Here is a 72,089-nt window from a genome sequence, read left to right on the forward strand (position 1 = left end):
ATATCTTCTCAGGGGGACAGGAATACAAACTCGGCACCTCTAAATAATTTAGACGACGAAGAGGAAGATCTCGTCAAGCTGTATTTATTCTCAATGCACAGAGGTGTCAGAGTCCTTTTTTTAAACCCACCCGCATGCCTTGCCACATCTGAATGATGCTTGCCACACCTGTCCTGGCTTAGGATCCGCTAATAATCATGACTGTGGTGCCTCTGATTGAACCCACCGATTGTGTCTTGGATATCTGTCCTCCGGAAACCCTCCTGGATTATTGCTCTCTTTACTCTCCTGAAACTGCAGCTGTCGTCCCATAGGACCAGCTGCATGCTCGCTACTGTGGAATGCAGCTACTGGTGCCCTCCCAGTTTCAGGAAGCCGTCTTTAATAAGCAAATATTTGATAACTGAAGTCTATGTTTTCTCGAGTTCTAGGTTTCAAATTACCATGGTGCCTACTGTCATCATCTCAGATTTCCTGAGTGACCTGAATACATCTACGACACTATGTTTTTAACAGACTCGGATGTTCGTTCAGTGAATGACTCAGGATGCCTCGGTGTTTTACTAAGTGATTCAGATGGTTGGTTTTTTTAACCCTTGTGTTGCCTTAGGGTCATTTTGACCCGAATCAATATTACACCCTCCCCCCGCCTTCGGATTAATTTGACCCCATTCAATGTTTAATGTCGGTGTTCTTTCGGTAGTCAACAAACAAACATAAAGTGCCTCACACTTAAACTTGGAAAACAATATTAATTCTAATAATTTTCTCGAGGTTTTAATTGCTGGCGTCAAATTGAACCCAAAGGGTAAAATATGTTAGTAAATATAAAGGTAACAGGAGGGTGAAACATTGAATCGGGTCAAAATGACCCAAAGGCGGGGGGAGGGTGTAATATTGATGCGGGTCAAAATGACCCTAAGGCAACACAAGGGTTAATGAACACCTTTTAGGTTTTTTTAGATTTAGATTTAGCAGGTCGGGTCCCATCGACATCCAGGATATGGTCAAGCCTTACACCCCAGCCCAACTCTGAACTCCGCTCGGCATCAACCAATCGACTTGTGACTCCATCCCTTCGAACTAAGCACTCGACAAAATCAAAACTGTTTGCTGTCCTGGCTCCTCAGTGGTGGAACGAGCTCCCCACTGACATCAGGACAGCAGAAAGTCTCTACATCTTCCACCGAAAACGAAAAACACATATTTTCCGACTGTATCTTGAATAAAAACAGATAAGCACTTCAGTGGCACTTGAATGGCACGTACTTATTGTATTACTACTTATGGTATTTTTGTAGTTTGGCTTTCTTGAAGAAATGTGACTTTCTTAATTCTTGTTGTTCTGAGTTTGTACTCATAGTTGAATGCACTTATTGTAAGTCGCTTTAGATAAAAGCCTCTAATAAATGACATGTAATGTAATCTAGAACCCCTAGAAGGCCCCCAGTGGATAATGTGGTGCATCAAACTTGTTTCACAATCACATGGGGATGTGTGGGCTGGATTGTGGGTGTTCCCTTTTGACACCCATGCTTGACAGAATCATTGAAGAATTATTTCTGCCAAAAATGCTTCTCAGGAAGAAAAGGGCTCTCACTGGAACAAACACTCTCGTGTTTATCTTTATTTTCTACCTTTGCTTGTCCTTGTGTTGCATCGAGAGCGCCCTAAAACCGTGCGTGTGTGCTACGACAATAGAGCTGATTGTGATTCAGATTTGATGGGGTCAAGCCTTGTAACCGCAAACCACGGCGTTGCTCGCTCTCTCACTCTCTCTCTCTCTCTCTCTCTCACACACACACACACACACAAGTTCAAAGCAGGCAAGTCATATCTGATGTCAGTCAGCCCTTCCCTCTCAACGCTGTCTCAACGTGTCCTACAATAATTAACCAGCTGCTGCTGCAGCGTGCTACGCAAGCGCACCTACCACATGCACTGTACTCTGGACCTGTGAACACACAGACACACACACACGTGCACACACACACACACACAAGATACGGCACCTGAAACATGGAGTGAACCAGCCTCATTTGTTTGGCGATTGAAGGACCCGGCCAGGTAGGGGCGAATGCACGTTTAATCATTTGTAGTTCATGCTTCAGCTTGTTAAATAAAGCGAGCTTCATGGTGGAAGTACGGGAACCAAACAGTGCTAGAACAACCATCATTTATACAGAACTTACCTGAACGCACCGCGGGTTTATTCTTTGATTGCCCTGTTGTGTGAACAGCAAACAGCTTACGCCTCTTTAACCGTCGTCAGATTTATGAAACGAGCATTAATGCCACGATTGAAAATTAATTTCACTCAAAAGTTAGGTCCACAACTGTTGATGTTTGACAATAACTTTTTTCATACGTTCTAATAAAGTATTGCAACTCAGTTGCTGTGCTTTAATTTGTTAAAAGACACTGTTTTGTTTCTTAAAAATGAATCACGTGTCACAAAGTAAAGGGATCGCAAAAGCGGGGCCAAGTTCATTTTGGCATATTTAGTTCAAAACTGTGCATGCGAGTGGGTAAGAGCAAATGTTCCACACGAGGATACGGTACAGAGGGAGCAAGGAGTGCACGGGGGGAGGCATACAGGAAGTCAATATAGAGAAACTAAGGGTGTCATCACGCTGTTCCTTGGCTTTTGTCCCGCAGGCATATACGGTTTTACAGTGAAATAAAAAATCCTAGATAGTCTTGTTTCGTGAGCACCTTCAGGTTTCCGGGCTTCGATCTTCCACCAGCGGCAGTCCTCTCAGCGTTGGATTCATCAACTCCTCACAGTGTCGACCGCTCGTCACTGGTTCTCCTCCATTGTTGGCTTTTCCTTTTGACATGCATGTGATTCGCAAGTCACACACATTTTGGATGCGTTTACTCCAGGCGGAGGGTGGGGGGGGGGGGGGGGGCTTTAAAAAAACTGCATGTTGAGGCTTGAAAGGCAAACAATGAAGTGCTCACAAGATTTCAAGTTCAAGACGTGAATCTTTGGACTTGTGCCAGAACAGAACAAAACTACTTTTTTCAGTCTGAAACGAAAAATAAAGTTGTATCATCGCGCTGCGCCTCCAGCAATGGCCCCCCACACTTTTCGTCACTGAATGGATTTGGATACTTTTCTAGCTCTTTTTGGCATATTTAGTCTTGTTCTTGTATGCAGGCGAGTAGGGAGTAGGGAAGGGGTCAATCACACACACTTTACACCCCTGGATGGATTTGGCTTCACAACTGTGGAGTCAGCTGCTAGATGTTCCCCGGCGGTGCCAGAACAGCCGGGAGGTTGGGTAACTGTTCGCAGGAGTAGTAAGTCTATACAGAAGCTCGCTGTGCACCAACCACTTCACGTTTCCAACCAGTTTTCCCTGCTCAGCGACACACCCGCTGAGGAACACACCCTGGTTATCGGGAGCTCGATAGTCAGGAACGTGAAAATAGCGAAGCCGCGGACCACAGTCGTGTGCCTCCCGGAGGCCAGAGCGGGCGACGTGGAGTCTTGTTTGAAACTGCTGGCTAAGGACAAGCGGAGATACAGTCAGATTGTAATACACACCGGTGGTAATGATGCCCGAGCCCGCCGCTCGGAAGTCACTCAAATTAATGTGGAATCCGTGTGTGCTTATGCCAAGACATTGTCAGACACCGTCGTTTTCTCTGGCCCTCTCCCAAATTTGCAGACAGACGAATTGTTTAGCCGAATGTCGTCTTTCAACCGTTGGCTGTCGAGGTGGTGCCCAGCGAATAATGTGGGCTACGTAGACAACTGGAAGACTTTCTGGGGAAAGCCTGATCTGATGAGGAGAGACGGCATCCATCCCACGTTGGACGGAGCGCGTCTCATTTCTGCAAACATGACCAAGTTGATCAATGGACAGCCATATCTGTGACAACGCAGGGTTCATGTCAGAAAGCAGAAACAGAGTAGACCCACGCCCCTGTCATCCCTGTCACCCAGTGTCCCCCATAGCACATCCCTCCCCCGGGACCTCCGCCCCCTCTCACCCAGTCCTTCCCAGAGCTCCATAGAGACTGTGTCTGTCCCACGGCCACTTAAAACTTAAATTAATTCTATCAAAAGAAAGCAGAAGAGGAGTCATACACAATAACCTTATACAAGTTAACACCATTATTTCAGCAGTGCAACAAAACAGGACTATTAAATGTGGTCTCCTAAATATTAGATCTCTGTCATCTAAAGCTGTGTTACTAAATGATTTAATATCAGATAATCACATTGATTTATGTTGTCTAACTGAAACCTGGCTGAGCCATGAAGAATATGTCTGCCTAAATGAATCGACTCCTCCAAGTCATATTAATACTCACATTCCTCGAGGCACCGGTCAAGGAGGTGGAGTAGCAGCCATCTTTGACTCGAGACTATTAATAAATCCTAAACCTAAATTACACTACAACTCATTTGAAAGCCTTGTTCTTTGTCTTTCACATCCAACCTGGAAAACACTACAGCCAATTATATTTGTGATTCTGTACCGGCCACCAGGTCCATATTCAGAGTTTATATCTGAATTCTCAGAATTTATATCAAGTTTGGTTCTTAAAACTGATAAAGTTATTATTGTAGGAGATTTTAATATCCATGTGGATGTTGATAATGATTGCCTAGGTGCTGCATTCATCTCATTGTTGGACTCGATTGGCTTCTGTCAGAGTACAGAAACCCACTCACAGCTTTGGCCACATGCTTGATCTTGTTCTTACTTATGGCATTGACATTGAGCATTTGAACATCTTCCCACAGAAGCCTCTTCTGTCAGACCACAACCTCATCACTTTTGAATGTATACTACCGGAGTGTACACCGTTAGTCAAAAGTTTCTACACCAGATGTCTAACTGACAGTGCTGTAGCTAAATTTAAAGAAGCGATTCCTTCTGCATTTGATTCGATACCACGTCTCAATATAACAAAGGACTCCTGGTCTAACTTTAGTCCGTCCCAGATTGATCATCTTGTTGATAGTGCCACAGGCTCACTGAGAATGACACTGGACTCGATAGCCCCTCTGAAGAAGAAGACAGTGAGGCAGAGGAGATTTGGTCCCTGGTATAACCCTCAGACCCGCAAACTAAAGCAAACGTCTCGAAAGCTTGAAAGCATATGGCGTTCAACTAATCTGGAAGAATCCCGCTTAGTTTGGCGAGATAGTCTTAAAACTTATAAGAAGGCCCTCCGTAATGCCAGAGCAGCCTATTACTCATCAGTAATAGAGAAAAATAAGAACAACCCCAGGTTTCTCTTCAGCACTGTAGCCAGGCTGACAGAGAGTCACAGCTCTGTGGAGCCGAGTATCCCTATAGACCTCAGTGGTAATGACTTCATGAACTTCTTTCATGAAAAGATTTTAACTATTAGGGACAAGATTAATAATCTCTTGCCCTTAACCAGTGCCAATCTGTCCTCAACTGGAATGGCCTTGGAAACCGCTGTATGCCCTGGTATATATTTGGATGGCTTTTCTCCCATCAACCGTGACCAATTATCTTCAACGGTTTCTACTTCTAACACGTCTACATGTCTCTTGGACCCCATCCCGACGAGGCTGCTTAAAGACGTTTTGCCTTTAATTGGCAGCTCTCTATTAGATATTATCAATGTGTCTCTGCTAACAGGCCACGTACCACACTCCTTCAAAGTGGCTGTTATTAAACCTCTCCTGAAGAAGCCCACTCTGGATCCAGAGGTGTTGGCTAACTACAGACCGATCTCTAACCTCCCCTTCCTCTCAAAGATCCTTGAGAAAGTGGTCGCAAATCAGTTGTGCGACTTTCTACATCATAATAGTTTATTTGAGAAATTTCAATCAGGATTTAGAAAACACCACAGCACTGGTGAAAATTACAAATGACCTCTTAATGGCATCAGATAAAGGACTCATCTCTGTACTGGTCTTGTTAGACCTTAGTGCTACATTCGACACCATTGACCATGACATCCTGTTACAGAGACTGGAGCAGTCGATTGGCATTTCAGGCACAGCACTAATTTGGTTTAAATCCTATTTATCAGATCAATCTCAGTTTGTATTTGTAAACGATGACGCCTCGATAACCACCAACGTTAATCACGGAGTTCCACAAGGTTCTGTGCTTGGACCAATTTTATTTACCCTATACATGCTTCCTTTGGGCAATATTATCAGGAAACACTCCATAAACTTTCATTGTTATGCAGATGATACTCAACTATATCTATCGATGAAACCAGAGGAGAGCAACCAACTCGGTAAAATTCAAGCATGTCTTAAAGACATAAAAACATGGATGACCTGCAACTTCTTGATGTTAAACTCAGACAAAACCGAAGTAATTTTAATCGGCCCTGAGCACCTCAGAGATCAATTATCTGGTGATGTGGTTTCTGTAGACGGCATTGCCCTGGCATCCAACACCACTGTAAAGAATCTTGGCGTTATCTTTGATCGGGACTTGTCCTCTAACTCCCATGTAAAGCAAATCTCAAGGACTGCATTCTTTCATCTACGTAATATTTCAAAAATCAGGCACATCTTGTCTCAAAAAGATGCAGAAAAATTGGTTCACGCGTTCGTTACTTCGAGACTGGATTACTGCAACTCCTTATTATTAGGCTGCTCAAATAAGTCTCTTAGGTCCCTCCAGTTGATCCAGAATGCTGCAGCTCGTATTCTCACTAAAACTAAGAAAAGAGATCACATCACTCCTGCACTAGCTGCTCTGCACTGGCTCCCAGTAAAATCAAGAATCACTTTTAAAATTCTTCTCTTAACGTACAAAGCCTTGATTGGTGATGCACCATCATATCTTAAGGAGCTCGTAGTACCATATTGCCCCACTAGAGAGCTGCGCTCACTAAATGCGGGACTACTTGTAGTTTTAAAAAGTAGAATGGGAGCCAGAGCCTTTAGTTATCAAGCTCCTCTTGATCAACGGACAGCCATATCTGTGACAACGCAGGGTTCATGTCAGAAAGCAGAAACAGAGTAGACCCACGCCCCTGTCATCCCTGTCACCCAGTGTCCCCCATAGCACAACCTTCAGTCCGGGAGGCAGACACAGTCACCTCGTTTAAGAGTCGACTTAAGACCTTCCTCTTTGACAGAGCTTATAGTTAGGGCTGAATCAGGTTCACCTGGTCCAGCCCCTTGATATGCTGCTATAGGCTTATAGCTGCCGGGGGACGTTTTAGGATGCACTGAGCACCTATCTCCTCTTTTTTCTCTCCTTAGGGATGAATTTTCATCTCTCAATCACACGTTACTAACTCTGCTTTCTCCCCGGAGTCCTTTTGACTTCAGTTTTATTGTGTGTTCTTTTTCTTGCTTGCACTTTTGTATTTCAATTCAATTCAATTCAGTTTATTTGTATAGCCCAATTTCACAAATTACAAATTTGTCTCGGAGTGCTTTACAATCTGTACACATAGACATCCCTGCCCCAAAACCTTGCATCGGACCAGGAAAAACTCCCAAATAACCCTTCAGGGGGAAAAAAGGGAAGAAACCTTCAGGAGAGCAATGCCTAAATGAATCGACTCCTCCAAGTCATATTAATACATTCCTCGAGGCAATCGGTCAGGAGGTGGAGTAGCAGCCATCTTTGACTCGAGACTATTAATAAATCCTAAACCTAAATTACACTACAACTCATTTGAAAGCCTTGTTCTTTGTCTTTCACATCCAACCTGGAAAACACTACAGCCAATTATATTTGTGATTCTGTACCGGCCACCAGGTCCATATTCAGAGTTTATATCTGAATTCTCAGAATTTATATCAAGTTTGGTTCTTAAAACTGATAAAGTTATTATTGTAGGAGATTTTAATATCCATGTGGATGTTGATAATGATTGCCTAGGTGCTGCATTCATCTCATTGTTGGACTCGATTGGCTTCTGTCAGAGAGTACAGAAACCCACTCACAGCTTTGGCCACATGCTTGATCTTGTTCTTACTTATGGCATTGACATTGAGCATTTGAACATCTTCCCACAGAAGCCTCTTCTGTCAGACCACAACCTCATCACTTTTGAATGTATACTACCGGAGTGTACACCGTTAGTCAAAAGTTTCTACACCAGATGTCTAACTGACAGTGCTGTAGCTAAATTTAAAGAAGCGATTCCTTCTGCATTTGATTCGATACCACGTCTCAATATAACAAAGGACTCCTGGTCTAACTTTAGTCCGTCCCAGATTGATCATCTTGTTGATAGTGCCACAGGCTCACTGAGAATGACACTGGACTCGATAGCCCCTCTGAAGAAGAAGACAGTGAGGCAGAGGAGATTTGGTCCTGGTATAACCTCAGACCCGCAAACTAAAGCAAGCGTCTGGCTTGAAAGCATATGGCGTTCAACTAATCTGGAAGAATCCCGCTTAGTTTGGCGAGATAGTCTTAAAACTTATAAGAAGGCCCTCCGTAATGCCAGAGCAGCCTATTACTCATCAGTAATAGAGAAAAATAAGAACAACCCCAGGTTTCTCTTCAGCACTGTAGCCAGGCTGACAGAGAGTCACAGCTCTGTGGGCCGAGTATCCCTATAGACCTCAGTGGTAATGACTTCATGAACTTCTTTCATGAAAAGATTTTAACTATTAGGGACAAGATTAATAATCTCTTGCCCTTAACCAGTGCCAATCTGTCCTCAACTGGAATGGACTTGAAACCGCTGTATGCCCTGGTATATATTTGGATGGCTTTTCTCCCATCAACCGTGACCAATTATCTTCAACGGTTTCTACTTCTAACACGTCTACATGTCTCTTGGACCCCATCCCGACGAGGCTGCTTAAAGGCGTTTGCCTTTAATTGGCAGCTCTCTATTAGATATTATCAATGTGTCTCTGCTAACAGGCCACGTGCCACACTCCTTCAAAGTGGCTGTTATTAAACCTCTCCTGAAGAAGCCCACTCTGGATCCAGAGGTGTTGGCTAACTACAGACCGATCTCTAACCTCCCCTTCCTCTCCAAGATCCTTGAGAAAGTGGTAGCAAATCAGTTGTGCGACTTTCTACATCATAATAGTTTATTTGAGAAATTTCAATCAGGATTTAGAAAACACCACAGCACTGGTGAAAATTACAAATGACCTCTTAATGGCATCAGATAAAGGACTCATCTCTGTACTGGTCTTGTTAGACCTTAGTGCTACATTCGACACCATTGACCATGACATCCTGTTACAGAGACTGGAGCAGTCGATTGGCATTTCAGGCACGGCACTAATTTGGTTTAAATCCTATTTATCAGATCAATCTCAGTTTGTATTTGTAAGCGATGACGCCTCGATAACCACCAACGTTAATCACGGAGTTCCACAAGGTTCTGTGCTTGGACCAATTTTATTTACCTATACATGCTTCCTTTGGGCAATATTATCAGGAAACATTCCATAAACTTTCATTGTTATGCAGATGATACTCAACTATATCTATCGATAAAACCAGAGGAGAGCAACCAACTCGGTAAAATTCAAGCATGTCTTAAAGACATAAAAACATGGATGACCTGCAACTTCTTGATGTTAAACTCAGACAAAACCGAAGTAATTTTAATCGGCCCTGAGCACCTCAGAGATCAATTATCTGGTGATGTGGTTTCTGTAGACGGCATTGCCCTGGCATCCAACACCACTGTAAAGAATCTTGGCGTTATCTTTGATCGGGACTTGTCCTCTAACTCCCATGTAAAGCAAATCTCAAGGACTGCATTTTTTCATCTCTGTAATATTTCAAAAATCAGGCACATCTTGTCTCAAAAAGATGCAGAAAAATTGGTTCACGTTCGTTACTTCGAGACTGGATTACTGCAACTCCTTATTATTAGGCTGCTCAAATAAGTCTCTTAGGTCCCTCCAGTTGATCCAGAATGCTGCAGCTCGTATTCTCACTAAAACTAAGAAAAGAGATCACATCACTCCTGCACTAGCTGCTCTGCACTGGCTCCCAGTAAAATCAAGAATCACTTTTAAAATTCTTCTCTTAACGTACAAAGCCTTGATTGGTGATGCACCATCATATCTTAAGGAGCTCGTAGTACCATATTGCCCCACTAGAGAGCTGCGCTCACTAAATGCGGGACTACTTGTAGTTTTAAAAAGTAGAATGGGAGCCAGAGCCTTTAGTTATCAAGCTCCTCTTGATCAACGGACAGCCATATCTGTGACAACGCAGGGTTCATGTCAGAAAGCAGAAACAGAGTAGACCCACGCCCCTGTCATCCCTGTCACCCAGTGTCCCCCATAGCACAACCTTCAGTCCGGAGGCAGACACAGTCACCTCGTTTAAGAGTCGACTTAAGACCTTCCTCTTTGACAGAGCTTATAGTTAGGGCTGAATCAGGTTCACCTGGTCCAGCCCCTTGATATGCTGCTATAGGCTTATAGCTGCCGGGGGACGTTTTAGGATGCACTGAGCACCTATCTCCTCTTTTTTCTCTCCTTAGGGATGAATTTTCATCTCTCAATCACACGTTACTAACTCTGCTTTCTCCCCGGAGTCCTTTTGACTTCAGTTTTATTGTGTGTTCTTTTTCTTGCTTGCACTTTTGTATTTCAATTCAATTCAATTCAGTTTATTTGTATAGCCCAATTTCACAAATTACAAATTTGTCTCGGAGTGCTTTACAATCTGTACACATAGACATCCCTGCCCCAAAACCTTGCATCGGACCAGGAAAAACTCCCAAATAACCCTTCAGGGGGAAAAAAGGGAAGAAACCTTCAGGAGAGCAACAGAGGAGGATCCCTCTCCAGGATGGACAGGTGCAATAGATGTCATGTGTACAGATTTAGAGTTAAAATACATTCAATGAATATGACAGAGTGTATGAATAGTTCATAGTAGGCATATTCCACGATGGAGACCTCCACGATCCATCAGGCAGATGGAGGTAGAGAGGAGGAGTGGGCGGAGTCTCAACAGTGGGCGGAGTCTCAACAGGGATTTGATTAAACTGTTCCTTTTTTTGTTACGGTATCATAAAGCACATCATTGTTAACATCTAATGTATTGTGTATACTGTAATGCATTCATGTTAGAAGGAAAGTTCTCACTTGGATCTTCAATTAGAATAAAATCAGTTTTGAACTATGAAGCCAATGTGAAACACACCAGACATAATATACATGTCACATGTGATAGCTTTCAGATAGACAGCATGTGTAACATAGCATGTAATCCCATGAGAACGTGTTGTTTTTAAATCCACGACTTGGCGGGAAAACCTCAATGTGCAAAAACTACGTTCATATTATTGTCCGATTTTACTTACATTTGATAGAAATTGCATGAGAAGTTTGTGCGCTGTGCCTTTTTTTTCTTCATTTGCTGGTGGAAACGTGTTTGTCTCCCTGCACAAGAGTGAGCTGTCAGTCAGAATATACGGGGTGGGGGGGGGGGGGGTAGTGCTGGTATGACAACTGCTGAATACCTGAGATATTTCCTCTGCCAGCGAACAGGCCGAGACACAGAGAGAGAGAGAGAGAGAGAGAGAGTGAGTCAAAGATAAAGAACAAACAGGACAGACTGCTGCTGTTCACAATAATTCAGATGAACGAGAAACCGAAGAGAGGTTTGCAACACAACCACAACAAAAACACAGACGCCACGTGGATGCTATACCAACAACAACAACACAATCACTGCTCACGGGCCCCGAGGAATAAACAAACGGTCGGCTCCACGCTGTCATCACTGGTTACTGGGTGGAGTACTGTTATTACATGTCTTGGAGACAGCACACAAAGAAAGAAAAAAAAGTGAAAGAGTGAAGGCACGGAGAGAGAGAGAGACAGAGGGAGAGAGCGAGGGGGTAAATATAACACAGAAACTCCAGAGAGAGAGAGAGAGAGGGAGAGAGAAGAAATAGATATTTAAAGCCCAGAGAGGAGAGGGACGGGGACAAAGAAGCAGAAACTGTCGAAGCGAGCTCTGATGTGTCGTGTCAGAGAGGCGAGAGTCTTGTTACTATATCCTTTAGGGTCCTGAGTGCGGCTCCTCGTGTCATGTGTCGGGTGGAAGCGCAAAGTGGGCCGCCTCCTGCTCCCAGCTCCAGATTTACACTTGTGTTTTGTCCCCCCCCCCCCCCCCCCTTCCCAAAAACCTCCCCCCTCTCTCAGTGACCAGAGATGAACGGAGCAGATCTTCTCCCAATGGTCCAGGCTGGGGACGGGAGGACACTGACCAGGTGGGAGGCTTTGTTTGAGTTTTGCTCTAAAGTACCAATATATATATATATATATATATATATATATATATATTTTTTTTTAAGAAAGTTGTCTTTCATGTACAAACACGTCACTCTCGCATGGTTGCTGCTCTGTGACGTGTCATGGTCGTGTTTACTCAGAATTAGACGCTTTGAGATGGATGTGACACACATACACACAAACACACACATACACACACACACACACACACACACACACAAGGAATATGGTTCTGTTTGTTTTTCGTTGCTCAGTTTACATACAGACATTTGACTGCTCTAAACATTTGACTACTGTGCAGAGTTGGGATTTGGACTCAAGTCGCATTCACTTCTCCTGCACAAACACACAAACACACACACACACACACACACACAGTGAGACTCAACTTGAGCCTACATGCGATGACTCGTGAGCACCTCTGTTATTGAGTGGCTTGAGGTGACGTGTCAAGCTGCCATGCGTTGGTGAGCCAGTGCAAATCATACCATAGATTTTCTTTTTATAACAATTGATTAAATTGATCCAATATTTATATAGATATTATTTAATAGATACAAGAATTATGATGTATGACATGTTTTGAATTGCTTTTTAGATCTAGCTCTAAGCAGACCAGATGGCATGCGTGGAATGATTGAACATTACAACCATAAGAGACTTGAGGAAATACAAAATATACAAACAAGTAGATGCATATATGTATCTAGTAAGTCAAGTCTCAAGTATCTTATGGTTGTAATGAATGTCCAATAAATATATATATATATATATATATTTATCTGTAGTAAATCAAGTCAAGTTTCTGTATAAATACTTACAAAATGTATAAATACTTAACAAATATAAATACTTATGATATACAAGTCAAGTCGAGTCTCTTATGGTTGTGATGAATGCTCTATGATTTCATGCATGCCATCTGGTCAACTTGAACACAACATAGCTATATGTATTAAGGGAGATACTGCATATACCTCAAGTCATATACATCTATATATATATATATATATATACACACACACACACATAATACACACACACAACAGTAACACCACATTGTAATGGTGCAGAGGTCGGTGGATTTGCCCGCGTGGTCCCGTTTAGATTTGACAGTGATTATGTAGCACACGTTAAACAACTATGAAATATATCTCTTCCGTGTACAGTGGTATGTCAGTGTTATTTACACGTGGAGCGATGTTTCTGTGTGCTGCGTCCATTTCAGATCAGAGTTTCTCACCCTGCTGAACACTTATAACGGCTTCCTGAAGGACCACACTCAACTGCACCTCAGCTACTCTCAGGTGTGTTACACCACTAAGTTACAGACGTTATATTTAGCTGTTGCACAGAATTCACATTTCTTCGCGGGTCAGCCTTTAAAAAAAAAAGTAAAATTGTTTTTGTATTGCCTTTAGACGTGAGAGAAAGTCTACACGCATCTTATTTCTCAAGATTAATAGATTGCATAGCTTTCTTTAAAAAAAGCGTGTGTTAATCCAACGTATGACTACTATGGTAACTACACGCCATGCAGGTGTCTGTGTGTCTGTAACAGGGTGGCGATGGCGAGGTGGTGGTGGAGGGCTTCCTGAACATCTCCTGGGGAGTACGCAGACCCATCAGGCTGAGAATACAGGACAACAGACAGATGCTCCCCTTCGTCCCTCTGTCCTCGCCGGGCCCCATCAGTCCAATCAGCCCCATCGGGGACAAGAGGTATTGTTGGCATGAGCCAAAAGAGAAACATCATTACCTTCGCATTGAAAATGCGGAAGGTAATGTTTTGATCGCCGTGTATTTGTATGCGTGCGTGCGTGTCATTCACATAAGTCAAAAAGTATTAAACCGAATCGCATGAAATTTGGTGGGATGATTGGTTATTATCCGGGGACCATTTGATTAGATTTTGGGATCGATCGTGTCAAAGGCCAAGGTCAAGGTCAGGAAAAGGTCAAAATCTTCTTTTTACCATAGCGCGGTCAATTTATATCCAATTGGCATGCAACTAATGCCAACATGTTCATAATTCAATGCCCAATCTTGTGATATGCGAAGGTATGCACTCTACCGAGTGCCCGTTCTAGTTCTCAATGTTAGACAAATTAAATTAAAATAGGCCTCAACATTCCACGATGAGTAGGAATGGTGGTGTATTGAGTTTTAAAAAAGAGCAGGTTCCAATTTTCTTTACATGACAAGGTCCTATTTTGCTGTGAGATATAAGATTCTAACAAAAGCACTTTTTTGTGTGTACAGAGGTGGTCTTTTTTTTGTATTTTTCCCAATGAGTCCCTCTCTGTGTGTCTCTGCAGGGGCATGTCGCGGTGGGGGGAATACAATGACCTTCACCAGATTGACGAGATGGCTGAGATGCCGCAGGACACAATAGTCACCAAATCGTTACCAGGTGGCTTTTATTTGTCCTCCCACATCCCACAATGCATTTCTCAACTATCTTATCTCAGAGGAGTCGCGGTGAATGTTCTTTTACTCCAGTTAACAGGAGCAATACCGCAGTTGTTAAAACACTCGAGTCCTGCGTTCAAATTTGGGCTTGATTTTACTTTATTTTAAAGTAAAAAACAAAATGAAAAAAATAAACGTTATTCCCAACAAATGTTGAATATGAGACATTTGCACTCCGAAAGGGCCGGCTGTTTACGAGACGACCACGCTGCGCCCTGCGAGGCCGAAGAACTCCGAGCTGGAGGCGGAGTCCAACCTGATTCGCTGCATGAGTGACGCCTCATTGGTCAAGAGGAGGAGGGGCAGGGGGAAGTCGGCCGCGCAGCGGGAGAAGGAAAGACAACATCGCTTTTCCATCAATGGACACTTCTATAACTATAAGGTATTTATTATCATTTAAGTGAACTCTAAATAAATACATTAATTAAGTAGCAGAGTCGTCTCTTGGGCTAGGACGGATCTTCAGAAAACAGAGGAACGCGCTGCGTGCGCTCGCTAATTCTTGTGTTGTTTGTGTAGCACCCTGAAATATGTTGTGTCATTTATCTTAATGATTTAATACAACTGTGTCCATTTTAAAAAAATTATTTTCAGTAAATTCATGTGTTGTTCCTATGTTTGAGAGTGTTGATCACCTGTGCACATACTTAACTGTGAAGGGATGAAAGTGCTTGTTGACCCTTTGGAAGAGAGCGCTGTCTCTTTAAGAGAGGGTGTTTCTGAACAGTTCAATTTAAGGGGGCAACACTTGGGTCGGGATCTGTGAGATAACCACGGCCCCAATCATCGGAATATAACAGATGGGGAATAAAAGATGTCAAATAAATGTTGCATTCGAAATTAAAAGACTCCTGGAATAAATAATATAAGTAATTTAAGAAAAATAAGAAAAACTGCATATTTATTAATTGGACTATATTGGTGGGGGGGGGGGGGGTCTGGTGCAGGTGCCTTCTTTTTTTTTATCGCCACACCACATCCACGTTGTTTGATGAGACCTGAAAACTTTTAGAACTACGGTCTTTTGATTGTTCTGACCGCAAATCTAAATAATAATAACAAACATTTTAAGAAAAAATGTTCTCTGAATAATAGTGATCGGGCCCTAATAATAGTAATAACGACTTTACATTGTCATTATATATATAATGACTAAAGTCATTCATGAACTAACTTCCTTCTTTTTTTTTTTACTCGTGTGCTCTGCTGAGCTTTGAGTCTGTTCCATGAGTCTGTTCCATGATTCTGTTCCATGAGCCTGTTCCATGATTCTGTTCCATGAGTCTGTTCCATGATTCTGTTCCATGAGTCTGTTCCATGAGTCTGTTCCATGATTCTGTTCCATGCGTCTGTTCCATGATTCTGTTCCATGAGTCTATCCATGAGTCTGTTCCATGATTCTGTTCCATGAGTCTGTTCCATGATTCTGTTCCATGATTCTGTTCCATGATTCTGTTCCATGAGCCTGTTCCATGAGTCTATTCCATGATTCTGTTCCATGAGTCTATTCCATGAGCCTGTTCCATGATTCTGTTCCATGAGTCTGTTCCATGATTCTGTTCCATGATTCTGTTCCATGAGTCTGTTCCATGATTCTGTTCCATGAGTCTATTCCATGAGTCTGTTCCATGATTCTGTTCCATGAGTCTGTTCCATGATTCTGTTCCATGATTCTGTTCCATGATTCTGTTCCATGAGCCTGTTCCATGAGTCTATTCCATGATTCTGTTCCATGAGTCTGTTCCATGAGTCTGTTCCATGAGTCTGTTCCATGAGCCTGTTCCATGAGCCTGTTCCATGAGTCTATTCCATGATTCTGTTCCATGAGCCTGTTCCATGAGCCTATTCCATGAGCCTGTTCCATGAGCATGTTCCATGATTCTGTTCCATGAGTCTGTTCCATGATTCTGTTCCATGAGTCTATTCCATGATTCTGCTCCATGAGTCTATTCCATGATTCTGTTCCATGAGCCTATTCCATGATTCTGTTCCATGAGTCTATTCCATGAATCTGTTCCATGAGTCTATTCCATGAATCTGTTCCATGAGTCTGTTCCATGATTCTGTTCCATGAGTCTGTTCCATGATTCTGTTCCATGAGCCTGTTCCATGAGTCTATTCCATGAGTCTGTTCCATGATTCTGTTCCATGAGTCTATTCCATGAGTCTGTTCCATGAGTCTGTTCCATGATTCTGTTCCATGAGTCTGTTCCATGATTCTGTTCCATGAGTCTGTTCCATGAGCCTGTTCCATGAGTCTATTCCATGAGTCTGTTCCATGATTCTGTTCCATGAGCCTGTTCCATGATTCTGTTCCATGAGTCTATTCCATGAGTCTATTCCATGATTCTGTTCCATGAGCCTGTTCCATGAGTCTATTCCATGATTCTGTTCCATGAGTCTATTCCATGAGTCTGTTCCATGAGCCTGTTCCATGAGCCTGTTCCATGAGCCTGTTCCATGAGCCTGTTCCATGAGTCTATTCCATGATTCTGTTCCATGAGCCTGTTCCATGAGCCTATTCCATGAGCCTGTTCCATGAGCATGTTCCATGATTCTGTTCCATGAGTCTGTTCAATGATTCTGTTCCATGAGTCTATTCCATGAGTCTGTTCCATGATTCTGTTCCATGAGGCTGTTCCATGATTCTGTTCCATGAGTCTATTCCATGAATCTGTTCCATGAGTCTATTCCATGAATCTGTTCCATGAGTCTGTTCCATGATTCTTCTGTTCCATGAGTCTGTTCCATGATTCTGTTCCATGAGTCTGTTCCATGATTCTGTTCCATGAGTCTGTTCCATGAGTGTTCCATGATTCTGTTCCATGATTCTGTTCCATGATTCTGTTCCATGATTCTGTTCCATGAGTCTGTTCCATGAGTCTGTTCCATGATTCTGTTCCATGATTCTGTTCCATGAGTCTGTTCCATGAGTCTGTTCCATGAGTCTGTTCCATGATTCTGTTCCATGAGTCTGTTCCATGAGTCTATTCCATGAGTCTGTTCCATGATTCTGTTCCATGAGTCTGTTCCATGAGCCTGTTCCATGAGTCTATTCCATGAGTCTGTTCCATGATTCTGTTCCATGATTCTGTTCCATGATTCTGTTCCATGATTCTGTTCCATGAGTCTGTTCCATGAGTCTGTTCCATGATTCTGTTCCATGAGTCTGTTCCATGAGCCTGTTCCATGAGTCTATTCCATGAGTCTGTTCCATGATTCTGTTCCATGAGTATGTTCCATGATTCTGTTCCATGAGTCTGTTCCATGATTCTGTTCCATGAGTCTGTTCCATGAGTCTGTTCCATGATTCTGTTCCATGAGCCTGTTCCATGATTCTGTTCCATGAGTCTGTTCCATGAGTCTGTTCCATGATTCTGTTCCATGAGTCTGTTCCATGATTCTGTTCCATGATTCTGTTCCATGATTCTGTTCCATGAGCCTGTTCCATGAGTCTGTTCCATGATTCTGTTCCATGAGTCTGTTCCATGAGCCTGTTCCATGATTCTGTTCCATGAGTCTGTTCCATGATTCTGTTCCATGATTCTGTTCCATGAGTCTGTTCCATGATTCTGTTCCATGAGTCTATTCCATGAGTCTGTTCCATGATTCTGTTCCATGAGTCTGTTCCATGATTCTGTTCCATGATTCTGTTCCATGATTCTGTTCCATGAGCCTGTTCCATGAGTCTATTCCATGATTCTGTTCCATGAGTCTATTCCATGAGTCTGTTCCATGAGTCTGTTCCATGAGCCTGTTCCGGAGCCTGTTCCATGAGCCTATTCCATGAGCATGTTCCATGATTCTGTTCCATGAGTCTGTTCCATGATTCTGTTCCATGAGTCTATTCCATGATTCTGCTCCATGAGTCTATTCCATGATTCTGTTCCATGAGCCTGTTCCATGATTCTGTTCCATGAGTCTATTCCATGAATCTGTTCCATGAGTCTATTCCATGAATCTGTTCCATGAGTCTGTTCCATGATTCTGTTCCATGAGTCTGTTCCATGATTCTGTTCCATGAGCCTGTTCCATGAGTCTATTCCATGAGTCTGTTCCATGATTCTGTTCCATGAGTCTATTCCATGAGTCTGTTCCATGAGTCTGTTCCATGATTCTGTTCCATGAGTCTGTTCCATGATTCTGTTCCATGAGTCTGTTCCATGAGCCTGTTCCATGAGTCTATTCCATGAGTCTGTTCCATGATTCTGTTCCATGATTCTGTTCCATGAGCCTGTTCCATGAGCATGTTCCATGATTCTGTTCCATGAGTCTGTTCCATGATTCTGTTCCATGAGTCTATTCCATGAGTCTGTTCCATGATTCTGTTCCATGAGCCTGTTCCATGATTCTGTTCCATGAGTCTATTCCATGAATCTGTTCCATGAGTCTATTCCATGAATCTGTTCCATGAGTCTGTTCCATGATTCTGTTCCATGAGTCTGTTCCATGATTCTGTTCCATGAGTCTATTTCATGAGTCTGTTCCATGAGTCTGTTCCATGAGTCTATTCCATGAATCTGTTCCATGATTCTGTTCCATGAGTCTGTTCCATGAGCCTGTTCCATGAGTCTATTCCATGAGTCTGTTCCATGATTCTGTTCCATGATTCTGTTCCATGATTCTGTTCCATGAGCCTGTTCCATGATTCTGTTCCATGAGTCTATTCCATGAGTCTGTTCCATGAGTCTATTCCATGAGTCTGTTCCATGATTCTGTTCCATGAGTCTATTCCATGAGCCTGTTCCATGAGTCTATTCCATGAGTCTGTTCCATGATTCTGTTCCATGATTCTGTTCCATGAGTCTGTTCCATGAGTCTATTCCATGATTCTGTTCCATGATTCTGTTCCATGAGTCTGTTCCATGAGCCTGTTCCATGAGTCTATTCCATGAGTCTGTTCCATGATTCTGTTCCATGAGTCTGTTCCATGATTCTGTTCCATGAGTCTGTTCCATGAGTCTATTCCATGAGTCTGTTCCATGAGTCTGTTCCATGATTCTGTTCCATGATTCTGTTCCATGAGCCTGTTCCATGAGTCTGTTCCATGATTCTGTTCCATGATTCTGTTCCATGAGTCTGTTCCATGATTCTGTTCCTTCCTCTACCTGGTCGCATTTTCTCGAATCTCATAAACGCCGGCCGGCCAGTTGACCTCACTCACACCTGTGCTGGATCTCACTTCCTCCCCTTGTCTCCCGCAGACGTCGATCTTCACTCCATCCTTCGACACTCCAACTAAAGTCCGTATCACCAGCAGGATGACCACACGCCAGGTCATCGAACAGCTGCTCAAAAAGTTCAAGGTGAGCTATTATGAAGTCAGTTATTTGAATCAAAAGTATGAATGAAGCAGTGCATTGTTTTATATCTAGTTTGAACTCACCCAAATGGACTCTCTCATTAGTAGGCTTGAACCTTGTAGGTATGATATTGATGAGATGATCTTTTCAAGACCGAACTAGAGTGCAGTCGTGTTGCAGTTTAAATCACAGGTCACAGTGACCTTGACATTTGACCTTGAAGTAAGTTATATTCAGTTCATCCTTCAGACCAACTGGGCGTTAGTCCCCAATTTGAAGAGTTCCGCTCCAGAGACATCGCGTTGACAAGAACGAGACGGATGTGAAGTCGCAGTGACCTTGAACTGTGACCTCCAAAATGTAATCGAACCGCAGTCAAACCGGACGCTTGTGCCACATTTTAAGAAAGTTTCTCTATTCATCCACGGCTATTGCCAGCTCGGAGGCATAAACATGTTATAATATTCTTATTATAAATAATATATATATATAATATATATTTTTCAAAACAAACCCAGAAATGTAGGTTGTAAATTATTATGATCTATTAGATAAAAATATAATAATCACATTAATTTTACAAAAATAACAGGGATTTAGGACGGATGTTTAAATGTTTTTCTTGCATTTCCGTCCTACAGATAGAGAACGATCCCCAGGAGTTCACTCTGTACTGTGTTCACCAGAGTGGAGGTACGGCTTCTTTTCTGTCTTTTTTTCACGTGGTAAATTAAATAATTTGTTGTCGGACAACGATTCCTATCACTGATGCTGCGTGTCGTCCAGAAAGGAGGAAGCTCAGTGACAGAGACCAGCCCCTGTGGGAGCGCATCCTTCAGGGGCCCTCCAATGACATCATGAAGATCTTTCTGATCGACATGGACGAAGAGGAAGTCAGCATCGACGTGAGTGTTCGAGCCCCGCCTCCTGAGAGACCAGACCGAAACTATAAGAGCATATCGACACACACTGTGGGGAAACAAATATGAACAAAGACAAGTATTCCTGGGGCGGCTGTAGCTCAGTGGGGTACGGGGGTCGTCCTGCAACCCCAAGGTCGTCGGTTCGATCCCCGCTCTCCCCATTAGTTGCAAGTCAAAGTGTCCATGAGCAAGGCACTGAACCCCCAGTTGCTCCCTGGGCGCATCACTGCAGCCCACGCTCCCTAATAACTAAGGATGGGTCAAATGCAGAGAATACATTGTGTTACCTGTGTACCTGTACTCTGTGCAATGACAATAGATTGAATCCAATTCTAGTGCAGCTTCATTCATTATGATCCCCTCTTTATGTCCTTCACACTGCAGGCAGCGGTCGGAGGACACACACGCTGTCCTCCGCTGTTACACTTTCTGCTACAGGAGAGCGCACACACAAAACAGTCTAAAAGGGCTCTGAGCAATAAAAAGCATTAAGAAACATAGATGCTGGTCTGTTGCCGCCGTTGTGCTTTGGGAAACTCAAGTCGGGAACGGAGAAGCGTGGCAGCGCTGCGTGCCCTGCGTTCTGCTGCCGCGTAAGGCTGCTCTCTGCTTGCCAATTTGTCTTTTAACCTTGCCTGGAGTAAAGACATACCTTTTTTTTAAAAATCTGACTACCTCGCCTTGCCTCTGCTCTCCTCTCTCGTGCCTCCGTCCCTATCCCACCTCATATAGGTTAGAGAAACAACCCTTGACCCCTTGCAGCTGAGGTCAATTAGGCCTCTTCCCGGCACCTGTTCCCTGAGCCACTCCCCCACCCCCGCCCCAGTCACCACTCAACCGAGACGAACAGGGGCTTGTGCCGGTGTGACAGTACACTTTGGTGGTGACATGATGATTCAATCAAAGAAAGAAGATTTCCTGGACATCAAGGCGACTCATCCATGATCTGAGCGACAAGCTGGAGAGAGCTGTCTGTAGCATAGACCGGGCAACGCACGACGCCGACGGGTTAATTGTTCAAACAGCTGTTGCCTCTGCCCAAACAAAAGACACTGCACTGATCGGGGATGACACAGACTTGCCGATTCTCCTACTGCACCATGTCGAAATGCCAAAGACGAACGACTAGACAGCGTACGATACCGGTGGTTCTGTGACAAGGTTTCAAAAGGCACCACCGCCGTGGAACCCCAAAGTGTACCGCCAACCTCTGGCTCCTCTAAGTATCACAGCCTTTGTGCATACGATCCGGTTATAGAATGGAAAGAGGCCTGCATCAGTATGAGACCAGAGAATGTTGGATGAAACGTTGTAGGGCTGCAACAACGAATCGATAAAATCGATAAAAATCTATTATTAAAATAGTTGGCAACGAATTTCATTATCGATTCGTTGTGTCGCGCAATTATTACAGCGCTCAATAAGTCACGGAGGATAAACAAAGTTGAGTTGAGCGCAGAGCGGCGCAGGAGAAACCAGAGCGGAGGGAGAGACGGAACGCTGCCAGAGAGCCAATCAGCGCTGAGCTGCTCCGTTGTTGATGAATCTAATTGGCTGCTGCTGCTCACGTGGCGCTGGATGTGGAAGTCATTTACGTAGTCGGAGTGACATTCACCGAGCTGTATGCGCCTCGGGTGATGTTATGAACCCAGACACCAGGGCGTGTATGACGTGTGTGGCATTTCCACAAGAAGTAACGAGAAAAGTGGTTATTTTTTCCGTGGCGGATGGCGGAATGTATTTTTCACGAGAAAGGCAACAGAGATAAGCCCCGCCCCCTCACCGACACGTATGACGCGTTTAACCCGTAAATAGCCAACTCAGGAGAGTAAAGCGCTGCCAGTTCTGTTTGTGACAGGGTTCATACACATGCTGACCAGTAGATCTCCAGGACCTTTCCATAACTTTAAACCAAATTTCCATGATTAAACATTTTGTGAAAACTCTGTCTATACATGAACAAGAGAAGATGTAGTATTTAAAATAACAATGATAATTCCAAAGCATACAGTATATATTCTATGTAAATTAACATTTGAATATAACACATTTGCATTACTTTTCCAAACATTTTGGGATTTTAATTTTTTTCAATTACTTTTCTAGGCCTGGAAATAGCCATTTAAAAATTCCATGACTTTTCCAGGTTTTCCATGACCGTACGAACCCTGTTTTGAATAAAGGGTTGAAAATTATTATTATTATTTTTTTTATCCGATTAATCGATTATCGAAATAATCGTTAGTTGCAGCCCTAGAACGTTGTAAACGTTAGATATATGCCAATACACACCGCCAATACACAGCCGCTCCATCAGAACTAGAAAAATGCTGCTGGCGTTTACAAGCCCTCAATTGGGCAAGTTTCAGGCAGTAGGGAAAAAATCAATTTTTGAAATCTGCATAAAGGTTGAACTTGCGTTTTGTGGCAGGGTTGAAGGAGTCGAGGTGGACCGAGTACTTTGGCCCATGTTCTTCCCCGGAAGGCAGCTGAAGGTGCTTGTACAAGCTGTCCGTTATGAAGCGGACAGCAGACCTCCAGCGGAGGGTCGGCACGGGCAGAGCCACAAACAGATACCGAGCACCCTTGGATCCATACATTGGGGAGTGGTATTTCTGCTGTCAGGCGGAGATCCTGGAACATTTAGTTTTTTCAGTGTCCTCTGCACTCTTTGACCTTTTGAAGGAATGGTTTCAGGGTCTTAGGGGGGACTTTTCTTTCATTTTATTTATTTTCGATCCAAAATATTGCACCAAAAAGAAGACTGTTCTTACATTGGTCAAATTTGTGTCTGGTTCTACCAAGTCGGTTATCTGGCTGACACAGAAGAAACGGGCGAGGGGGGACGGTAGTAAGGATTAAGTGAATGTTCTGAAGGGACTGTTGAAAGCCCGACGGTGGACAATATACAGGCTTTCATGGACAGATGGGAGTATTTTATGCTCAGTAGATGCCTGTGGTAAACTTTGAACATAATGCTCATTGTGATATTTTGTTTGTTGAACTATTATTTTTTGTTTTTCAAATGATTTAATTTACTTCACCTGCCCTCAGCCACCTCTGTCTCCCTGATCACTCATGGCCTTCACCTGTGGTTTTCTCCCCCTATATATTGTCCCAGTCTTCCCCTTGTCTTCCCGGATTGTTGTCTTTATTAGTGTCTTTGTACCTGTCATGATTCCTGTCTTTGTACCTGTTGTCAACCAGAGTTTTTATGTTGAGCAGTAAAAGAGAGTTTTTGTTCCCTTTACCTGGAGTCATGGTTCCTCTGCACCTGAGCTCTTAACCCCCAACACCTGTGAAAACAAGAGTGAAATAAAGGATTGTTTAAAACTAAACCTCTCCTCTTCTCTCAGGTAGCCCAGTATCTGAACTTGGAGCTGCCCATCCTGGAGCAGGTGCTCCTGCAACTGCGTGAGGAGGAGAACCGACTGATACAGAGAGTCATTAGCAAGTCAGTACATAACCCATATGCACTCGCATCCCGCCTTCATTGATGACACTCGCTTTCGTAAGAATGAATTGTCAGAGAATTGCCGTATGCAGGTTCATAAGGAAAAACAAGATGGTGACGTCCGGTTTGGTGCATCAAACTCACAGCATGAACCGACAACGCCTTTATACTTGAGCAACAACCATTACATTACATTACATGTCATTTAGCTGACGCTTTTATCCAAAGCGCTTAGACAATCCTGTTACATTCATTCACTGTAGATCGGCCAGGGAGCAATTCAGGGTTAGGTGTCTTGCTCAAGGACACATCAACTCAGGGCGGGATTGAACCTCCAACCCCCTGATTGAAAGACGGACCTGCTACCCACTGACCCATAGTCGCCCCACTCACTCACTTCATTCACGACACGACCCGTCATAGATTTAAATAGACTACATATTCATTTGAGAGTTGAAGACAACATCCATGTAGTAGCACTTCAATAGCAGGCGAGGCGCCATTATTTTACAGTAAATTGCCTTTACAGGTTGCAGCTCGCTCATGGTGTTTGTATACATGTATGTTTTTTGTGTGTGTGTCAGGTGCCACCAGCAGCATAGAGTCCTGTCCCACACGCTGACCTGTAAGATGTTCCCTCACTTTGAGACCAGTGTCTGACGGTCATCACAGCCAACGACTTGCTGTCCAGCGTCCAACGCCTTTCACTTCAGGAACATGTTGAAAGATGTTTGGTTGTGAAACAAAGATGCCACGTGACCACACCTAAACCTGACATGCCGACAACATACATGGCTCTGTTTCAAGTCGTACAAACTGGGTCACTGTCATTTGTATTCATCATGTGATTTTTTTTTTTTCCCCCTTCATTTATTTTTTTTTATCTGTAAAATAAGTACAAGATATTCATGTAAGATGCTGTTGTAAATAACTGTAAATCAGTGTTGAGCGTTAATAAATAGAAGTTGTGGGACCAGCATGACCTCGTATGTGTTCTGCTTTCTGGACATTTAAGAAATTGGTTATAATCCGCAAAGTAATCCATACAGACATACACAAATATATGTCATGATTAGTTTTAAATAGAGACTGCCAACTTGTGTACTCATTCCTTTAAGCTTCTGTGGTGCCAATACTTGACATCAGTTTCCCTTTTGCACCGACATAAATGGAAAGGTAATTAAATAAATATTTTTTTTAATGTTTTGCTTATAAGTAGTAATAGTAATTCTAAATACGGTCATCAAAGCCCATACTTCAAATGAATCTTAATCACTTTTTTGTTATCCTGGGAGATGTACAGTACATGATTTCAAAACGTAGAACATTTGTTTTACAAAGGACAGTTAGGCATGCAGAAGATGTTGAAATATGATAGTATGCCTTTGGCAGCATGTCTTAAATGACTCAAAGAAAGAGTAATGTAATATTACTATGGTATTGACCTACAGAGCGGAGTGATCGGGTATATGTGTTATCAGAGGGGCGTGTACAGTTTGCACTTGGAGTTGTGAACCCATTCAGTCTCAGTCCCCGGTGTTATGCTAATGTTGAGCTAAGAGTTAGCCAAAGATACAACAGTCTCCTCAACTTATTCTACACATAACGCTACATGGTGGGTAGCTTAACTTGCATTCTTTATAATGTCCAACAGGGGCGACTCCTCTCGCAAAAATAAAATTACTCTACTTCTCTCTTGATTTCTGAGTAAACAATGGTATTATCATTTGTGGTCTCTATCTTTGGTTTAAAATCTTTTTCAATACAACATGATGTTAATTGATGTAAATTAGGCTCTGAGAATGATCAGAAAATGAACTAGGAGGAGGCGTTAAGGAGAAGAAGGCATGTGCTTGGATCTCTAGGTGGAGATGGTTTACTGCCCCAGCTGACATCATATAGGGAAGAGTTCTGGTTGCTAACAACTTGCTGGCCTCGACTCTTTGGGGCAGGCTCATCGCTGATGTTGCACCTAAACATGAACTGTTCAGAAACACTTTGCACACGTATTGTAACTTTTATTTGACAAATTCCGGTTGTATAAAGCAAGCATACGTTGTGTTTTCTTCAGCCCTTAAAGAGACAGCGCTCTATTCCAAAGAGGCCAACAAGTAAGTAAGTAAGTAAGTAAGTAATTTATTTTCTATCAGTACATGCATAAGCGATGTACATACTGACAGACATTAACAACAGAAAAATGTACGAATGGAGGACCGTCTGAAGACCGAGGGTCTGTATGGCTCCTCTGAGATGAGTGAGAGTTGGGCGGCCCCTCCCTAACCCTTTAGCCCCCCTCCCAACTACTACAGGACACAGACAGTACACACACAAATGGATAGAAAAAGCATAAAATGTCATGCAAACAACAACAACAAAACCAGAACAGGAAAAAGAAAACCAAAAAGAAAAAAGAAAAGAAAAAGAAAGAGACATAGCCAAAAATAATAATAAAAGACAAATGCTTGAACTACTGATAACTTAGAAAAAATAATAATATCACGTAACATCAAATTATGTATATACATTTTATTTTAAATATTTTCCTCCTATTGTGCTATTGCTTACGCTGGGCAATGTATATCAATATTAATAACCTTCAAAATGAAGTGAGATGGCGTTTTAGAACCAAATGCCTTTGGGGGGGTCGGCGCTGAGACGAGCCTCTTCTAGCCCGAAGAAAAGGAAAGGGGTCGAGGAAGGGATGTGGGGTGAGGCTGTAGGGATGGGAATTCGAGGAGAGAGCAGGATGACGGTCGAGGGGTAAAGTAAGGGAGGTAGAGGTTAGGCGGCAGAAGGTCGGCGGGGTGAGGCAAGCGGGTTGCGGTGTCCCACCGGTGTCCCAATCGCTTGGGCGTGGGAATGTCGGCGCTGAGACAGAAGCCTCTTCTAGCGAAAGAGAGAAAAGGAAAAGGGGTCGAGGGGAAGGGATGTGGGGATGTAGGGATGGGGTCGAGGGGGACGGGATGACGGTAGATGGGTTAGATGGGTGAGAGAGAGGGAGAAGGTCGGCGGGTTACCAGTGTCCTGGTAGCTGGTTAGGGATGTCGCCGCTGAGGCAAAGAGGGCGTGAATAGGTGTGATGTGTTTAAGTACCGTCGGCTCGAATGAGGGGCGTGGTCTCCCCAACTGAACTATGTTCTGTAAAACCTCATAAGATTTCCTGGACATCAAGGCGACTCATCCATGATCTGAGCGACAAGCTGGAGAGAGCTGTCTGTAGCATAGACCGGGCAACGCACGACGCCGACGGGTTAATTGTTCAAACAGCTGTTGCCTCTGCCCAAACAAAAGACACTGCACTGATCGGGGATGACACAGACTTGCCGATTCTCCTACTGCACCATGTCGAAATGCCAAAGACGAACGACTAGACAGCGTACGATACCGGTGGTTCTGTGACAAGGTTTCAAAAGGCACCACCGCTGTGGAACCCCAAAGTGTACCGCCAACCTCTGGCTCCTCTAAGTATCACAGCCTTTGTGCATACGATCCGGTTATAGAATGGAAAGAGGCCTGCATCAGTATGAGACCAGAGAATGTTGGATGAAACGTTGTAGGGCTGCAACAACGAATCGATAAAATCGATAAAAATCTATTATTAAAATAGTTGGCAACGAATTTCATTATCGATTCGTTGTGTCGCGCGATTATTACGGCGCTCAATAAGTCACGGAGGATAAACAAAGTTGAGTTGAGCGCAGAGCGGCGCAGGAGAAACCAGAGCGGAGGGAGAGACGGAACGCTGCGTTGTGAGAGCCAATCAGCGCTGAGCTGCTCCGCTGTTGATGAATCTAATTGGCTGCTGCTGCTCACGTGGCGCTGGATGTGGAAGTCATTTACGTAGTCGGAGTGACATTCACCGAGCTGTATGCGCCTACGGGTGATGTTATGAACCCAGACACCAGGGCGTGTATGACGTGTGTGGCATTTCCACAAGAAGTAACGTAGAAAAAGTGGTTATTTTTTCCGTGGCGGATGGCGGAATGTATTTTTTCACGGAGAAAGGCAACGGAGATAAGCCCCGCCCCCTCACCGACACGTATGACGCGTTTAACCCGTAAATAGCCAACTCAGGAGAGTAAAGCGCTGCCAGTTCTGTTTGTGACAGGGTTCATACACATGCTGACCAGTAGATCTCCAGGACCTTTCCATAACTTTAAACCAAATTTCCATGATTAAACATTTTGTGAAAACTCTGTCTATACATGAACAAGAGAAGATGTAGTATTTAAAATAACAATGATAATTCCAAAGCATACAGTATATATTCTATGTAAATTAACATTTGAATATAACACATTTGCATTACTTTTCCAAACATTTTGGGATTTTAATTTTTTTCAATTACTTTTCTAGGCCTGGAAATAGCCATTTAAAAATTCCATGACTTTTCCAGGTTTTCCATGACCGTACGAACCCTGTTTTGAATAAAGGGTTGAAAATTATTATTATTATTTTTTTTATCCGATTAATCGATTATCGAAATAATCGTTAGTTGCAGCCCTAGAACGTTGTAAACGTTAGATATATGCCAATACACACCGACCAACCAGCCGCTCCATCAGAACTAGAAAAATGCTGCTGGCGTTTACAAGCCCTCAATTGGGCAAGTTTCAGGCAGTAGGGAAAAAAGCAATTTTTGAAATCTGCATAAAGGTTGAACTTGCGTTTTGTGGCAGGGTTGAAGGAGTCGAGGTGGACCGAGTACTTTGGCCCATGTTCTTCCCCGGAAGGCAGCTGAAGGTGCTTGTACAAGCTGTCCATTATGAAGCGGACAGCAGACCTCCAGCGGAGGGTCGTGCACGGGGCGAGAGCCACAAACAGATACCGAGCACCCTTGGATCCACACATTGGGGAGTGGTATTTCTGCTGTCAGGCGGAGATCCTGGAACATTTTGTTTTTTCAGTGTCCTCTGCACTCTTTGACCTTTTGAAGGAATGGTTTCAGGGTCTTAGGGGGGACTTTTCTTTCATTTTATTTATTTTCGATCCAAAATATTGCACCAAAAAGAAGACTGTTCTTACATTGGTCAAATTTGTGTCTGGTTCTACCAAGTCGGTTATCTGGCTGACACAGAAGAAACGGGCGAGGGGGGCCGGTAGTAAGGATTAAGTGAATGTTCTGAAGGGACTGTTGAAAGCCCGACGGTGGACAATATACAGGCTTTCATGGACAGATGGGAGTATTTTATGCTCAGTAGGTGCCTGTGGTAAACTTTGAACATAATGCTCATTGTGATATTTTGTTTGTTGAACTATTATTTTTTGTTTTTCAAATGATTTAATTTACTTCACCTGCCCTCAGCCACCTCTGTCTCCCTGATCACTCCTGCCCTTCACCTGTGGTTTCCCCCCTATATAGTGTCCCAGTCTTTCCCTTGTCTTCCCGGATTGTTGTCTTTATTAGTGTCTTCCTACCTGTCGTGATTCCTGTCTTTGTACCTGTTGTCAACCAGAGTTTTTATGTTGTACAGTTTGTCAGTAAAATAGTTGTTGTTCCCTTTACCTGGAGGCCTGGTTGCTCTGCACCTGAGCTCTTAACCCCCAACACCTGTGAAAACAAGAGTGAAATAAAGGATTGTTTAAAACTAAACCTCTCCTCTTCTCTCAGGTAGCCCAGTATCTGAACTTGGAGCTGCCCATCCTGGAGCAGGTGCTCCTGCAACTGCGTGAGGAGGAGAACCGACTGATACAGAGAGTCATTAGCAAGTCAGTACATAACCCATATGCACTCGCATCCCGCCTTCATTGATGACACTCGCTTTCGTAAGAATGAATTGTCAGAGAATTGCCGTATGCAGGTTCATAAGGAAAACAAGATGGTGACGTCCGGTTTGGTGCATCAAACTCACAGCATGAACCGACAACGCCTTTATACTTGAGCAACAACCATTACATTACATTACATGTCATTTAGCTGACGCTTTTATCCAAAGCGGCTTAGACAATCCTGTTACATTCATTCACTGTAGACGCAGCTACAGGGAGCAATTCAGGGTTAGGTGTCTTGCTCAAGGACACATCAACTAGGGCGGGGATTGAACCTCCAACCCCCTGATTGAAAGACGGACCTGCTACCCACTGACCCATAGTCGCCCCACTCACTCACTTCATTCACGACACGACCCCGTCATAGATTTAAATAGACTACATATTCATTTGAGAGCGGTTGAAGACAACATCCATGTAGTAGCACTTCAATAGCAGGCGAGGGCGCCATTATTTTACAGTAAATTGCCTTTTACCGATTTGCAGCTCGCTCATGGTGTTTGTATACATGTATGTTTTTGTGTGTGTGTGTGTCAGGTACCACCAGCAGCATAGAGTCCTGTCCCACACGCTGACCTGTAAGATGTTCCCTCACTTTGAGACCAGTGTCTGACGGTCATCACAGCCAACGACTTGCTGTCCAGCGTCCAACGCCTTTCACTTCAGGAACATGTTGAAAGATGTTTGGTTGTGAAACAAAGATGCCACGTGACCACACCTAAACCTGACATGCCGACAACATACATGGCTCTGTTTCAAGTCGTACAAACTGGGTCACTGTCATTTGTATTCATCATGTGATTTTTTTTTTTTCCCCTTCATTTATTATTTTTTATCTGTAAAATAAGTACAAGATATTCATGTAAGATGCTGTTGTAAATAACTGTAAATCAGTGTTGAGCGTTAATAAATAGAAGTTGTGGGACCAGCATGACCTCGTATGTGTTCTGCTTTCTGGACATTTAAGAAATTGGTTATAATCCGCAAAGTAATCCATACAGACATACACAAATATATGTCATGATTAGTTTTAAATAGAGACTGCCAACTTGTGTACTCATTCCTTTAAGCTTCTGTGGTGCCAATACTTGACATCAGTTTCCCTTTTGCACCGACATAAATGGAAAGGTAATTAAATAAATATTTTTTTTAATGTTTTGCTTATAAGTAGTAATAGTAATTCTAAATACGGTCATCAAAGCCCATACTTCAAATGAATCTTAATCACTTTTTTGTTATCCTGGGAGATGTACAGTACATGATTTCAAAACGTAGAACATTTGTTTTACAAAGGACAGTTAGGCATGCAGAAGATGTTGAAATATGATAGTATGCCTTTGGCAGCATGTCTTAAATGACTCAAAGAAAGAGTAATGTAATATTACTATGGTATTGACCTACAGAGCGGAGTGATCGGGTATATGTGTTATCAGAGGGGGGCGTGTACAGTTTGCACTTGGAGTTGTACGAACCCATTCAGTCTCAGTCCCGGTGTTATGCTAATGTTGAGCTAAGAGTTAGCCAAAGATACAACAGTCTCCTCAACTTATTCTACACATAACGCTACATGGTGGGTAGCTTAACTTGCATTCTTTATAATGTCCAACAGGGGGCGACTCCTCTCCGCAAAAATAAAATTACTCTACTTCTCTCTTGATTTCTGAGTAAACAATGTAAGTATTCGTGTGTGGTCTCTATCTTTGGTTTAAAATCTTTTTCAATACAACATGATGTTAATTGTGTAAATTAGGCTCTGAGAATGATCAGAAAATGAACTAGGAGGGCGTTAAGGAGAAGGCATGTGCTTGGATCTCTAGGTGGAGATGGTTACTGCCCCAGCTGTCATATAGGGAAGAGTTCTGGTTGCTAACAACTTGCTGGCCTCGACTCTTTGGGGCAGGCTCATCGCGCTGATGTTGCACCCTAAACATGAACTGTTCAGAAACACTTTGCCGTATTGTAACTTTTATTTGACAAATTCCCGGTAAAAGCAAGCATACGTTGTGTTTTCTTCAGCCTTAAAGAGACAGCGCTCTATTCCAAAGGGCCAACAAGTAAGTAAGTAAGTAAGTAAGTAATTTATTTTCTATCAGTACATGCATAACGTGTACATACTGACAGACATTAACAACAGAAAAAAATGTACGAATGGAGGACCGTCCAAAGACCGAGGTCTGTAGGCTCCTCTGAGATGAGGAGTTGGACGGCCCCTCCCCTAACCCTTTAGCCCCCCCCTCCCAACTACTACAGGGACACAGACAGTACACACACAAATGGATGAAAACATAAAATGTCGTACAAGCAACAACAACAAAACCAGAACAGGAAAAAGAAAACCAAAAGAAAAAGAAAAAGAAAAAGAAAGAGACATAGCAAAAATAATAATAAAAGACAAATGTGAACTACTGATAACTTAGAAAAAAATAATAATATCACGAACATCAAATTATGTATATACATTTTATTTTAAATATTTTTCCTCTATTGTACTGTGCCGCCAGGCTGTATATCAATATTAATAACCTTCAAAATGAAGTGAGATGGCGTTTAAGTCGAGAACCAAATGCCTTAGTGGTGGATGCTGATTTGACCTCGTCCGGAATTTGTCTCCAGAGCTTTGGACCTCTACAGATGAAGCTTTTAAATACAATGTCGACTGTATGTTTATTGATATGCATGAAGGACTTTCCTCTCTTCACTGTTGGTATGTGCACAGGTGATCAACACTCTCAAATATAGAAACAACACATGAATTACATTAAGCACACATTCAAAGTAAATTATAAGAAATGGACAAGATCAGTAAGATAGCATATATGAAATGACATATTTCAGGGACGCCATATCAGCGCGATGAGCCTGCTCCCCGTGTCCCTGCCAACTCCAGCCCCATGTGTCCCATCGCCGCCCCTCCCGACTCGAGCTCCCCGTCGCCACCCCTGCCGACTCCATCTCCGTCTCCCTCCGCTTACGGCTCCAGATCCCCGCTCTCCGGTTCATTCAGAGTCAATTAGCCCACAAAGCAGGGTACGCTTTAGTGCGGGGCTACCTTGAGATTGACATGTCGCTGCCGGATACACAACGTTGTTTTCGTCTTAGAACTTCAACCCTTTTACAGTGTTTTTAGCCTACGAAAGTGCATTGTAACTGGTTTAGTTGCCTAAAAATGTCTTACTCAGCATTATTTAAAACTTAATTACACCCTCTTTTGGTTGCCTAAAAAACCCAAGTTGGCGAAACAGGAAACTGCTTACAAGTGGAAAACACATGTCATCCTAATACTTAAATAATGGTTTGGTGTAGAGTGAGCAGTGGTGCCTGGGCTTTTTAGTGGCGAGGGCTTTCTAAAAGCTTGCCATGTAATGTCTGCACTGAGTCTAATTTTCCTCTGACATGATGAAAGACCCAACGAGGATAAATGGTAACTGGTTCTTCTATTAAAAGGATATAGTTTCCATGCGATGTTCGCCAAGGAGCCCCGACTATGGTTCGTTCTCTTTTGAGAAATGGAGAGCGTGTGGCAGGGCAGGGCTTGACCGTGTGGTTGCTGTGGAGGAGATCCACAGATGTTGGTTGGGTGAGCCATGTCTCAAAAGACAGTTTGGTCTCTATGCTGGTCCATTTATTTTAACTTTTACTTAAATACCAGATTGTTAACAGCAGTACCATTCTGACTTCGAAAAGTCATCTTCTCTGGCTTGGTGGACTGTTTAACTGGCTTATGTTGTGCATTTTGTGCAGTTAGGTTTATCACATTGATTTATCACAGGTCATATGGAGAGCAGTTCCAACTCCCGCTTATAGTGTTTACATGTGACTTTGTGTGTCCACAGTGGACAGATAAGGTCTTTTGTCACTGTGTCAACACGTCACACAAATGACTTGAGATTCTTTAGCAGGGTCCTCTATTATGAGCGCAACCACCTACATGCCAACCCTACAAAGACCCAAGTGTGCTCCTTCCATCTCAAGAACTGTGAAGCCAACCGACCACTTAACATCAAATGGTCTGGAACACCACTTGAGCACTGTACCCACCCTGTCTACCTTGGAGTAACCCTGGATCGTACTCTCACCTTTAAAGAACACATCAAAAAGACAAAATCCAAAGTCGGTTCCCGAAACAACATTCTACGGAAACTGACCAACTCCAAATGGGGAGCCACAGCACACACATTAAAATCTACTGCTCTGGCCCTGTGCTATTCCTCTGCAGAATATGCATGCCCTGTTTGGGAGAGGTCAACCCATGCCCAGAAACTTGACCCAGCCTTGAACAACACCTGCCGTCTGATCACTGGCTGCTTGAAACCCACCAACACAAGCAACCTGCACCTCCTCGCTGGCATTGCACCAGCTAATATTAGACGGAAAGTTGCCAGCCGAGTCGAGAAAACAAAAGCTACTAGCGATGAACGCCATCTCCTCCATGGATGTCACCCTCCGGCCCAACGGCTAAAGTCAAGAAAAAGTTTTCTCAGCCAGGTCCAGCCCCTAACAAAGTCTCGGGAAGAAACCAGAATACAACTCTGGATGGAAAAACTTGAGAATGACCCACCTCCAACTGACATGGGAATACCCCCCACTGAAAACCTACCCCCTGGCCAAGAAGCATCATGGGCTCAATGGAAAACACTCAACCGCCTTAGAACAAGAACGGGACGATCCAAAAACGCTCTGGTCAGATGGGGCTACAAAACTGGCCCAACCACCTGTGAATGTGGACAAGTAGACAATACAATGGAGCACTGCCTTGTCTGCCCTCTACTACCTAACCCTTGCAGCCCAAAAGACCTTGCAGTATTCAACAAAAACGCAAAGGACTGTGTAAAGGAATGGGAAACTGCCATATAACTATCACGCTTCAGTGAAACGAAAAGAAGAAGAAGAAGCAGGGTCCTCCTTCAGCAAAGAAGAGCAGCTCGTTCCTGTAGATCTAATGCAGATTATTTTTTTATTTACAAAAATGTGTCATGCCCATATGTATGAGTACATACATTTCCCATATAGATTGTTGTATCTTACGCCTGCTATGGCGCGTATGGCTGCCACCTGAAACAGTTCAGGGAGTTTCCCGTTGGAGCTCAACATCTCGTTAAGATGTCAACATATGCTCCTTTAGAGTTTAGTATGCCTGTTTGCTCTTCCTCCCCCGTTTCCGGCTTTTTGAAAAATCAAAACCGCAAGACCTTTGTTGTCAGGCTTCTCCATCTGATCAATCTCTGACGAGAGGCAGACAATCCTGAGTTGCTAGGCCTTTCAGCTCAAAAGAATTCACAACAAATGCATCATCTCTCTGTAGCTATTTGACATGCATTTTAAAAATCGAAAATAAATGGGTTCCGAGCATCTTGACGAGTTGCAGATGGCCCCGAGCTTCCAGAGACGTGAACTCAATAAAAGCAATGACCTCAACTCATTCTCACCTATTTTAAGAGGAAACAAAACACTAAATGGCCATGGCTTTATACACTTCTGGGCCCACTTTAGGGATAAAAAAAAAAAAAGGGATTTACAATGAAACACCTCCCAATAATCTGCTTATTGCAGGGTTTATTTATTTATTTAACATTGTGTAATCTCCAATAAAACTCTGAAACACTTAACAATAGGACAAAAAGGTAAGATATTGGATGGCAAACAAACCATACGATAAACACATTAAACCAGAGTTGGGATATTGGGCTCTTCAAACTAAGTTGACAAAACATAGGAAGTTAGGGAGTGTATAGCTCAACAAAACATACACGCCAGGGCATTAAATAAATGTTATAAAGTTCAAACTTCATATTTTGTACTGCTTTGTCTCTGCAGGTACAACCCAGTTAAGGAAGGTAATGTTTTCTTTCTTACCGAGTCTTTAACGCATTTTATTGCACAACTGGTCCTCGTGTCTGGAAATCTGGAATCTTCTATTTTTTATCTGTGAAGACCAAAGAGCCTCAGTGTTTAGACATTTAGATTTTCCGATGTTCTTTACCTCTTGCCTACAACACTGCCAAACCTGAGTGATTGTTTTAATCCCCCAGGCAAGCGATAATTTTACATTATATCAAGTGTTTTCTTTGACAGTATACAAAACCAAAAAGTATATATCAAGCCGTAATCCACAAAGAATCTCCACATCATGGTGAAAAAGTCAGTTCTTCTCCGAACTTATTTTATTAAGACCGCGTTGTGACATGGTTACAAGTTGTTGATGTACAAAGCACACATACAGTACTGAAAATCGGCCGCAAAAAAATATTTTAAATCCATCAACATTATATCCAAATGCTTTATAAGGTAGTCAAAGTTATGGTGCCAACCTCCAAAAAAAGTGAAACCGATTCAAAAGTTAAACCTTATGCACAATTTTGTTGCACTTAGAGGACTGGAGCTCGTGTTTGTTGTTGCGGGGGTTGAACGTCACCAAGAAATGGCACTTCAGATGCTGTGGAGAGGGAAACAATCATTTCTCCAAAACCTGACTGTAAAAGACAATATGTAATAATCTGTCTTCGTATTTTGAAATAATACAAGACAGAACAGCGTGATTGTATGTTGACTGCAACGAGTACAGTTACCGTCAGAATCATTGCTGAGTTTAGTTGCACGTAACTTTGTGAACGCACATGAATTGCACACATGAAACAACATTTACCTTTTTCACAAGACTGCAGCTGTTCAGTTTGTGGTTTTCACCCTTCAGACACTTGGTTTTTCCCAGGACCGCATTAATTTTAAAGTTGATCATGTTGGTGACCTAACAAGATGAGTGGATAGGGAGCACAACCATAAGATGGCATGGACATGGTGTGTTGCCTGCAACTTCCTTTGTGTCTGAAAAAAGAAACAAACCTGTGCCTGAATGGAGGTGATGGAGACCAGCTTGAAAATCCTCTTACTCTTGGAGTGAGTGTTGTGCATCTTCACAGCATATTGAGTCACCTCCTGAGCCTCAGCTGACTCTACATCCTTTTCAAACCAGCCGCCCAGGAGAGGCACATTTTCTATGAGGAAGACACAGACACACAAGGTACATTTCACAGAATCGCTTGGCTATTGATGGGACAACTAATCAAGTGACCCCTATGTTCTTGGTCATATAACAAACTACTAGCGTGGCATAGCACAATGCACTGAAATGCACATTTTCTCACTTCCAACTCGTCAAACACCGGCACTGGGTCAGTGCCCCATGGCGTCTGATACCAAAGCACGGAGGACCCTTTAGCATCTGTATACAACGCACCAGGCTTTTCAATGTAAATGTAATGTGCATTACTATTAGACGATGCAAGCAACTGAGATAGTGTAAAGCGTGAGAAAGTCTATACTAGGCTGGTGGAAGTGAATGTGGAAGGGTCCAACAAACACAGGACTTACTTAGGTGTCCGCTAAATATTTGTTGCCTTATTTTGTCATGTCAGTCACATCAGTCACTTGTCATTCGGTAGAAACATGAGTCATTAGTCACTCGGTGCGTGAGTTTAAAATGACTAGGAAGTCACGTGAATCACTGGTCACTCAGTAGTCACTGCATCACTACGTAGTCGCTGAGTCGCTAAACACTTGGTAGTTGCTGGGTTGCTAAACACTTGGTAGTTGCTGGGTTGCTAGTCACTCAGTAGTAAGTACGTTTATTTATTTATATTGCACTTATCACAGACAAAGTATTACAAAGTTCAGTACAGTAGACAATTAAAACATCAACAGTTCAAAGAGCAAAGTACATAAAAAGATGGTGCAATAAAATAAATAAACAAAAGAAGGCCATAGAATATCCAAAATGACTAGGTAGTCACTGGGTCACTAGTCACTCAGTGGTCAAATGAATCGCTAGTCACTAGACAGTCGTTGTGCCGCTTATCACTCAGTAGTCGCTGGGTCTCCAGTCGCTTAATAGTCACGTGAATTGATAGTCACTAGGTAGTCACTGAGTCCTTAGTCACTCTGTAATCACGTGAATTGCTAATCCCTCTGTCGTCAGTGGGTCACTAGTTAGTCGCTGGGTCGCTAATCACTTTGTAGTCCCTAGGTCACTAGTCACTCGGTGGTCACGTAAGTCGCAAGTCAATTGGCATTCACTGGATCACTAGTCACTCCGTAGGCACACGAGTCCCTGGTCACATGTTATTCACTGGGTCACTAATCACTCGTTGGTGTGAGAAAACGATGCTTAAAAGCACTCCTAGTGATAGCTATTGTGTATTATAATGTGTTTATGTTGGAGGGTCAAGTCAAAATAAACACACTGAAGGTATTATGCATTCATATTAAATTAATAAAACGGAATGTATTATGTGATCATAGCAAGTTGAATGTATTGGGCGATTGTGGAAGACCTCAGACAACGAATGTGAAAGGAACAAAGACTTTTGGCTGGGGCATGTTTTAGTCACGAAGAGGTGTTGATATTGGGGAAAGAGGGGGTTTGCTTTAACGTGAGGCCTGAGAAATGTTGTTTATGTGACTGGGGGTTGGTTTGACTGAAACCTAACAGATGGCAAGAGTGATAAGGATCACGGAGCTGGTAGAGGTGCTATTGTAAGCGTAAAGCTGACTTTAAGCTTACAATACTGAGAAAGTCCGAAAATCAGCAGGGCAGGTAACCAATCTACACCTGTCTGCCCTGGGGCGGGCACTGGATCTCTGTCCCATGGGATATATTTCATGTATTTCATAGTGTGATTAAATTTGTAGTTGGGTTTTGAACCATCGATTACATTTTTGTGAAGGCCCTAATGGTAGAAGACGTTCTCCTGAGGAAAGCCGAATATGACTGTTCACGTGAGTCGGTAGTCACTGGATCACTAGTCACTCGGTAGTCACGTGAGTCGTTAATTTGATGTATTTCATAGTGTGATTCAATTTGTAGTTGGGTTTGCTTTTATGGTTTATTTATAACATTTTAATTTTGATTGGGACCAGCGATTACATTTTTGTGAAGGACCTCATGGTAGAAGATGTTCTCCTGAGGAAAGCCGAATACGACTGTTCACGTGAGTCGGTAGTCACTGGGTCACTAGTCACTCGGTAGTCCTGTGAGTCGTTAATCACATGGTACTAAGTTGCTGGTGACTAAGTAGTCATTTGAGTCGTTAGTCGAGTTAACATCTAGCATGATCTTTTTCAAAACCTTTTTGCCAAAACCTAACTTTCTGTGAAAATGGGCATTTGTGCATAAACCAGAGTGAAACTGAGAAGCTGTCAGTGGGCACGTCTTTGAGCTCAGCGCCACTGAGCTCTAGTTAGTATTTGACAAGTTGAGAAAGAACATAATTATAAACATAAAAACGCCCACTCATACAAATGCAATCATACTTTCATTGGCACAATCAGCCAGTGTTAAAGTTTATGTGTGGTCCCTTTTGGTGTGTTTTTTGCTCCTTCATCCTGATAATTTTGCTGTTTCAGTCCAGAAAATCAGTCAAAGGCTTGGAAATGTTAAGACAAGTAAACGCTGGATTCAGCCAGTTTTACTCAAACACTGCCAAATGGTTCACAGTACTCTGCCAAACCAAGCCTTAATTATCAGGCCAAGAATATAAAGCAGGTTTTCTTGAGGAACGAGAAGGGGAACTTGGATTTAGTAGTTGCAGTGTCTGTACTTTGGGTGGCCGACTCAATCGAAATGGTGATGGTTTGGTGGGGCTTTTTACACATTGGTGAGCTGCACCAATAGCATTGTAGTTCAATAGGGCTGACAATGTTGGTGGCTCGATCCACCATTTTGATCCAGACTGTAATATCTCAATATCTATTGGCTGGATCGACATGAAATTTGGCACACCCATTGATATTCCGTAGAGGATGAAGCCACTGATTTCCCAACATTTTCCAAAGAATTTGGGAACCAAAGGCAGTTTCAACGTGTTCCCTGACAAATGTAATCGTCTCAATCTATAGTAATAGATGGGTTGGTCAAAATGTTTTACAAACATTAATGTTTCAATAACTTTGGTGGTCCCTTGACATTTTATTTGGCCCAACCAGGAAGCTGAGTTTTGTTTGGAGTTAGATTTCTCAACCACTATTGTATGCACAGCCATTCAATTTGGTACAGATAGTCGTCGTTCCAATTTGAGTGATTCTGTCTTTTTTTGATCTAGTTCAACATTTTAATGTCATTAAGTGCTGATTAGCAAAGGTTAACTGCTAACATGCTGAACTAAGATGGTTCACATGATGAATATTATACCTTGTGAATGTAAATATTTTAGCTTCTCCGCTGTGAGCATGCGGATAACGTGTTCCATCATGTCATGATGGCATTCGTGTTCCTAATGCCATCTAACCTGCTCTAATTTCCAGCCCCACCCTTTCAAGCACACTAGTTAATTATACATTACAGTCTATTGTGTTGTCAACATTGTGGTGTCTGCTGTACATAATAATAATATGTATATAGATGTGCAAATAACATTTGATGAGCATTTACGATATACGTAAAGTACAAATCTGAGCCAACCAGAATGTTTCTCTGCTCAGTAAAAAAACAAAAAAAACTTTTCACAAACAGAAGCCATGGTGAATTGGTACTGAGTGGCCCCAATGTATTATTTTTCACTACACTCCTAAACCAAACTCCATTCTGCCAAGTTAAATAGCATGTGACCGATGACAACTTTGTCTGACTGCTGTCTAAGCCAGGCCTCTCTGACTCACTGTACCCAACCACACAGCAGCAAAGTCACTGTTTACAGGCCCAGTACATGAGCGCACAAGTTACTGTGTTTTGTGTCCCACAGATATACACACTGTGCAATTTTTTAAAATCAATTAAGGTTGAATCGCTTTATTGACATTCTTGACGCATTTAATAGCCGAGGCCATCTGCCCATACAGCTATTCAACGGTGTCCACATAGTACAACGTTTTGTGTTTGTTGTGTTATTATTCACTTTTCTCGAACTGTAAAGAACCTAAGTGACTCTTGGTTATATTTCCTTTTTACAGAATTCAGGCGACAAGATTATGTTTATTTTATTTTACTGTCCCGACAACATTTATTTCTTCCTAGTATTTATATCTCTGTGGGCGATTGAATAATCAAATTTGTTTTGAGAAAAGAAAGTTATTGCCATGAGTCTATTTATTGCTCTTTAATGCAAAGGGTTGTGTATCAATTTTGGTACCACTTTCTCAAAGTGAAATCAAGCTGTAGTAGTACACAAGCACCAAGTAGGTCAGTTAATTCTCTATCTCGTAATATTCTTGTGTCTGGCTCGACTCTCAGTAACTCTCACTCCCCCTCCTTATCCATATCAGCACGTACTTGTTGTGACGGCTTCCTCCATGGGATGATCTCCCAAACACAGCTGGATGACTGATAGACATATCAACACTGCCAACGGGAGGGCCATCTTTACGTATCGATCACCAACACACTGGAATCTTCACAGGGGGAGGACTGAAGAACGGATCCCCACAGAAAAACAAAGCGTCAGATGAGCAGAACCACTTGCAAAGTCAACTGGTAGACATCCTGTAGTGCGATCCGCAGAGAAAGCATCGCAACGACAAGAAAACTAGAGGCTGACGTTGAAGATGGTTATTGATACAAATTCAAATCAACTTTAAAAATACAACAGTAAAAGGATCCAACTCTTTACCTTTCTGATATATATAAAAATAGAAAACAGGACTTCACCCAGTGAATGCAGGAGCGACGGTGAGCCAGACGCAGAGAAATAATGCCAGTGAGGAAGAGAGCGAGGGGAGGGTGTCGTCAGGGAATGGCAGAGGCTGTTCAGCATTTAAGCTCTGGCATGTCAACAAACCAATGTAGACCACACCCCCCCCTGCTGCCTGGCAATGACGTCATGCAGGGATTTAACAACCATCAGCGGTGTGCTTGTGTGTGTGAGACTAGGTGGGGTAGTGTATCAGAGGTGTGCCATTGTGTGTGTGTGTTTATGTGTGTGTCTCTGCGCTCTTTGTGTGTTTGCATTCACATGTATGTGTTATGTGAGTCTGCGGCCTGCCAGTGCGGTGTGTCTATGTGTGAATGTGAGCCTGCCCTGTATACACGAACGAGGCACTTCTGTGGGAAGTCTGACTCAAACTGTCCGTGAGTCACTGGGCAAACTGTAGAACGCAGCACAGCAGAGGCACATTATTTCTAAAATGCAACAGCAACGGGGTCCAGTACATGATTTATCATGTGATAAAGGTTGTAAACTATTCTGACGGTGGTGAATAGATGCATGAGCGTCAGCGAGAGTGTAATTATGAGCTCCAGTGTCCTAAGATGTGGCTGACTCATGGAAGGATGTTTGATTTTTATTATTTTTATTTTTAACCTGCATTCTTCTTATTGGCCATTAGGTGGCGACTTCTCTGGGTCGCAAAAGAAGTCTGATTGTCGAGAAGTCTATGAGAAAATGACTCTACTTTTCTCCTGATTTATTCCCTCAGTAAACATTGTGAATATGAGTTTATGGTCTCAATCTCTAGTTTCAAGTCTTCTTCAATACAGAATGATGTTCATTTCGTAAATGATAGTTCATTTAGAATAAAAAAAGACCATAAAGCAGGGTATGCTATATACCAGGGGTGCCCACACTTTCTTGGCTTGCAAGCTACTTTTAAAATGACCAAGTCAAAAAGATCTACCTACATTGATAATGCCAAATATCTATTCATATAGATGCTTTACTGCTTTATGTATGTATAATATATAGGGCTGTCAGCAGGGCCGGAGTGGGGCCACTTTTCAGCCCGGGAATTTCAGGCTCAAGACCAGCCCACTTTTTTCATGGTAGTGGAAATTGGATAAATGAAGCAACAGTTCAGCTCTTACTATCTTGTAGTTCTTTTATTAATACCATGGTCCAACAAATAATGTAACGGTTAAATACAACAATAATAATCCACTTCAGATGAGAAGTTAACAAAAAATATGCACAACATTAAAAAAGGCAGAAGGGTACGCAGGGGTGTCAGACTCAGATTAGGCAGTAGGCCAGATTTGTTGGAGTGAGACCTCATGGGGCCGTCATTGGCATGGTCATCATTTTCTGCATGAGTATTATATAGTGGTGATTTACTCCTTTACTACACCCACTTCTGAGCAAACAATGCATATTGGTTCACCAAGTACTGTCATATACTGCTCTTTCTTAGAATATATAACTTTAATTAATATAGTTTCCTCTGTTATCCTCTCTACCTGTCCCTGTCGTCATGGCCTCCTCATTGCAAATGTCGGGCTCATCATTTTCAGCAGGAGACTGTCTTATCTGCTGCTCCGAAGCTACAAAGAAAAATTAAGTCATATTACTGCATACTTCAATATCAATAGTATATATCAATATTTGCATAATATTTGCAAAGTCTATGGATCGCCATATTTTGGGTGATATAAAAAGGCTAATATTTTAATTCAATTTAATATTTTGCTTGGGAATAGGTTGACAACGCTACAATGATATTAATCAAGGCTACAACGTTAGCCGAATAGTTATGTTGCTATCATTAGGCCTTTGTCTCTCTTTACCAGTTGCCACTTGTGTTTATCCACTTGAAAATAAATCTGTAAGCTTGGCACATTTGGCAGCATCCTCCTCCAATGCCTTTCTTTTTTTCAACCTGGCTTTTTCAGCCCCTCCTGCCCTCTTCCTCCCTGACGCTTATCGTTGCGGTCGGGCCGGCCCAGCTATCCGTAGCTGAGAGAACTTTTTGGAAAAGACGGCTAAGGACCGAACCAACTCTATTATTTGGGAGGGGTGAACTTCCTCGCACGGTAACCCATGCAGAGGCTGCGGTGTCAGAATCGGAACATGTAGCCCACTTTAAGAGAAGATGGACTAACGTGACAAATGTCAACAAATAAAATTCTCGACCGGCCCAGAAGTGAAGCGGCCCACCGGGAACTCTCCAGATTCTCCCGATTACCCACCCCGGGCCTGGCTGTCAGCGTTAACGCGTTAATCTATCTATGCGATTAATTTGGCCGCGTTAACGCACTAAAATATGTTAACGCAATTAACGCAACGTTGTTGAATTCCGGTGTGCGTTGGAGTTGTTGCACTCCTGTGAGTGTCAAGCCGCGGCAGTCCGCCTCCTTCCTCCGGTCTGCTCCTCCATATTCACAGAGAAGCAGAGGGCGACGTGTCGGTGACGCGGGGCGGAAGGTGCAGGGGACTTTTTTTTCTTCTTCTCCGCCCCGATGCGCGCGCAGACACGCCGGCATGGAGCTCTGCGGCGCGCAGACGGAGAGCCGAGAAGAGTGACCGACACGTGGAGACAGAATGACATGCTGCTGTAGAGACGACCAACAACAGACGTTTAGTTTAATAAAAGAACAAAGACGTCTTTAAGAAAATAACCGTACATTACTTCTGGTGTAATCTGGCGTGATAGAGAACATGACAGGGGGGCGGGGCCTCACCCTGATAGAATGGTGGGGGAAACACTGGGATGTGTCACATGCAAAAGCCTTTAAAAGGTGAATTTACATGTTTTTGTAAAATCGAGAAAATGAGCCCAGACTCCAGAGGGTTAACATTACATATTTGTCAGTTTACCAAGGCCACTGGTTCTGCTGCTGTCCAGTGTTAAAGATGACAGGACCAATGGGGTCTCTAATACACCTTTTCTTACTAATCTGAATGTTTCACTGAAGAAACAATTTATCATCCACGATATTAAATACCTCACTGACACTTTATAGGTAGGAGCCTCTTTGAAAACACAGCTCTTTGTGAAGTTTTGTCTTTAAAAAAGAATACAATTAAACAAGTGTCTAAAATACACGCTGTCTGGAGGGATTACTCGTTCATTCAGAAGATTTAGTCTTTCGAAGAAAAAAACCCTTTTAATCGCAATTTCAAAATGTGCGATTAATTAGTTAATTTTTTTTAATCGATTGACAGCCCTAATAATATATTATTAATACAATGCAGGTGTACCTTGCATAACTCCATGAACCATTATGGCACAATACAATTCTGCAATTCTTTGGTCATTAGCCTCAAGCACTGGTCATCAGTCATGGTGGAACCGTGTTTGGACTTCATATTTGTGTTGGAAAAGGCTGAATCACATAAATAAGTAGAGCCAAATAACACGTCTTCCGGGTATGGAAGGCCAAGTAATTAACTCGCCTAAGTTTTTCCGTAGCTCGTGCAGTTGACTGCGCATGTGTGGCGACCCGTGTCTCGGACTGACTGCTCCGCATGTCAATCAAGTGGAAAATGCCGTAGGGAGGATACTTTTTTGTGTGTGTCATGCATCTACCCGCACTACCTTTGCGATTGGTCATCGATCAACGTGTAGGGCACCCCTCCTTTATACCTTGGGATTGGTCATCGATCGACGTGTAGGGCACCCCTCCTTTATACCTTGGGATTGGTCATCGATCGACGTGTAGGGCACCCCTCCTTTATACCTTGGGATTGACAGTTGTCCAGGATGGAGAGTTGTCTGAGTTTTCGTATTAGACCGTTCACCCTTTCGCAGTCTGTTTCCAGTTCATTCAAGTTGTAACCCTTTTGGTTGGCTTCTAAGGTCTTGTTTAGCATTTGGTTGTACTTAGCTCCACCCGTCTCAAGTCACTTATAGATTTTTAAAAGATGGCGACGGCTGAAAACCAAGATGGCAGTGGCCAAAACGCGGAACTGGTAGACGTCGAACAACAATGGAAAGCAATGAAATACAAATTAATTCTGATTGTATGCTCGCGTATGAGGAAGGGACACTCCATATTTTTAAGCCCAAAACACTGGTGAAAATAATGGTATACTATTATCTGTATTGTTCGGGCACCCGAGGGCAGAAGATCTCCACAGTAAACTGACAAACCGAAATAATGACGTATTATATTATATAACGTTTTTAAGATATTTTTGCATCCAGCAGACACAGAGGAACCCAATGGTTCATGTAGAGATGTGTTTCTGTTCTGTTTTGAGAAGAATGTATGCCAGGGGTTCCCTATACTTGTTTACCATCAACTCTCTTCTGTCATATTGATTAAAAAAGACATAACATGGACAAAGATATGTAAGAAATAGGCAGCAATATAGCAGGTATTTGCTTTGATTATCCACTTCTTCCAACAGCTTTGTCTGTCACTTATGTACATTTGGTCCATTTGAGCCTTGGTGAGAGCGGCAAGACTGAACCCAACCAGGATACTGCAGAGTTTAGCAAAGAAAAACCTCTGTGACAAATAATAAATAAGCAGCACAATCATACATTCATATACCAACTACCTTATGCATCAATATACACACGGTGATGTTATGGCTAAATGAGCAGAAAGCACTCATTACCCACTTTTATTTATAAAAGCCACAGTATTTTTTTGTCTTATTTTTTATTTCATGAAACTTTCCACTCTCTCAGCTCTTGGTTCTTAAGTCTTGAATGTGGCCATTGTTAGCAGTATGAATCAAACTGTGTTTGTCTGCTTGTTGGCAGGATCCAGATCTATCAACAGATTTTTAAGAAACATGGACTGGGTAATAAAAGAGATTCCAGCTTGTTAAAACTCTAACATTACTTTTTGTTCCGTTGAAGTTCAGACTCATCCATTTCAAATAGTTGAAGAGCAAAAATCCAACATCACTCAATCGGTACCGACGCGGTGTGTTTGGCACGGGTTGGCCTCCTGCGTGTGTTTGGCATTGTTTGGCCTCCTGGGTGTGTTTGGCATTGTTTGGCCTCCTGCGTGTGATGCGTCAGACCGCCCAGCAGGGGGGAGCAGCGATGTGTCACACAACGCAACAGGTGGCGCCTTCTCATGCTCCCAGAGAGCAGTTGTGTTTGATCACAGAGGAGCTTGAATACTCTGAGCAAACATTATGAACAATCCCCCCCCCCCCCCCCCCACACACACACACACACGAACACCAAATAATGTCCTGTACAAGTGGTCACAGATTCATTCTCCTCAATGGTCACTGTGTCTACAATTGGCACAATGCAAAGTCAGCTCAGCATTTGTTGGCAGGTAAGTGACAGAGGGGGTGGAAGTAAAAGCTGCATCAACAGAGATAGCTAAATAATATAGAAAAAATCCTGAAAGCTCTCATAGAGGAAGCAGAGATAAGCATGTGTGTGTGTGGGGGGGGGGGGGGGACTGACCTATTGGCTCATACAGTGAGGCAGGTGGACAGAGAGATAGGCAGAAAAAAAGAAAACCACGCAGACGGATAACAATATTCAATTTATTTTGTATCACAAAATAAAAAATTGCCTATAGAGGTTCTTTACAATCTGCGCATGACATCCTCTGACCAGGTACCTCACATCGGATCAGGAGAAACTCCCCCAACAAGCAGCCGTCCAGTCCAACAACGGCACTTGCCAAATTATAATGACCTCGGACACTCACCTAAACTACAGATTATTTATTTTTAGACAAATGTACAACAATAGTTTGCAGAAAACCGGCGGACTGAGACACTCCTCTTCCAGGCCTGGTGGCTGATCGATGCTCCCTGATGAGACGCACTGTAACAGATCAGGGTCAGTAAGTGGGCGGCTGGATTGGAAATCAGCGTGAAATGTGCCATATTCATAAGGGTGAGGACTTTGCCTTGCAAACTGAGTCACTAGTTGTTGTATTTTTTCTTATTTTCATGAACTCCTGTGCAACTGCAAAGCCTAAACTCCTCAGTGTCTAATGTGTGCGAGGTTGTGAGGCTGTGGTGTGCGTCTGCCTGGGTTGCACTGACAGATGTGGGTTTATTTTTTCCAGAACACCATTTGGATTCACGAGGGGGGACAAAAGGTCACCTCTTTGGATAATGAGATGTCACCGTCATTCAATTTGCGTCCTGCTAAAGCAAAGAGCACTGGAACCATTAATGGATTTAATGTGTGCTCATCACATAACAGGTGACTTACATAATAAGTAAACCATTAAATATAGTATGAATAAATAAATCAGGGTCTCATGACGTAGGTGTCGCAGTTCAGCCCGATGACTGAGTCAAACCTGGAAAATGTTTGTTTTTTTGTGAGTGGGAGACAACACGTTTTAATACAAAATGTTCCTGATGTAGTTATTGTCCTCACCAGTAGAGGATGGACATTTGTTTTTGAGGTTGTATATGAAAAATATTAGGATTTAATTTAATTTATTTTGACACCCCCACCCCTCCTCTGCTTAAAAGTAAACAAAAAAACTCATCATATAAACAAAAAAAGTTGCATACTGAATTTAAAAAACATTGCATCCATGATTAAAAATAAATTATAAATGTAATACAAATTATATATATATATATATATATATATATATATATATATATATTATCAATGAGGCTATTAGTTAAATCACTGGCACTTCTAGATAATTTTCTTGTTTTGTACATTCACATCCCAATGAACTACAACGACATTCACTAACATTATCTTTTTTTTAAAGTATTACATTTTTGCTTTTAACTTGCAAAAAAAAAAACATTCCAATGAAAAGTGTTGCAAATATAATCCATCATAATCCTGCAGGAGACCCGTATCTTGTTCTTTCCATGCCACATTCCTTCGACCTCAGACCTGGGATCAGTGTTGATAATAACCAAACAGTTCAGGACCCGCCCACTAAACCGGGTGACTGACAGCCGGTTCCTCCAACCAGGTGGCAGCCGACTGTGTCTGGCCTCCTCCCCTCCTCCTTGTCCGACTTCGTACCTCTGGTGCCCCGCTAGTCTGTCCGGGGGAGCAGGAGAACAACTCGACGGAAAGTCCCAACTATGGAAGGCGACAATATAATAATAATGCCTGTTTGACTCGGGGACATTTTCCAAGGTAGGTTTGGTTGTTTCTAACTGTGGAGGAGAGAATTATCTGCTCGTAGGCTGCGCGTGTCGTGGGGGGAGGGGGGGGGGGGGGGAGGCGAAAAGTTGATCCGCCTCGCTCCCCGGTACAAGTCTACTCCAATGTTATTCACAGTGGGGATGTGTCATGCTGCTAGTTTGCATGTTGATCCCTGTTTAGCTTGTGGGGCACCTTGTTTTTTAATTATTCATTTTTATGGGCTTTATAATTATGCATACCATAATGTCACAACAAAATTATGTCACTATTATTATTATTATTATGTATTATTATTATTATTTATTATTATTCTGATTGGTAAATGCAACTGAGATAAACTGACCTGTGTACTCACAAAAAAAAATTATATATATATTTTGAGTTTTAAAATAAATGGAGTTTCTTTAGTGAGTGAAAGTTGTAGGAAGACATGTCGCAGCAGCAAACAAACAGAGTTGTGTTGTTGCTATACTTAAACATATTATAGTGTTAGAATTTGAATGAATAAAAAAACAAAAACTTCAGACTGGTGGCTTGAGTGTGGTTTTGTGAGCTGTGTGTTCACGTCCACGCGCACTACTCTTTTCTGTCGGGAAAGTAAGAGCAGCACATCGAAAGCACTGCTGATGATGCATTGCCTTGTTTTGCTTCTGGCGCTCAGACTCCAAGCACACAGGGGACGCCTTGGCAGTGTGCAGATGAAACGCGTTGACATCGTGAGTCATCCAAAGGCACTTGTTGATGTTATCAACAGTCTGCATCATCCGGCTCTTTCCTTTTTGTATATTCATTAACACGAAATAGTTCCGGAGGGGGCAAAGGTTAATGCTCCAAGTCTGCGATCTGAAACAAATACTGTACACAAACGCAGATGGGGACTCGCTGCAGATGTGCATTCCTGCAACCAGTAGAGTGATCAAGCCTTTTAAATAGAGCTCAACAGGAATGCAAACAGACCGAGCAGAAAGACAAAGCCTCGAGGGAAAAGGGGTGGGTTGTCTCGGGAGAAGGTGTCAGTGGAGGAGACGAGGCCGCAAGCTCGTTTTCACTCCGAAGTAACCCAGCGTGTCGCTCCCGCCAATGTGAAGCCGAATGCGGGTCACAGTTCACGTGACGGAGGGAGGACGCCGCCCTCAAAGCCACCGGAAATCGAGGTCTGGTGGCGATTTTAAACGTGGGATGTGTGCCCACGTCACAGTGCCTCGCCCGCATTACACTGCACGCTGTGAGCAGAGAAGCGGACACATTTGAGCCGTGAGCATGAAAGTCCCAGTGGCGTGCGCCCGAGCCGGTCCGTGACGCTACGGAGCGCAGAAAGGAGATTCAAACTCATCTTATGCGTTGAAACTTGTTTTTTTTCTCCCCGTTTTGAGTCATCATTCAAAACGAATAGATAGAAAATGACACATTAAATATGAGTCAGCGGATTTAAGTAATCTTTTTTTTCTGTTTTTGTGTCTTCATTTGGTTGGTGATTGATTTTTACTTTTTGTTTTCTTTTTACGAGATAGAAAATGATTAAATACGAGCGGATTTAATAAATCTTTCTTATCTATACTTTCACACAATACTTGTAATCCTGTTTTTATGCCTCTCTAGCTAGTAAAATATTGTGTAATAGTGATACTCTTTAACCAGAGAGGCGTTAAAGGCGTTCCTTAATTTTATTTCATTTCTTCGAGCGCCAGCTGATGGTTGGTTCACTTTTAACACCGTTTGTTTTTAGCTTCCATCTTTTCTAACTGTGTTCAGTGCTGAATGAATCCCACATCCCGGATTCCATCAAACTAACATTGTAGATCCTTCTGACTATATTGGTAATCACTTTTTTCAAAATATGATCTCATATTAATTCAGGGAGGGTGCCCTCTCACTCCTCGCGGCTTTGAATGGGGTTTCTGGATTCATGAAGGGTTTTTCTCCGTTGTGTTGAGCTCAGGGTGTTGTTGGTTCGATCAATATGAGTCACATCAGTGTCGGGTGCTCACAGTTTTGTTGTGTCTTTTGTAGAGTTGTCTCCGTCACATTTGGCGGTTTGATTCGGAACAAGCGACGAGGGTTGTCAAGATACCAAAATAATAACTTGGATTTTTATACCTTCCATTAATATTATGATACCCGATGCTTACGATACCAGAATTCGATGCAATACCACAGATACAATACGATACTGGTACATCTATCTATAATAATACAGAAAGCATCTGTATGGTAACAAATGGCATACATATGAGTTTTAGCCTACAGCAAGATATTAATAAAAACTACATGGTGCCATCATTCAATTCAATTCAATTCAGTTTATTTGTATAGCCCAATTTCACAAATTACAAATTTGTCTCGGAGTGCTTTACAATCTGTACACATAGACATCCCTGCCCCAAAACCTCACATCGGACCAGGAAAAACTCCCAAATAACCCTTCAGGGGGAAAAAAAGGGAAGAAACCTGGAGGAGAGCAACAGAGGAGGATCCCTCTCCTAGGATGGACAGATGCAATAGATGTAATGTGTACAGAAGGACAGATTTAGAGTTAAAATACATTCAATGAATATAACAGAGTGTATGAATAGTTCATAGTAGGCATATTCCACGATGGAGACCTCCACGATCCATCAGGCAGATGGCGGTGGGGAGGAGGTGAGTCTCAACAGGACAGTGGCGTAGTCATGAGCAGGAATTCCACGACCCAGACGATCCATCAGGCAGATAGGATCTATGCCGTCTCATAGGGTCCGATGACCCCATGAGACGTAAAGTCAAAAGGACTTCCGGACAGAAAGCAGAGTTAGTAACGTGTGATTGAGAGATGAAAATTCATCCTTAAGGAGAGAAAAAGAGGAGATAGGTACTCAGTGCATCCTAAAACGTCCCCGGCAGCTATAAGCCTATAGCAGCATATCAAGGGGCTGGACCAGGGCAAACCTGATTCAGCCCTAACTATAAGCTCTGTCAAAGAGGAAGGTCTTAAGTCTACTCTTAAACGAGGTGACTGTGTCTGCCTCCCGGACTGAAATTGGAAGCTGGTTCCATAAAGAGGAGCTTGATAACTAAAGGCTCTGGCTCCCATTCTACTTTTTAAGACTCTAGGAACTACAAGTTGTCCCGCATTTAGTGGGCGTAGCTCTCTAGTGGGGCAATATGGTACGACAAGCTCCTTAAGATATGATGGAGCATCACCAATCAAGGCTTTGTAGGTTAAGAGAAGAATTTTAAAAGTGATTCTTGATTTTACTGGGAGCCAGTGCAGAGCAGCTAGTGCAGGAGTGATGTGATCTCTTTTCTTAGTTTTAGTGAGAACACGAGCTGCAGCATTCTGGATCAACTGGAGGGACCTAAGAGACTTATTAGAGCAGCCTGATAATAAGGAGTTGCAGTAATCCAGTCTCAAGTAACGAACGTGAACCAATTTTTCTGCATCTTTTGAGACAAGATGTGCCTGATTTTGAAATATTACGTAGATGAAAGAATGCAGTCCTTGAGATTTGCTTTACGTGGGAGTTAAAGGACAAGTCCCGATCAAAGATAACGCCAAGATTCTTTACAGTGGTGTTGGATGCCAGGGCAATGCCGACTACAGAATCCGCATCACCAGATAATTGAACACTGAGGTGCTCAGGGCCGATTAAAATTACTTGGTTTTGTCTGAGTTTAACATCAAAGTTGCAGGTCATCCATGTTTTATGTCTTTAAGACATGCTTGAATTTTACAGAGTTGGTTGCTCTCCTCTGGTTTTATCGATAAATATAGTTGAGTGTCATCTGCATAACAATGAAAGTTTATGGAGTGTTTCCTGATAATATTGCCCAAAGGAAGCACGTATAAGGTAAATAAAATTGGTCCAAGCACAGAACCTTGTGGAACTCCGTGATTAACGTTGGTGGTTATCGAGGCGTCATCGTTTACAAATACAAACTGAGATCGATCTGATAAATAGGATTTAAACCAAATTAGTGCCGTGCCTGAAATGCCAATCGACTGCTCCAGTCTCTGTAACAGGATGTCATGGTCAATGGTGTCGAATGCAGCACTAAGGTCTAACAAGACCAGGACAGAGGAGTCCTTTATCTGCTGCCATTAAGAGGTCATTTGTAATTTTCACCAGTGCCGTCTCGGTGCTGTGGTGTTTTCTAAATCCTGATTGAAATTTCTCAAATAAACTATTATGATGTAGAAAGTCGCACAACTGATTTGCGACCACTTTCTCAAGGATCTTGGAGAGGAAGGAGGTTAGAGATCGGTCTGTAGTTAGCCAATACCTCTGGATCCAGAGTGGGCTTCTTCAGGAGAGGTTTAATAACAGCCACCTTGAAGGAGTGTGGTATGGCCTGTTAGCAGAGACACATTGATAATATCTAATAGAGAGCCGCCAATTAAAGGCAAAACGTCTTTAAGCAGCCTCGTCGGGATGGGGTCCAAGAGACAGGTAGACGTGTTGAAGTAGAAACCGTTGAAAATAATTGGTCACGGTTGATAGGAGAAAACCCTCAAATATACACCAGGGCATACAGCGGTTTCCAAGGCCATTCCACTTGAGGACAGATTGGCACTGGTTATGGGCAAGAGATTATTAATCTTGTCCCTAATAGTTAAAATCTTTTCATTAAAGAAGTTCATAAAGTCATTACCACTAAGGTTTATAGGAATGCTCGGCTCCACAGAGCTGTGACTCTCTGTCAGCCTGGCTACAGTGCTGAAGAGAAACCTGGGGTTGTTTTATTTTTCTATTATTGATGAGTAATAGGCTGCTCTGGCATTACGGAGGGCCTTCTTATATGTTTTAAGACTATCTCGCCAAACTAAGCGGGATTCTTCGAGATTAGTTGAGCCATATGCGTTCAAGCTTTCGTGACGTTGCTTCAGTTTGCGGGTCTGAGGGTTATACCAGGAGCAAACCTCCTCTTCCTCACTGTCTTCTTCTTCAGAGGGCTATCGAGTCCAGTGTCATTCTCAGAGAGCCTATGGCACTGTCAACAAGATGATCAATCTGGGACGGACTAAAGTTAGACCAGGAGTCCTCTGTTATATTGAGACGTGGTATCGAATCAAATACAGAAGGAATCGCTTCTTTAAATTTAGCTACAGCACTATCAGTTAGACATCTAGTGTAGAAACTTTTGACTAACGGAGTACACTCCGGTAGTATAAATTCAAAAGTTATGAGGTTGTGGTCTGACAGAAGAGGATTCTGTGGGAAGGCGTTCAAATGCTCAATGTCAACGCCATAAGTAAGAACAAGATCAAGCGTGTGGCCAAAGCTGTGAGTGGGTTTCTGTACTCTCTGACAGAAGCCAATCGAGTCCAACAAGGAGATGAATGCAGCACTAAGGCAATCATTATCAACATCCACATGGATATTAAAATCTCCAACAATAATAACTTTATCGGTTTTAAGAACCAAACTTGATATAAATTCTGAGAATTCAGATATAAACTCTGAATATGGACCTGGTGGCGGTACAGAATCACAAATCGAATTGGCTGTAGTGTTTTCCAGGTTGGATGTGAAAGACTAAGAACAAGGCTTTCAAATGAGGTGTAGTGTAATTTTGGTTGAGGATTAATTAATAGGCTCGATTCAAAGATGGCTGCTACTCCACCTCCTCGACCGGTGCCTCGAGGAATGTGAGTATTAATATGACTTGGAGGAGTCGATTCATTCAGGCAGACATATTCTTCATGGCTCAGCCAGGTTTCAGTTAGGCAACATAAATCAATGTGATTATCTGATATTAAATCATTCAGTAACACAGCTTTAGATGACAGAGATCGAATATTTAGGAGACCACATTTAATAGACCTATTTTGTTGCACTGCTGAAATAATTGTGTTAACTTGTATAAGGTTATTGTGTACGACTCCTCTTCTGCTTACTTTTGATTTATTTAATTGAAGTGGCCGTGGGACAGACACAGTCTCTACTCTAAAGTCAAGGGTGGGTAACTGCTCGAATGGAAGAGCAGAGAAGGGTGTTAAACTACAACTCTGCTCCCGGTTCCTGATCTGAACCCTGGGTTGTCATAGATTAAGTCCGGTGATCAACTTGGTCATATTCGCAGAAATGAGACGCTCCGTCCAACGTGGGATGAATGCCGTCTCTCCTCATCAGATCAGGTTTTCCCCAGAAAGTCTTCCAGTTGTCTACGTAGCCCACATTATTCGCTGGGCACCACCTCGACAGCCAGCGGTTGAAAGACGACATTCTGCTATACAATTCGTCTGTCTGCAAATTTGGGAGAGGGCCAGAGAAAATTACGGTGTCCGACAACGTCTTGGCATAAGCACACACCGATTCCACATTAATTTTAGTGAGTTAATCATAGCGTTGATTAAACACGGCTATGTAGGCCTATTGTCCGTATCTGACCAGATGACTACATAGTTCCTTTCAGAAGTATGAGCAATTGTAGAGTTACATCATTTTACAGATGTTTGTTTGAGGTGAAAAAACCCCTGGCCTGTGTGGTTTTAAATTAAGTTTTCAGATGGGTCGCTCACTGTCTGTGTGTCAGTGGTCTTTACTTCACTGTCTGTGTCAGTGGTCTTTCCTTCACTGTCTGTCAGTGGTCTTTCCTTCACTGTCTGTCAGTGGTCTTTCCTTCACTGTATGTCAGTGGGCTTTCCTTCACTGTGTCTGTCAGTGGTCTTTCCTTCACTGTGTCTGTCAGTGGTCTTTCCTTCACTGTCTGTCTGTCAGTGGTCTTTCCTTCACTGTCTGTCAGTGGTCTTTCTGTCACTGTCTGTATGTCAGTGGTCTTTCCTTCACTGTCTGTGTCAGTGGTCTTTCCTTCACTGTCTGTCAGTGGTCTTTCCTTCACTGTCTGTCAGTGGTCTTTCCTTCACTGTCTGTATGTCAGTGGGCTTTCCTTCACTCTGTCTGTCAGTGGTCTTTCCTTCACTGTCTGTCTGTCAGTGGTCTTTCCTTCACTGTCTCTCTGTCAGTGGTCTTTCCTTCACTGTCTGTCAGTGGTCTTTCCGTCACTGTCTGTATGTCAGTGGTCTTTCCTTCACTGTCTGTCAGTGGTCTTTCCGTCACTGTCTGTATGTCAGTGGTCTTTACTTCACTGTCTGTCAGTGGTCTTTCCTTCACTGTCTGTGTGTCAGTGGGCTTTCCTTCACTGTCTGTAATCTAGCCAAAGTACTTCGACATTTCACTTCTGGCATCTTATTTTCCAAAAAGCCGAGGACCGTCAGCAAATCCTCCCGTACTTGACGCCGTGTCTCCGCTGCGATCGCTCGCCATGAGTGAGCGCTGCCTGTTGCGTGTGTGAGCGCTGGGAAGCCCCGCCCCCTTCCAGCCAATGCGTGCAGACAGCATGACAGGGAGTGGAACAGTGCGTGCGCCCGCTCTGATCACACGCTATTGTAATTAAGTATCGCTTCAAAAAAGATGCAAAATCGTATCTTTTTTTTAACGTACGGGTGCCGTGGTACTTTTATTAGTATCGATACACCACGCAACATGACAAGCGACTAGATTGACCCATTTTGACTGCCGATTGCAACCAATGTCCATCCGGCATTCCCATGTGGCAGAAAACCAAACACAGAGTTGCTTCATGCCGTGGTGTCCCAGGGTTTTCTCCATCACTGATCATTTCTTTGTTTTTAAAATACAATTCAACTAATTGGACTCTGCGAAGAGTCCAAGCCGACTGTGGTTTCGTGGCTGTGTGCTCAGTGGAGCCGGGCGCCTGGCCGCTCCCATGCAGTATCTCTTGTCAATTGCGTTTTCATGAATTTCCCGTCGTAGACTGGGTGGCTCGGAGCCAGGATGACACTTCCTGGTTTCAATCTCTACGGCACGCTTTAAAAACCTGCGCAGCAGAAGGTCGGCTCTTCCGCACTGAAAGTAAATGAACACAGGAAGTGCCACAGGAAGTGCCAAAGGAAGTGCCTCTGGAAACGGAAATCCAAGGTGCTCAGATGTTAACGTTATTACAATTAGTTGACTGGCAGGAATATTGATTTTGCATTCCTAAAAGCAGGTAAGCCTATTAATAAATACAAGAACAATGAAACAACAATTCAATTTTACAATTTATTAATATACAAAATACAGTTAATATGATCTCAAAGCCATCAAACCCCATTGGAAAAAGTCAGCAATTTTACCACGGCGATTGTAAAACACAAACTGTCAACTAAATAAAACTCATCGAAACTCCCGGGTTGACTTTTTCCACTGTTTCAACAATCACCAAATGTAGTAAAATAAACCCTGATTTCACCAAGTTGAGTGTGAAAAGAACAGCCGTCACGCTCTCCCCACAAACCTCCATCAGGCAAAAGTTTCGTTCCACCTCGCCAATTTAGATGAGGAAAACAAACCAAAAGACATCAAGTTTACTCGCATATTTTCCCTGATTCCAGATCAACAGGAACACGCAGTGGGCCTTGTGAGTGTGCAGAGGATACACACATGCATGCTTGGAAGTCTTGGAACAGACAACTCAGAGAATAACACTTACAGTAAGTTTACAGCAGCGAGCCAGCCAAACAAAACCAACACACAGTACATTTATCAAGAGTTTTCCAGTTCCAATTAAAGGTAGTGGGGAATAATCTTTGAGGAGTTGCATAATCAACCAGATGAAGGCTCAGCTAGAGACAGGGATTAGACCTACACCTTTCCCCCATTGTTCCATCACACCCCTTTACATTCGGCACACCCCAAAGTCCCAAATTAAAAACATTTTCTTTCTTCTGCGGTTTGATTTAATACAGACCTACAACAATTTACTCATTCTATTCTTCGGTTCATTTTTTAACGACGTGCTCAGTTCAGTTAAATCCACCTCCACACACCTCATCCTAGTAAGAGAAAGGTACCGTTATTCAGCTCGGCTCTTGCTTTGCCCGATTCCCTGCAGACAGCCCTCACTGGCAGTCCAGTCTGTAGCTCTAGCTTGTGGCCAAAAACCACATGTGCACACACACACACACACACACACACACACACACACACATATGCATAACGTGCACACAAGTATGCAAAGGACTCCCAACTCAGACCTTCACGCAGACTAAATGCGTGCAGATACACGCGCATAGGCAAACTCTTCACGAACTATCTTTTTTTATGCGTGCGCCCCCCCCCCCCCATCCCCCATAATCACGTACATGCACATGGAGCTAAAACTCAGTCCAAGCCGCCATAATGTGCTCTCCACACTCATATTTCACTAGTCACACACAAAGGGCCCACGGCAATCAACTTTTAAATTAGAGAGAAAGCTGCTCCAAGAACTCGGAACGCTGCTTGCCAGAGGAGGAGGGAGAGAGACTGGGAGAGCCAGCTCTTGATATTAAACCAACTCTGAGGGGCCCGGATCGGGGGTATAGTCGTCTCCTCTCGTGCTGCCGTGACTTCATCCCCACTTACCAGGCACAATGGTTCGGCCTGGGAGTTCTTGCTCGTTTGCCTCTCGCGCTTCTACGACCCTCTGCATTCTTTGCCACAGTTCAAAACACAGCCACGCCACGAGGCGTTAGGTAGGGGCTCGGCGTCGAGGGTCGGAGCCGCGGCTCCTGTTCGCGATCAACCGACCAGTAAGCACAGCGATAGTGTGCTGATAGTGAAAGTGTCGAGTTTGAAAATGTTTTTTTCATTTTATTTTTCATCCAAGGGTAAAAAAAAGTCGACCGCTTCTGTCAGTGCCGGCGCTGCCAGCTCTACAAGACGACTCCCTGTGTGATGGTTGAATATAATGGCAGCTCTGCTGAGAAACCCTAGACTCGCTCCTTGATGTATGGGAACTGACGCCAACCATCCGAAGTTTGCTGCATCTGTTTTAAATAGAATAACTATTTTTGCCAGCGGCCTTAATTCTGGAAACATGTGAGATTATAATGGGTAACCACGAAAGCCATTAAGGGAATGAGTGGATGCCGTAGAAATGCCAGAGGAATTCAACAAACGGTTGCAGATCGCAACCGACTGTACCACTGTGTGGTGTTGGTACACGTTCTCCCCATGGCGGCACGGGTTCCCTCCAGGTAGCTCAGGTTAAATCAGTGGTTCTCAAACAGTGGTACTGCAGGGGGAAATGCAGAGATAGCTTTATTTGGAACTTCACGATACACACGTTCAAAGTACATGGACAGAAAACTAAGTCATTAATAGATACATGTTGAAATGCCTGTACCTTTGTGTACATGTTTACGTTACGCCGTTAACAGGTTATGCTTGCGCGACGGCCAAGACTCGGAAAACCCACCCGGAAAGATGGACGTTAAAGACCGTGCTCGCTTCCTTCCTATCCAAACGTGATTTACGATCCTTTCTCTGGACCTCTACAGGCCTCCACTGCAGGAAACTAATGTTTTCCACTATGGGTCACAGATGAGGATGTGCCATGTTGCTGTGAGGTTATTACCTTCGCATTGAAAATGCCGGAAGGTTATGTTTTGATCGCTGTGTATTTATTTATTTATTTATATGCGTGTTATTCGCAAAACTCAAAAAGTATTGAACCGAATCGCATGCAATTTGGTGGGATGATTGTTTATTATCCGGGGACCAGTTGATTAGATTTTGGGATCGATCGGGTCAAAGGTCAAGGTCAAAGGTCATGAACAGGTCAAAATCTTTCGCAGAACTCAAAAAGTATTGAACCGAATCTCATGAAATTTGGTGGGATGATTGTTTATTATCCGGGGACCAGTTGATTAGATTTTGGGATCGATCGGGTCAAAGGTCAAGGTCAAAGGTCATGAACAGGTAAAAATCTTTCGCAGAACTCAAAAAGTATTGAACCGAATCACATGAAATTTGGTGGGATGATTGTTTATTATCCGGGGACCAGTTGATTAGATATTGGGATCGATCGGGTCAAAGGTCAAGGTCAAAGGTCATGAACAGGTCAAATCTTCTTGAATCACATGGAATTTGGTGGGATGATTGGTTATTATCCGGGGACCATTTGATTAGATTTTGGGATCAATCGGGTCAAAGGTCAAGGTCATGGAAAGGTCAAAATCTTTTTTTTTACCATAGCACGATACATTTTTGTCCAATTGGCATGCAACTAATGCCAAAATGTTCATAATTCAATGCCCAATCTTGTGATATGACAAGGTATGCGCTCTACCGAGTGCCCGTTCTAGTTCTGCATGTTTTGACTGTGACCAACATACCTCAACACATTTAAATGAACAAGCACATGTGTATGACATGTGCTGTGCACGTTTGAGGTATCGGTGCAATCCTGCGAGGCGTATATTCTGTCCTTTAACAATACAGCTAACTGCAAAGATTATCAAAGCGTAGAAGAATATTACGTCTGTGCTGGAACAATTCTCTGTGGATTGGCTCAAGTATGAGAAATCTGCGGGTTGATTTTACGAGCTGCCGTGGCAAAATGAAATGTGCCGACATCTTTGGCCGCTTGGTGTTGACTCTCGTCGCAGGTGTTCACATTTACCGTCTCTGGCAACCTAAAAACTTTCCGTTTGTGACCCAGACGTGAAACTTAAAGCAGATCTTCAGCTGAGCACTCGTATCCACCATCTTGTTCTTTGGAAAAAGCTTATCGAATGCGTTAATGCTCTCTTGGCCGCCTCGTGGGGTTAATTTTTTTCCGAAGCGGTGAAGAAATCCATCTCTCTGCGTGAAAACAAGTTTGAGTGGCAACAGGGAACTTAAAGGAGAAAAAAGAGTGTCCCAAAATAAAACAAAAGGGAGAGAATAGATAAATATCGATGACATTGATGCGCATATGTGGCAATATTCATAAGCGGCCACAGTGTACAAACGCTATTTTACAAAAGACCTGCTGTGATCAATAAAGTGTATCAACCAATGTTACAAAAGCCCCGAGGACGGTGGGAGTCGGGATGGGTGCTAAGATCTTCTGCTTGCACCTGTATTAATAAGGGATGGGTATCGTTTGTTTTTTTCCATTACCGGTGCTAAATCGGTACTTTTAAAATGATACCGGTGCTTAAAAAAAAGAAGCACAAAACAACGATTGACAATGACGACATTAAAAACCTCTTCAGCCATATTCCCTGTAATAGCCGTTCCCATGGCGCACTGACAAAAAAACGGATATCACTGTCGTACTCAGTAGCTAGCGGGAGTTACGAGCTAGCGCGAGTTACGAGCTAGCGCTAGCTACGAGCTAGCTTAAACATGTTTATTATGGCTAATTTATTATTTCTTGGCCTACTTTTATGAATTCAAGACTTGCAATCAACGGCTGCTCTTGTCATCATCGGTCTCCACGTTTTCAGGGGGACCGGTCTCCCCATCGCGCCCAGCCTGACCGCTGATGCACCGAAATGTGCGTTGCGTTTCGGTCCGGGTGGCACCGGTTGTATTTTGGTACCCAACCCTAGTATTAATGAGGCGGTCTAGCAGCAATCTAAGAGCACCATACATCCCATTTATATAACTACAACTATAACAACTAATACTCCAAAATAAGAGCCATGTTGTTGTCTTTTTGATGCGCTACATCAGCGGTCGCCAACCCGTCGATCGCGATCGACCGGTCGATCTCGGAGACGTTCCCTGTCGATCTCCAAAATAAAATGAAAATAAAATCAGAAACACATTGTTCCTCGTTCTCGAACATTTTCTGAAGTGTCTTCTGAAACGTTTTCTTCGTGACTGAGAGATCGCCAGAAAAGATCTCCACCTTATTTTAATGAACGCCTGAAAGGGTTCTCTGACAACAGCCGTTGTTCAGATGTGCTCCCGAGAGGGGAGGGTACGCAGAAAGGCGAGGCGGGAAATGCAGAAAGACCTTTATTCATAACTTTACATATTACACAAGTTCAAAGTACAAGGACATACAACTACGTCATCAATAAATACATGTTGTAATGCCTGTACCTTAGTGTAAATGTTTACGTTACGGCATTTACAGGTTCCGCCTGCGCATGCGCTTCTGTCGAGATTATTGGGGACTTGCCAGGTCTTATCTCCGTGAGAGCGGCTTTTCTGCTTTTGTCCTACAAAACAAAAGCTCAACATTGAGCTTTTTTCTTGTCTGATGGAGCAATCTGGTTTACTTGAAAGTGATTGCAATTATATTTATTCTATTATTTGAAAAGCACAGATGCAGGAGTCACAAATGGTGATTCTCATATTTATTATTATTATAATTATTTAAATCTGAGGATGTCTTTAGAGCTGATGTGAATGTATTCACCAACGGGCTGACTTCAGAACCAGTCCCAGATGATAAAACTTTCATGAATACCACATTTGCCCCGAAAAACTTGTCAGTGAAGTTGAGAAAATCACCAAATCAAAGACCAGGAGCTGGATTACTGACAGCAGCTCACAGACTGCCTCAGACGGCCTCAGACTGGCTGTCTGTGATTAAGAACTAACTACAAGCTCACAGGCAGAGTTCAGTCACAGCCATCACACTGACTGGAGTCACATGACTTGATGGCATTATGATGAGAGCTGAACTTACATGAGTTGCACTGACTGATCATGTTGTCAGTGTCGTGTTGTAATGTAAATAAATACAACATTTATATTGGTAGTTCATCCAGCTGCTCATTGAAATGTGTTTTTCTTGTTCATATTGTGTGTGGTGAACAAATATCTTACTTTTTATATTGCACTTAAATTCTGTGTTCCTGGTCTCATCAATTTGAAAGCTGAACCAAAGTGTTTTGATTTCATTCAATTAGAATTAGGCCAAATAAAAAGCCTCAAGTCATAAGTCCAGTCTGGACCGTCGTTTTCTCTCAACGCCTCAATAGGTAGATCTTGCCGGTCATGAAGGTGGAGGTCAGTGATCTTGGGCTCAAAAAGGTTGGTGACCACTGCCCTACATGAACCACGGAGAAAGCCCGAGAAAAAGAGACTGAATAGAGCACAACATACATAACAGGACCATTATTGCTGCCGTGATATCGCCCGGCCCTACTTTTTCTTGATTGTGTGAAGCGCATTACAGTGATAACTAGTGCCAAAATAAGTACTTCCACAATACCAAAGGCAAACTGTATTGGAAACAGCACGCAGTAATCCCCAAAGTGTAACTCGTAAGCTGCTGCCTGTTTTTGGAAACGCTGAATCACGTGTGTTCAGGATCCGGAGAAATCAGGAGCGCTGGCTTTGGGACAGAAAGGCGACAGCACGATGAAACCAGAGACACCGTGGAGGACTGAAGAGATACTCGGGTTGACGGACGGGTCAGCCATTGGCTTTAAGGTTGCAGGTTTTTGACTCTCCCAGAAACCAGTAGGGGCATACAAGTGGTTGAGGGAGACATTTCCTAGTGTGAATAATGTATGTGTGCCTCTTGTGTATGGTCATCTAAAATGACACACCTCTACTGTGTGTGTGTGCGCAAACAAATCCACCACTGTGCAGAAGGTGAATATGAAGGCGTATATGCAGACTGCATTATTTATTTATTTGAATGCGGGAGCAATTGCTTTGGAGCGTGTTTTTTGGGGAAATAAAAGGGTGTTTGAGCTGAAGCAAGTAATTGATAATATGATATGATATACAGCAGCTGTTCGGATTGTAGATGCATGTTTTGTCTTCTTTATCTAGTAAAAATGTTGCTGGTTCCAGTTGCGGTCATTGTTACCTTCGCATTGAAAATGCGGAAGGTTATGTTTTGATCGCCGTGTATTTATTTATTTATTTGTATGCGTGTTATTCGCATAACAAAACAAAATTTAAACCGAATCGCATGAAATTTGGTGGGATGATTGGTTATTATCCGGGGACCATTTGATTAGATTTTGGGATCGATCGGGTCAAAGGTCAAAGTCATGAAAAGGTAAAAATCTTCTTGAATCGCATGAAATTTGGTGGGATGATTGCTTATTATCCGGGGGCCATTTGATTAGATTTTGGGATCAATCGGGTCAAAGGTCAAGGTCATGGAAAGGTCCAAATCTTCTTTTTACCATAGCGCGGTAAATTTTTATCCAATTGGCATGCAACTAATGCCAACATGTTCATAATTCAATGCCCAATCTTGTGATATGCGAAGGTATGCGCTCTACCGAGTGCCCATTCTAGTTTGAAATTGTTTTGATATAGATACCACTTAGTGGACCAACTATGTTTCTATAAAAGACCACAGCTCACGATATAACATTATTTAATGTAAATATTCAGTTTTCTTGAAAGGACGGTACATTATGTCATCCGCTGAGACGGTATTCATTTCCTCCAAAACCAACATAACGAGAAAATGACCCACCTCCTTCTACCGCCCCACCAAATTCTGTTCTCAGCCAAGTGTCAGATACTTTTCAAAATATGTATCAGACACTTATTTTTCCTGCAGGGGTAAAAGCATTTTAGACACAAATTATAGCTCAGAGCGCAGACTTCTTTTTAACACGTCTTTAAACAAGTCATAGAAAGATCTAGAGGAGAGAGGAGTTTAGATGGTTGCGAGAGACTTTAAATTCAGCTCTTGACAAAAGAATTCCAGCTAAATGGATGGAAGGTAACGGTGGGTGGGCTAAGATTTACAGAGTCCACCCGTTGTGGAAAATATCGCACCTTTGGGTAAAAAGCCCCTCAAAGCGTTGCGTTTTCTGCTGCAACAAGGCGACTATTTTTACTGCACTGGTCGTGCATTATTGATAGACTTATCCGTTTAAATTATGTGACAGTCAGTTATAATGTAGCACAATGTCTCTGGGGTACTACAAGTGTGTGTGTGTGTGTGTGTGTGTACCTTTTAGATGACATCGTTCTTTTGAAACGTCTATAAAAGATTAGTATGAACCTGCTTCTACAGCTCTGTTCTTCTTTCAGTTTTGTTTCCCCCTCCTTCGCTCTCAACCTCAATCTCTCGCTCCGTGTTTCCACCTCCGTCATTATATAAACCGCTATCTGTCTCATTCGACCCCCCTGTGCTCTGCTGTGTTTGTTGTCTTTATGGTGCGTTGGCAGTCTTAGGGGAGGATAAATAGGGTGTTATCGAGCATGGTGATCATATCTGATCTGGCAGGCGGCTGACGGAGCGAAGGCAACACTAGCTATGTTCTTCTCCTGCAAGTTTACACTGCAGTTCACAGGCCTCCAAATTCTCTCTTCTTCTTCTTTTTTTTTTTACTGACTGAAAGCTACGATGGTCATAATCCGCAAGGAGCTGGTGGTCTGGTTTTTGTACGAATACACATCAATGGTTGGATAAATAGGGTATACTAATGAGACGGTAACAGCTGATGTAAGCCTACGTTGGTGAGCCGGTCGACGTACTTTTGTTTGTATCGTTCCCGGATCCATTTGGATTCAGTCCGAGATCCATTTTACAGAATTCTTCTTAAAAAAGTTAGATGTTAATATCTAAATTAATGCAAAAAAGTAAATTTTTTGTGTGCGTGTAATTTCCAGTTCCTTGTTCTTTGTTAGATTGGAAACACCCAATGAAATGTTCCCGTCGTAACGATGTGCTTACCAGTAGGCCGATAATTGCTCAAACCTTGAGCTTGCTGAGCTCTCTATCAAATCCACCTTGGTGGAGCAAAGTTGGCTGGATATGGCATCACGTGCATGCTGCAGTTTGTTGGAATGTCGTTCCCTCCGAACCGAAGGCTTTTTTTTCGAAGGCGGTTTTATTGCCGGTGTTCAGGTTGGTTGCAATGAGTCAAGCTGGCGGAGTTGATGTCACGCTTCAGCACTTTCAAAACAACAGCACTCAGTGCTAGAATACAAATGGTATATCTCAAACAGATGGATACAGATGACAAACGATCTCAGCCATGGTATTGTTTCGCCGGTTGCCTGATGTTCAACCCATTAGAGTGGTGTTTTTTATTTTTAACAGGTGTCGTTCAAGAGGTCTAATGCAGCATGCACCTCCCGAAAATATTAAATTAAATACTACATTAGCAACACGGTAAAGGAGAAGCATGCCTCCTGTGTCCCGTGTGTTAGATAACCGTACTTGACGACCATATGGAGCCTGTTTAGTTTAATTATTTTTAAATGCATGCCCCCTCTCCCCAACATTAGGCTTTAATGTGTGAGCTCACAATCCAGAGGGCGATAGCAACGGCATGGGAGGAAGCAGTGTGTTTCCATCCACCTGTTTTCCTGCACCGTCTTCAAATCAAGCCTTATGAAAGATCACGATCAAAAGTTAGGATCAGTTTACGGTTCACACTCTGTAGTTGACAGAAGTTCTTGTAATCCTTGCTTAAACTTGTGAAGATTGTGTAGAGTTGTTTTTTTAATCTCTGAAAAAGCTCCCTCCCTCTGAGCCTGCCTTTGATCTCGAGCTGTAACCGGTCTCCTGGGATCCCACACACAGGAAATACACACACACACACACACACACACACACACACACACACACACACACACAGGAGTGTGCTTGAAAACAACACACGTTGAAACCTAATCATGGCGGTGCACTGTCAATCCACCCTCCTATCTGCGTGTGTTTGCCCCCCCCACTGTCTGCCTTGACTGAATAGTCCTACTGTTGATCCTACAGTGTACACTGCAGCTCAAGAGTGTGTGTGTGTGTGTGTGTTTTGGGCTGTTTGCTTTGCTGCATGATCTTTTTCGCCCAATCCAGTCATAGAGAGTTTGATTCAGTTTGACATGAAAACCAAGACTCCAAAGCAATAATTTTTTTGCTTTTTTATTTATTATTTATTTTCTCAATATTTATTGGTGGTTTACTGTTAATGTTTGGAATGATATGTGTGGCAGCCCACCAATGCTGGCTTGTATAACACCTTTTTTTAAATGTATTTTTTGTTTTTGAGGGCACAGGTCTGCATTTGAGGTGTTTTGAGATTTTTGTGCGCTGCAGAAATGCTGAACGCGCAATGAAAGTAAGGTGTGCATTACACATGAAGTCCAGATGTTAATTTAGTTCATCCCGCTGTGATTCCTCACTGGTCTATCCTGTGCTCATGCACATTTAATCCCATTTATGAAGACATATTAAAGGATTTTCCTCTACTTTTTTGTTGTTGAGGTGGGTCTGTTCTACCCCCCGTCCCCCTCTCAATTCCTATTCCATTACTCAATCTGCAATGAATTAAAGAAACACATCCCCAAATCACTTGGAGCACATGCGACAAGTTCATCGACTTCTTTCTTACTTTGGAAAAGGGAACAAAAGGGACATAAGCAAACTGAAAACACAACAGCACGAGATGTACCGGAGGGCTAATCCGCGGGATTTCTTCTTCACCCTCATTTGTTTTTTATTTGTATTGTTTCCCTTTCCCCATTTGTTTTGGATTTGATTCCGCTCATTAGTTTGGTTTGTTTTTCTATATTTCTTTCTTTATTTCTTTTTTTGTCTCCATTGTTTGTGTTGGAGGCCCATTGTCCACTGCGGTGGCTATCCAGCGTATCTGACCTCAGCAACTTTGTGGCGCCTCAGCAGAATGTGTCTGTCGCTTGATTACGGAGAGCAATCCAGAAGCGGTCCCGATTCATAACCTGGTTGACGTCTTCTTAGATTTATTGACAATCGTTTTTAGTTTCCGTTTGTCCTCTCCCCATGAAGACAACACGAGTGGCACGAGAGGGCGGAGCCAAGTACAACCAACTGCTGAATTTTTAGGGCGACCAACATTTTACAATTCTCTTCCATGAACTGATTACACACTGAAAAGGGTAAAAGTAGGCAGACAAAGACAGAAACAGCAACTGTAACGACCTGTCAATCTCAAGGTGGCCCCGCCCTAAAACATAGCCTGCTTTATGGTCTATCTGTCTCTAACTGGACAATATCTTATTGTATTGATGAAGACTTGAAACTATAGATTTAGATCATAAACTCATGTTTATTTGAGGGAATAAATCAAGTGAGAAGTAGTCATTTTCTCGTCTACGTCAATACAATCAGACTTCTTTATGCAAAAAAGAGTTCGCCCGCCCCCACTTAAAATAATGCAAGTTCTGTTCAGGGCCAGAGGTCACCAGGTGTGTAGGACATCCTGATGTGAATGATTTTCATGAACCGTATGTATACGTGTTCCCTTTTGTATACATTTGCTTATGTTGAAAGCGTGGAGTGCGTTGGGATTATTCAGCATCTCTGTGTCTGACTTACGTCCTTCCTCGCCTCCAGCAGCGGTTCTGAACTGACGGCAGGAACCAAAAGAAGAAAAGAAAGGGCATGGCGTTCTTATATTTCGGCTCCCGTCGTATTGTTTGTCCCTCTGGTTTGGAGTGTGCTGTGACTGTAAGTTCATCCTCCTGTTTCACGGTGCCCTTGTGTCTACAGATGAAGTACATCAAACACACGGTTGTTCAACCCCCCCGCCCGCCTTTCCTCTCCTTCTCTTGTCTCTTCTTCCGCTCGCTGTTTTCCCTGTTTTTTGTTGTTGTCTCATTAGGTTATTATCTCCTATTTCTTTCCACTTTACTTTACACTCTCTCTCTCTCTCTCTCTCTCTCTCTCAGCGCGTTAGGACAGTTAGTCGGCAGTAGTAATGGGGAAAGCATAGAGTTCCCAGCAGAGTGACTCATCGCTTGAACGAACAGGGTTCGTGTGTGTGTGTGTGGGGGGGTGGGTTTGGGTGGTTGGGGGGCGCACATGTTTGTTATTTGGGTGTATAGGTTCCCCATGCCTCCTTCACACTGAACACATGGCGAAAGCTCCTTTGCCGTCAAAGGTCATCTGTCGGTGAAAGTCCAACATACATAAACTCACACAGGCACGCGCACTCACACACAAGCAAGCTCATTCCCAATATGGTGCCACAAGGTAAACGTCTTTGTCTTTGCTACCGCACTTTAGTGCGACTAATAATTATATTTATTCATAGTCAAAAAAAATTAAACAGTACTTCACTTTTCACATATTTATGGGATGACTGTGATGTTGACAATAATCAAGTATAAGTCGCAGTGAAATAATTATCCAAACGTGAGAATTATGAGGATTGGACATATTTAATGTCAGCAATGAGATTTTGATTTTTGTTCTTCCTTTAAATTGTTTTTTAAACATAAATCAGGGTTAAAAATGAAACCTGTTTTGAATTATCTCCGGCTATTATTTCTTTTCGTGGTGGAGCCGGCGGGATGCTTTGCGTCTGTCTCCGTTCGGTCTCCTTGTGATGACACGGCGTCAACGCAACCGAATGCTAATCCCCCCGAAGACGACCCGGTCTCTCATGACTCCCTGCACATTCGCGCACATGTTTTTTCTCAGCATAAAAGCAGCAATGTCCAACTATCTGCTTCATGTCTTTATAATTGCTCCCAGCAGTAGTGCGGCGCCAGTCAACACACACGCATTTTGTTGCGTGCGCGCAGACACATGGGCGCACGCACACATTAACTCACGGCGCACATCATCATCAGAGTGTGGCAAAGCAGAACTGGGCAGAGTTTTGTTGTCAGACCAGCCAGCTGGCATATTATCTTGGACAGAGTTTGAAACGGTTAACAATAGCTATGTGTGTCTGTGTGTGTGTGTGTGTGTGTGTGTGCACAGAAGGCGAAGAATAGGATCCAGATCGCCATAAAAAAAAACGATCGTGTTTTCTTCCACCTTCACAAAAGTCGTTTCTTTCCAAATTTCCCTCCAAATGTCTTTCTTTTCTTTTTTTGTTCTATTTCTGATGATGAGTTGGCTGAGCAGGGGGAGTCATTGAGTCAAAGATGTGTGTGTGTGTGTGTGTGTGTAGCGCCTGTAGCCATTTCTGCGAAAGGCCTTGCTGGCTAACACAGAGCAGATGTGGGTGGGTAGGTGGGTGTATGTTTAAAGAGCTGTCATTGGCTCACACAGAACAGATGTTGGTTGGGCCACCACCACCACCACCATCATCATCATCATCATCACCCTCTTCTTCCTCCGGCTACCAGAAGATCCAGACTGTTCTGCCCCCCCTGAACCCCCAAAACGAGAGCGAGAGGTCGAGGGCGCGTGATTGGTCGGAGAGCGGTGCCGGCGCATCGACAGACGTTTAGATCAGCATGCAGATGGCCGGAAAGTCTTAACTGAGACACTTATCGCTTTGGAATTTTCCAAACCAAAGTAATGAAGTGCTGCGGTTTCACAGTAATATTCTGGTGCTGCCAGCTGACTCCAGTTGAACGTGGTCCAAACAGGCGAGCGCAGTTTCATACAGCCATGTTCCAGTTGATTCTGTCTGTTCGAGAAACTTTCTTTAGTATTTAAAAGAGAAAACCAGAGCTTGTGAACAAACGTCACCAAGAACGTTCTGCTTTCTGTTGCTGTTTAACGGTCGTATTTCTAATTAACCATTCGCTTGTTGGGGATTTTCACTTCAAAATATTAACCTGCACCTCTTTGAAAATCATGTCCAGAAGCAGGGAGAACTCAAAAATGTATCGTGGGAAGAATAAGAATCACAATGCCATAAAAAGTGTAATATATAATGTACGTATATATCCGAGTGTGTGTGTGTATATATACACATATATCTAGATATGTATGTATATACGTATTTATAGAAATATATATATGTGTGTGTGCGTATATTTATATATATATATATATTTATATATATATATATATATATCTGCTTCATGTCTTTATAATTGCTCCCAGCAGTACCGCGGTGCCAGTCAACACACACGCATTTTGTTGCGTGCACAGACACATGGGCGCACACACACATTAACTCACAGAGCACATCATCATATACGTGTGTGTGTGTATATATACACATATACATACACTCTAGATACTGGAGCCACGGAGTCACAATATAAATGTTCTGACCTGTCATTGGCGTCCATAACTCCAGGAATTCAGAGATACAAAAAATGTTGTGTTCGGTGTAAAAAACATGGAGGTGAACGTGATTCACCACAGAGCGCCCACTGAAGCGTGGCGTTCGCCTAGCGCTGCACCACTGGAAGAAGGCTTGTTGTCCAGCGGAACATCTGCTTGGCCACTCTGTCAGCGATCGGTGGACAGCCACAGAACTGGAACACCGTGTCTCATCTCTCGGGTGTAGTAAACTCTTTAAAACTTTAAACGCAGACCCTTTCTTCGTGAAAAGTAAAGTCAATGCCGAAGTGTCTTTAAACTTGTATTCTCTCTACTGACCTTTAGGGGGCGACTCATCTGATTGTTTAGAAATCTATGAGAAAATGACTCTACTTCCCTCAGTAAACATTGTAAATATGATGAGTTCATGGTCTCAATCTCTAGTTTTAAGTTCTTCAATACTGCATGGTATTCATTTAGTAAATTACGGTCCATTTAACCAGACAGGTGACCACGCCCACTCCTTATTCACAGTTCACGGCTAATTCAAAGAGTACAGGAACACAGCGCGGCATTTGGAAATCTCAGTATGCTGCAACGCCCGAGATTTGCGAGATTAAGCGCACGGTGGTGGTTGCTATGGCGCCGGCTGTCAGCATCGAGCTCTCCGCCCTCACCGCAGTGTGTGAAACAAATAGCCAACACCTGCTGCATCCAGATTGTCTGCCAGTGGCTGTCAATCAAATGCAACTCCCACTTGATCTCCTCCATCTCCATCATCGCGTCCAGTACTTCTCAGTGAGGGATAACTCATCATCTCTATTTAATAAGTCACCAGATATACTGACACGTCCTGCAGAGGAAACAGGAATTAGCGAGGAAATTCAGCTGCTGACGGGCTCGGAAAGAGAACATTCGATATCAGCTAAACTTATTAAACAACGTGCCTCCTTGTTTCCTGGCCAAATCAGTGGCTGAGCCAGAATGATATAGTTCTTAGGCCTCGGCTTATCTATATAGCAGTAAAATATCGCAGATAAAGAGTGACACATTTCACCCAAGATTGCAACTAACATTTTACAACAAAACGTAGAGAAACAGCAAATCTTCATATTTGAGAAGTTGGAACGACAACTAATGTTTTATAAACGAGTGAACCGATGAATCAGTAATCAAGATCATTGGTCGACTCATTTTCATCCCGTCCATCTTTGGAATCTCATCAAACCACTTCAATGGAACCGCATGTGTGCAGTGGCAGTGTATCAAGCCAGCCATGGATAGTATTGAGAAATCCATAATTCAGTTATTTAAAAAGTGTAAAATAGCAATAGGTGTTATCCTTTATACCCAAAACCCATTCGAGTCAAAGTTCTTATAAAATTGCCATCTCCCGGCCAGGGTAATCAACCATTCTGACTGTTGAACTAGTAACACAAATATATCCTCCGATGTATGGAGATGACTCATCCACGTCTAGATAGTGATACACGGCCTGAAAAGGGTGCGCTGAACTAGATTAAAGAAAAGAATAGCAA

The 72,089-nt window shown here is 42.9% G+C and overlaps 3 protein-coding genes and 1 long non-coding RNA gene across 7 annotated transcripts in view; 3 read left to right on the forward strand and 1 right to left on the reverse strand.

Annotated features, from left to right (window-relative positions):
* Nucleotides 1-1,932: 1,932 nt before the first annotated feature.
* Nucleotides 1,933-25,342, forward strand: rassf6 (Ras association domain family member 6). 2 transcript variants are annotated; one of them, XM_056433087.1, is made up of 11 exons: nt 1,936-2,067; nt 12,122-12,189; nt 13,440-13,518; nt 13,773-13,933; nt 14,530-14,624; nt 14,866-15,065; nt 19,888-19,989; nt 20,628-20,679; nt 20,773-20,891; nt 24,266-24,363; nt 24,948-25,342. In XM_056433087.1, exons 2-11 carry the CDS (start codon nt 12,131-12,133, stop codon nt 25,021-25,023), a joined length of 1,041 nt encoding a protein of 346 aa, XP_056289062.1. In that variant the 5' UTR covers nt 1,936-2,067; nt 12,122-12,130; the 3' UTR covers nt 25,024-25,342. The 2 variants fall into 2 exon arrangements, with proteins under 2 accessions (XP_056289063.1, XP_056289062.1); XM_056433088.1 differs by lacking the exons at nt 20,628-20,679; nt 20,773-20,891 and having other exon boundaries at nt 1,933-2,067.
* A 4,415-nt stretch (nt 25,343-29,757) lies between these two features.
* Nucleotides 29,758-31,063, forward strand: LOC130205610 (uncharacterized). Its single transcript, XR_008833956.1, has 2 exons — nt 29,758-30,072; nt 30,670-31,063. It is a non-coding gene; the product is annotated as an uncharacterized LOC130205610 (long non-coding RNA).
* Nucleotides 31,064-36,257: 5,194 nt separating this feature from the next.
* si:busm1-57f23.1 (uncharacterized protein LOC368621 homolog) lies at nt 36,258-41,838 on the reverse strand. Of its 2 annotated transcripts, none has more exons than XM_056433089.1 (5): nt 41,730-41,838; nt 41,393-41,527; nt 36,973-37,124; nt 36,776-36,877; nt 36,258-36,565 (listed from the first exon to the last, which is right to left on the reverse strand). In XM_056433089.1, exons 2-5 carry the CDS (start codon nt 41,478-41,480, stop codon nt 36,470-36,472), a joined length of 438 nt encoding a protein of 145 aa, XP_056289064.1. In that variant the 5' UTR covers nt 41,481-41,527; nt 41,730-41,838; the 3' UTR covers nt 36,258-36,469. The 2 variants fall into 2 exon arrangements, with proteins under 2 accessions (XP_056289064.1, XP_056289065.1); XM_056433090.1 differs by having other exon boundaries at nt 41,768-41,834.
* A 6,952-nt stretch (nt 41,839-48,790) lies between these two features.
* The window catches only part of il11ra (interleukin 11 receptor, alpha), a 53,369-nt gene continuing 30,070 nt past the window's right edge, over nt 48,791-72,089 (forward strand). Inside the window, exon 1 of one of the 2 annotated variants that reach the window (XM_056433086.1) lies at nt 48,791-48,879. Coding sequence is in view for 1 of the 2 variants with exons in the window: in XM_056433084.1 (XP_056289059.1) it covers nt 67,981-68,046 (66 nt within the window). In the remaining variant the exon portion in view is untranslated. Of the gene's footprint in view, nt 48,880-67,935; nt 68,047-72,089 lie in introns of those variants that run through there. The other variant, XM_056433084.1, reaches the window with a different exon arrangement.

The sequence above is a fragment of the Pseudoliparis swirei genome, chromosome 15 (genome assembly GCF_029220125.1).
Source record: "Pseudoliparis swirei isolate HS2019 ecotype Mariana Trench chromosome 15, NWPU_hadal_v1, whole genome shotgun sequence".
NCBI classification, from domain to species: domain Eukaryota; kingdom Metazoa; phylum Chordata; class Actinopteri; order Perciformes; family Liparidae; genus Pseudoliparis; species Pseudoliparis swirei.

What these genes read in the sequence shown, in the direction of transcription:
- rassf6 (XM_056433087.1), top strand. Translation starts at nt 12,131, where the DNA reads ATGAACGGAGCAGATCTTCTCCCAATGGTCCAGGCTGGGGACGGGAGG. An exon ending in AGCCCCATCGGGGACAAGAG is followed by an intron (nt 13,934 to 14,529) that starts GTATTGTTGGCA and finishes GTGTCTCTGCAG; the next exon opens with GGGCATGTCGCGGTGGGGGG. An exon ending in AGTCACCAAATCGTTACCAG is followed by an intron (nt 14,625 to 14,865) that starts GTGGCTTTTATT and finishes GCACTCCGAAAG; the next exon opens with GGCCGGCTGTTTACGAGACG.
- si:busm1-57f23.1 (XM_056433089.1), bottom strand. Translation starts at nt 41,480, where the DNA reads ATGGCCCTCCCGTTGGCAGTGTTGATATGTCTATCAGTCATCCAGCTG. An exon ending in GGAGGAAGCCGTCACAACAA is followed by an intron (nt 37,125 to 41,392) that starts GTACGTGCTGAT and finishes TCTTCCTCATAG; the next exon opens with AAAATGTGCCTCTCCTGGGC. An exon ending in GCTGCAGTCTTGTGAAAAAG is followed by an intron (nt 36,566 to 36,775) that starts GTAAATGTTGTT and finishes CCCTCTCCACAG; the next exon opens with CATCTGAAGTGCCATTTCTT.